Below are 72,089 nucleotides of genomic sequence, written 5' to 3'. Positions count from 1 at the left end.
CTCTCTGAGAAGGTTTCAAAACATGGATGCAAATTCTTTAACATTCCTCCCATCCAGACATGGGGTGTGTGTCTTCTACCCTTGAATCTGGGTGGGTTTGTGACCACTTCAACCAATGGAATATGGTGGAAATGATACTACATGGATTCCAAAGCTAGATCATAAAGGCCATGCTGCTTTTACCTTCTTTGCTGGAATATAATGTCTGGGATCTCTGAGACCACCATGCTGGAGAAGACATCTGCTCCAAGAGACCATCCCTTCTAAGCCTGGCCTTCTAGCTATCTCTGTCAAGGTGCAGGCATGTGAATGAAGAAGACATGAATAAAAATCATTCCAACCCCCAGATATTCAAGTCACTCCTGACCATTTGAGTCTTCCCAGCTGAGGTCCCAGGTGTCATGGAGCAGAGACGAACCATCTCCTCTGTTTCCTGTCTGAATTCTTTACCCCCAGAATCTGTGTGCAAGTTATGTAGTTGTTGGCTATGCTACTAAGTTTTGGAATAGATTATGACATAGCAGTAGATAAGCAGATACTCTCAGGGGGACACTGGGCTGGCCTTTGCAGATGAAGCTTATAAGGACTGTTGGTAAGTGGAGAGGCTTGAACTGCAATCTGTCTGTGTGTCTGTACTAAAGTGCATAGGGAGTCTTTGCATCTTCTTCCCTGAGAGAGTTCGGGTCAAGGGAGACCTAAAAGATTCATCTTTTCTGAGAGAGTTGCTCCTCTTCTGCTGACATCATCTCCTCTCTGCTGTACTCCTCCCTGTGTCTCTGCATCCACTCCCATGTGAAGTGCTGCATGGGAGCAGACAAATGCCATTGCTGCATATGGGATTCCTTAGGGCAGGGATCCTCCATGCTGGTTCTGTCAAAACTGTGTCCATCATGATGAAGCTTGGGATTTCCACCAGGGGGACTACACAGGAGACTCGAAAGGGTGAGAGGCTACACTCAGTGAGGTTTTGCTACATATGAGGTACTATAGTAAGCACATTTCATGCTTCAGCCCATTGACTCATCACAGCCACTCTGTGAAAGAGGTAGACAGGCACCAGTGTTTCCATTTGACAGATGGGAAAGGGGAGGTTGAGTGGAGTTGAATCACTTGCCAGGATTTGGACTCATATATGATTTATACACTTAACACCTCTGCTCTCCTGCTTCTCAGAAAGATCCCAGCCTTGGAGCCTGTCTCTAATGGTTAAGGCTGAGACTGCAAGCAGCTCATACCATCTGGACCTCAGTTTCTCCATCTGTTGCTTGGGGGTAAAATTTTCTCTCCTGCGAGCATCAAAGCATGTATGAAGGTCCTTATGGTGCAAAACTTTTGTAACCTCTTGGGCTCTGTGTACTTCCAGGAAGAACCCTGAGCTTCTTTTCCTTCGATGCCATTCTATTTTGAGACATAGTTTTTATGTTTAAAAAAGAAGTTGAATACAATTTTAGTTCAACACTAAGCATGCCCCTTTCTTTTGTCTTTGCCAAAAGCCAGAAGCAGTCAGTTGTGTGAATTTTAATCCCAGAGTATTCTCCACCTCCTCATTGCAATGACAGTGCCTCACATCTCAGAGGTCAGGCCGACCAGAGCAATGAGCCTGGGATGTATTGAACTGCAGCTTGGAGGTAATTATTTGTTCTTCTTTTCAGTAGATTCCTATTAGTCAGTTAAAAGTTTGCATTTGCAGAGGGCTCTGTGCTCTGCATGTACTCAGCTCCCCTCCTACACCCCAGGTCCAAACCTCAGTGTAGCCACTGAACTCACCAGGCCTTTCTATGCCCTCCCACTCTCCCTCCCTGCCAACCAGTCCCCAAGGGCTTTCCGCTCTTCATAGGATGCTCTTAATACTTGCTGCCCCCCACTTGATCCTGGCTGTGCCTCCCTTTGTTTGGTCCATCATCTGCTTTCACCTGCCCTATTCTCTCAGCATCCTAACTGGTCTGGCAGCTGGCCATCTCCTGTGCCCCCTCTAATTCATTGTCCACAGCACAGCCAGCAAGATCTTTTGAAAATGCAAATGCCCCACTCCTCTTCCAGAGGAAGTGTCAGGGATTCCTTGAAGTGGAAGAGGCAGTGTGGGAAGTGATCAGATCTCACTGCCCTGTGATCACTTCTCCATGCTCATGTCTCCCCACAGAATACAGGCTCCTCAAGGGCAGGGATTCCGTAATTTACTCTCACGTTCCCAGCAACCCACACAGTGCCTGCTTCAAAGGTTTAATGGTGAATGAATGGTGGAGCAGTTAAGTGTGGAAGGCTGTGAAGAGAAACCTGGGAGATCACAGGATGTGGATAAAAGTTGCCACCTGCTTCTAGGTCTGAACTCAAGGAAGGAAGCTGGAGATACAGCTGTCACAGCCCAAGAGGTCACAAATCGGGCAGGTGAGATGAGTGCAGAGTATAGTCTGATTGCAGAGACAGACAGGCAGAAGGCAGATAGGAAGCCACGAGCCAGGGTTTCACTGAGGACTGACTTGAAGATCTGGGTCTACAGGAGCCCTCTGAACCGGATCCCAATCACATCTCTACTCCTTATTGCTCTGTGATATGAGAAGCTTGTTTAATCTGTATGAGCCTCAGTTTCTCAATCTATTAAAAGAGAGCTGAACATTATGGAGGAAGGAGAACACTTCCTCCTTCCTTAACATCAAGAGCTTCCCTCCCTGTTGGCAGCCCTGTCCCCCAGTTCCGACCCTAAGCTCATCTTACCCACCATTCCCCAAACCCACTATGCTTGCTGAAGAGTCTTTGCCTCCTGACTCTTCCCTGGCATTGTGAACTGCCCACGCTTTCCCTTCTCCTAAAGAGTGATTTTACATCCTGGGCTTTGTGTGAGCCTTGACATATGTTAATGTTTGGAAAATCAGCCTGGAACAGAGCAGGGAGCCCTTCCAAACATGAGCCCGGAGGCAACAAATAAATTACTTTGCAGTGATGGTTCTGTCTGTTGCAAGTTAAAACTTAACAAAGAAAACAATTCCCTTCTGTTTTGGACACCCTAGAAGCTGTGGGCGTCCTCGCCTCTGGGTCAAGACTTCACTTGTTCTACGACCAAGGATGGAACCATCATCGAAGGTGCCTTGTACCGTGTGCCCGGAATTGTGCAGGACTCTTAACATGTATTATAGAGGAAAAAGGGCAGTGTAGCAAGGTTAACTAACTTGTCCAAACTCACCTACAAAGTAAATACTTGAAGTTAGATTTGAAAGCACACCTATTAGATTCCAAAGCCTGCGTGTTAACCATTCAACCTCATAGTCTCTTAGTACATAAAAAGTGGGGAACATCACTTATTTATTTTTTGAGAGGAAGGAGAGTATTTTGGAACATTTTCTCTGAGTGCACTATGGATTACTGATAGGGGGTAGTGAGAATAGGGACAAGGTGACCAGGTAGAAAACTGTGGTGATTGGTTGGGTAGAGACAGGGAGCCCAGGAAGTCTGAGGTTTGTCAGGCACCCAGATGTCCAGGGCTCCTCCTAGGTACACTAGCAGAAGGTCTATGGCAATACAATGACCTCAGGCTCTGTCCATGTCCACCTTAGGTTTCTATCCTGGTCATTCAGGATGGTCTCGGGGCCATGGTGTCTCTAGCTCTAGCACAATGTGGTAGATTGTTTACAAAAATGACCACAAAAATTCCTCCCAACCCTTTGTGATGTGACTTTGTGATTTTTTCCATTAAGCAGTGGAGTGCTCCTTGAGTGGAGTTTCTCCACTCCTTGAATCTGGATTTAGTTTGGTCAATGGGACATTAGAAAATGTGTTGTAAACAAAGACTTGAAAAGTGCTTATACAATGGGCCTCACCCTCTCTTGCTGTCCTTTGGAACCCTGAGACTATAAGTGAAGGATCCTGAGCTATCCTGATAGAGGATGAGACACCATGTGGAGCCAAGATGAGCAGATCCAGCAGAGGCTCTCTGAGACCAGCCCGACTGCCAATCACCTGCAAGGGGAGTTCCTAGACCCCTAGACCCTGCAGCACAGCTGAGATGTCACCTGACTCTGGAGATTAACCAAGCCAGCCCAGACCAAGAAACCTGCCTAGCTGACTCACAGAATGTGAGAAGTAATGAAGGTTTGATGTTTTAAGCCATTAAGACTTGGAGTGGTTTGTTTTTAAGTAAAATAACAGACTATCAGAGTTGATGGGCAGGAGGAGCTCTGGGTGACTCCTGTTTCTGAGCTCTCACTGCCTTTGGTACCTATAGTTCAGCACATATATGTTCTACCTGTCTTGAATTAGAGCCTGAAAAAAAAAAAAAAAGAACCCAGATATCCTGGATCAGAGTTGAAGCTGAAGATCACCTCATCCAGCTTCCTTTATTCCCCACCTGGCCTTCAGGCTTTTAGGGACAAAGGCCAGATCACGAAAAGTCTTATATTCCTGCCACAGACTACATCCTGAAGGTATTTAGGAGACTTGAAAGTTTCTGTTTTGTTTATTTGTTTTAAAAGAAAAATTGAAACTACTCTGTATTTTGATTGTGGTGATAGTTATACAACTGCATACATTTGTCAAAACTAAGATAACTGTACAATAAAAAGGGTAAATTTTACTGTATGTATCTTATGATTTAATAAAAATATTTAAAAGTAAATAAACAATTTTTAGTATGGGAAAGAATGAGAACTTGAGTAAAATCTGTGGACTCTCAAGTCCCATCATGAAAACCACTATGTTACTATGACTACATTTTGTCATAATAATTCCTTAAGAAAACTTCTTTATAACTATCATTACTAATGAATGTTTTAGTTAAAGAAATTATTTTGTGATGGAATTACAAAAAATAATCATAGAAACAAATACATATTTATTGTTAAAAACCATCTAGTCACATTTCACTTGTGGGAAGCTGCAGTAGATGTACTTTTCACTATTCCTCTTGCTAAGCACAACTAAAACTCTAGATATTATAGATAAAACAAACAAAAGATGCATTTGAAAAGTAGAAAGAAGAAGGCAGACTGAATAGGGACATTGGGAACTGAGGAACTACACGATGTTGCATTCCCTGGATTTTCTATTTACCTCATTTATTCCAGACTTGAAGCTGAAGAATCCAGCAACCCAGAAAAATCCACAGGTACAGAGAAAAACAAACAGACAAACAAAACAATAAAAGCCTTTTCTCTCCAGCCAAAGGACCAGGAAAAGGTGTAGCCTGGCAATACAGCAAACTTTTGTGTAATAACTACTCTACTCTAGCCAAACACCACAGAAAAAACAGTGGCTCCACCCCACCTATGCCATCAAAGACCAAGCAGGGTACCTAGACTTCCACCCTCCAGGCTATAGTGAGGGTGCAGCTAAACTATCATCAGGTAATGTCAAAGAAGTCCATGTGAGGAGATGGGACTCTCATCTCTGCTGGATGGTAATAAGGAACCTCCTTCCCAATGCGGTGGAGATCACATGGGGGACCTGGACTTCCACCCCTGATGGGAATAGTGAAGCTCCATTTTCCCTCCCTGCAGGGAGGTATCAGAGGAGGCCTAACAGAGATTCCAGGCTTTGACGAGTGCCCATCTGTAACAAGGCCACACACTCCTATGGTGTCAGTGGAGGTTAATGGGAAGTAGTAATGAGTCACTTCTTCTCCTCCCTGCCTGAGAGGTATCAGTGGAGATATACTAGGGAGGTGGAACTTCTACCCCACCCAGCAGTAATGAAAAGACCCCCTTTGGTTTTCAACAAAGGCCAAGTGGGAAATTTGATCATCTATCCCCACCTGAAAGTAGTGAGTTCATGGCCCCCCCTTCCCCTGCTAGAGCAGTATCAGAAAAAACAGCTAAAAAAGAAGGTTAAAAAAAGATCCATCGTGTCATAACATAATGCCCAACATATGTCCAGGTTTCAATGGAAAATTGCTCATCATACCAATAGCCAGCAGGATCTCAACCTGAATAAAAACAGGTAATAAATAGATGCCAATACTGAGATGACAGATATGTTACAATTATCTGATAAAGATTTTAAAATAGACATCACAAAATGCTTCACAAACAATTATAAAAACATTCAAAACAAATGAAAGGATAGAAAGTCTCAGCAAAGAAACAGAAGATATAAAGAAAAACCAAATGGAAAATTTAGAACTGAAAATAATAACTGAAGTAAAAGACTCAACAATGGGCTTAAAAGCAGAATGGAGGTGACATAAGGAAGAATCATTGAGCTTGAGTATAGAAAATGGAAATTACCCAATATAAACAAAAAGAAGATAGGCTGAGAACAAAAGATCAGAGCCTCAGAGCCCTTCAAGATTACAACAAAAGATAAAATGTTTGCATGGTTAAAGTCCTAGAAGGAGATGAGAAAAACAGTGAATCTGAAAAAATACTCAAAGAAATAATGGCTGAAAAATGTCCCAAATTTGACAAAAAGCATAAACATAGAAAGTCAAGAAGATGAGTGAACCTGAAACAGAATAAACTCAAAGAAATATCCACCAAGGCACATCATACTCAAACTTTTGAAAACTGAAGACAGAGATAAAATCTTGAAAGGAGCAAGGAGAAACAATATCTCAACATAGGGAAAAGACAATATGAATGACAAATAACTTCTTATCAGAAATCAGGGAGGCCAGAGGAAGCAGCACAATATTCTTTGAGGGCTGAAAGAAAAGAATTGTCAACATAGAATCCTATATCCAGGAAAAATTTCATTCAGGAATCAAGAAGAAAATCAAGACACTCTTAGACAAAGGGAAACTAAGGGAATTGGTCACCAGCAGCCCTACTCTAAAATAATGGATAAAGGGACTTCTATAAACAGAAAGGAAACAATAAAGCAGGGAATCCTGGAACATCTGGAAGAAAGAAAGAAGACAATAAGCAAAAGTATGGGTAAATGTAATAGAATTTCCTTCTCTGGAATTTTCTAAATTATTTTTAAAGGTTGAAGCAAAAATTATAACACTATCTAATGTGGTTATAAATGCATCTAGAGGAAGTATATATGAGTAAGACAACTATATTATAAGTGGGAGATGATAAAGGGATATAAAGTTAGGTAAGGTTTCTATACTTCCTTTAAACTGGTAAAAATGATGACACCAGTAGACTATGATATGTTACGTACATATACTATGATACCTAGAAAAAACACTAAAAAGGCTGTACAAAGAGATCCAATCAAAAACACTATAGATAAATCAAAATGCAATTCTAAAAAATGTTCAAGTAATCCACAAGAAGGCAGGAAAGGGAAAATAGAAAAATGTAAAGAGAGAAAAAACAGAAAATAAAAAAATAAAATGGCAGACTTAAGCCCTAAATATGAATGATTATATTAAATGTAAATGGTCTAAATACCCCAATTAAAAGATTGAGAATGGCATAGTGGATTAAAAATCATGTCTCAACTATATGTTGTTTATAAGAAACACACTTCAAATATAATAATATAGGCAGGGTGAAAGTAAAAGGATAAAAACATATATATCTTGCAAACATTAATCAAAGGAAAGCAGAAGTGGCTATATTAATATGGCTAAAGTGGATTCCAGAGGAAAGAAAATTATGAGACATAACCAAATAAAGTATGTTTCATTGAAGGGGTCTAAACAGAAGAATGATGTTGGATCTGGGATTTAGAAAGACCTCTCCATTTCACATTATCCTAAAGTTCCTTTGATACCAGAGTCTGGGAGAGTGCAGGAGGGAAATTTCTTGGAAGTGTAAATTATGGGTTCATCTCTTAAAACATCTTCAACTTCTGGGCTCCTAAAGCTTTACTATAATGTGTGATAACCTGTACTGTGCCTGTTACTTTATGTATCAATATCCTTTTCCCTTAGTCCCTCCTCTTCTCCCCCCAACACACACACACACACACACACACACACACACGTGCATGCAGGGAGGGACTAGATCCTGTGTAAAAAGAGAGGAAGATGGGAATGGAGGATTCTGGTACCTTCAATAGCTGTCTGTGTTCTTACCTTGTTTGTAAGTTCATTGGCCTGGACAGCAACAGACCTCAACTCAATACAAGTTTATAAATCTCTCTGTCTCCTCTGGAAAGGAAGAATCCTTGATCCCACTTCTCTAACCAGGGCAGTTAATTCCCTCCTTGAATACATCTCCTTCCTCTCCTCTGGGTAATCCTCTTGCCTACTTGAGGGTCTCTAAGACTCCAGGCCACCAAACTGGTTCCCTCAGACAGCTGTCCCTACATAATTACACAGCCTCAGAGCTGGACCCAGAGGCTCTGTGCTGTTAGACAGGAAGCCTTGTTCTTTCCATCAGTAACTTGCTGCATGACCTTAGATGAGTATCTTCTCTTTTCTGTGCCTCTTTCCACATTTATAAAATAAGCAAATAATTTTAAATAAGCCATGGAAAAGTTTCTTCAAATGAAATCCTATGAAACTTTGCAGGTAAAACAGAAAATTTAGAGCAGAAGTATCCCCTCCCCCACACCTTGCTACACAAAATTTGATGAGTGTCTTCTAGGGTGGCCTTGTCTGCAGCCCTGGCACTCCCCAGGGTTGCTTCCCAATGTCCTATCTTCATGGCATCTCCAGAAAGATTTAGGGTTCTTCCTGGGGATTGCCTCCTCTGCTGTCAACTGTTCTTCTCCATGTTGGTGGGATGTTTTGGCACTGTCTGTCTGATGGAGGCATTTGGTTCCCACATTTCAGAAGATTAGAGAAGGACATGAAGTGGCTGAGGAGGTCTGCCTATTGCAGATGGTGGGAGAGAGATGAAGGTCAGGGTGTCCAAATCCCAGAAGAAGGAAGAAAGAAGTCCTGCTGTACCAGAAATGGGCAGCAGAAAGGCATGTCTGCGGGAACCGTTGGCCTGTAGCCCTGAATGGCACAGCCTGGTGCAACGCTGGGCCACATTTGTAAACTTCACATCCAGATTCAGTCAATATTTTAAAAACAGTTTCCATTTCAGTGGTTCCCAACCTTAACTACACATTAGAATCACCCAGGTAGATTTTACAAAATACTCATAATACCCATGCCTGGGCTCACCCCACTGTGATGGAATCAGATTCTCTGGGGATGGGCCCAAATATTAGCAAGTTTTAAAAGTTCCCCAGGTGATTGTGTTGACTGTTTCATGTTCTGTTACATATTGTGTTATCCCTCTTCCCACACATTATCTGGCTAATGCTCCCAGTAATTCTATGAGGTTAGTAATTTTCTGCCCATTTTATGGATGAGGAGACTGAGGCTCAGAGAGATTAAGAGTGTTTCCCAGCCTGTAAAGAGCAGAACCAGACTTTAAAGCTACCTTGGTCTCCAACACCTTTGCTCTAAATCACTGCTCCCAAATGTGATGAGGATGTCAGGTCATTCTGTAAGAAGAAGCTGGTGAGGTAGATTGAAGTCTTGCAAAGGGGGTTGGATATTTTCCTGAAGGAGATAGGTAGCCACTGAAGGATTTTCAAGCCCAGGAGCAGCACCTTTGTATACTTGTGAATCTGCCAGCCAACATAGTGAAAAATAAGCCAAGTTACTCAAGGACTTTAATTCACCAGTTTCTAAATTTCTAAAGGGATTGAAAGATTGATAATTGTTCTGAGGTGGTCAGGGAATTCTGACTCTGGCTCTGCTGTTATCTGTCATCCTCCCCATGAGACATGAACCTGGCAAAGGCAGGAACAGTGTCTTGCTCCTCCGCTTGTCCCTTCTGCTTAGCACAGGATCTGCACTGAGCAGGAGACCAACTGGGGCTTGCGAATTGAAATGCGTGGGGTCCTTCTGCAGCTTCTTCCCAGCTGCAATTAGCAGATGGTAAAATGCCTCTCCAGGTGGTTCTTGACCTAACAGGTGCACATGTGGAAGGCCTCCCCCTTTGCAGAGCATTTGACTGTCTGATTTATTATTAGCAGGATACGGTGAGTCTGGACCAGATCCAGAAAACAGTTAGAGATGTGAGTAAAGAGGTAACAGCTCCTAGGAGGAAAGTTTAAAGTAAATACAGTCCCTTAGTCTGGGGCAGAGAAAGCAGGCTGTAATGTATGAGATGTCAAGCCTGTGAGGAGTCTTTGGGAAAAAGCGATACCTCCCTCCCTCCTTTCCTGTCATCCTCCCTTCCTCCCACATGTCTGTCTGTAGCAAACATTGATTGAAGTCCTACCATGTGCTAGGCACTGTGTTAGGGAATGGGAAGAATAAAGAGATTTATCATGTAGATTCTATGCCCTTAAGATACTTATGATATGGTAGGAACAGAAAATGAATAGCTGTAATAAAACATCAAGATTAAGTGGAATGAGAGGTCAGGGGGAGGAAGCAGAGATCACTTTTTGCTTGGATGCTTGAAGAAAACCTCATAAAGGAAGAGGTAAACTTGAACTTGAACCTGGGTTGAGAGAGGGTTTGAATCAAAGTAGCAGGAATCATTAAGAATGTAGACTTTATTCAGGAAGATCTGATCTGAATCCTGACACACAGATTACTAGCTGTGTGACTTTGGTAAAATCACTTCACCTCTCTGAACCTTAGCTTCCTCCTCTGTAAAAGTAATTAAAATATTCTCCTATAATTGTCCTTTCTCCTGCATGATAGGTCTGTCTTCATGTAATTGGAAATTTCCATCAGCACACACATGTGTTGTAATAACTCCCATTTTAAAAAAAAAAAAACCTCTCTCCTTTGAAACCACACACTGCATCAGCTACCACCTGTTTCACTGCCTCTTTTAGAACAAACTCCTTGCATGAGTTGTCTGTACTTGCTTTCTCTCAATCCTCTCCTCCCATTTTCTCTTGCACCCATGTCAATCAGGCTGTTGTCCCTATTACTCCACTGCAACTGCTTGTGTCAAGGTCACCAGTGACCTACATGAAACAGAACCCAAATCTTACTTGGCTTAGCAGCAGCACTTGACACAAATGACCCTTTTTGCCTCCTTCACATAGATCCCAGGGTACCACACTCTGTTGGTTTTCTTCTCAACTCCCAGGCTGTGCCTTCTGAGTCTCCCGCTGTTTCTCTTTCACTTCTCTGACCTTTATTTAAATTCTGGACCAGCCCATAACTTAGTACTAATTAATACCTTCTCACTGTCTACTTGCACTCTTTTGGTGATCTCATTCAGCAATGCCCTAACATTTTCCCAACTTGTATCTCTGTCCCAGACTCTCCCCTGGACACCCGACTCAGACACCCAACTGTCTGCTGGACACCTTCACTTGGATGTCCCAGCATGTCCAAAATCAAACTCTCAATTCTCTCTACCCACTCAAACTCCTTCCGAAGTTTCTCTCACTTCAATTATTGGCGATTCCATTTTTTGTGTTGCTGAAGATAAAAACTTTACAGTCATCTTTGACTCTTCTTTCCTTTATACCCCAAATGAAATCCACAGCCAGTTTCACGGGCTCTACATTCAAAATACATCCTAAATGTATTTTGAGAGGATGGAAAGACAGCGAGAAATGTGACCATTTCTCACCACCTCCACTCTTCTCATCCTGGTCACCATCATACTCTCCTGGATTACAAAATAGCTTCCTAAACACCATCCTGCTTCCACCGTTGACCCAACAGCAAGAATAACCCTCTCAAAGTGTCTCATATGATGTCATTCTTCTCCCTTGAACCCTCAAGTGACTTCTCAATGCTCTCAGAGTAAAAGCTAAAGTCTTGCCATGCCTGTAAGGACCTCTCCCCTCCTGTACCATTCTGACTTTATCCCTTAACACCCCCTGCCTTGCTCTCTTCTGGCCGTATTGCCTTCTTAGATGTTCCTCACATCTACCAAGTATGTCTCCACTTCACCGTTTTTGCATCTGCAACTCTTTTTCTCCAGGAGTCTGAAAGGTTTGATACACAGTCTGCTCAGGCTGCTGGAACAAAATACCATAGAATGGGTGAAGTAAACAAACATAAATTCATTTCTTTTAGTTCTGGAGGCTGGAAAGTCCAAGATCAAGGCCAGGAAGGGTTTAGTTTCTGTTAAAGGCTACCTTTCTGGCTTGTAGATGGGCACCTTCTTGCTGTATCCTCACATGGCCCTTCCCCGGTGGATGCATATGGAGAGACAGATCTCCCCCTTCCTCTTCTTATAAGGCCACCGCCCCTATCAAATTAGGGCCCCACCCTTATGAATTCATTTGATCTTGATTACATTTTAAAGGCTCTATCTCTAAATATAGTCATATTGGGGATTAGGGCTTCAACATATGAATGTGGGGGAGGATAACACAACTCATGCCAGAGCATGCACATATATATGTGTATGTGTATTTGTTGTTTATTAACAGCCTCCCTACTCACCTTCCCCTCTTAGAAGAGAGTTTGTTTCATTTACTGTTATATCACCTGTACTTAGACAAATGTCCTGACGTGTTAGGTACTCTATTTATTAGTGGTGGTTTTTGTTTTTGTTTTATGTATATAGGTGCCATACTTAGTGGTACTTACGTACCTACTCACATACTCAGTGACAGTAAGTGTTATTACTTAGTAACTGCCTGGTACATGGAAGTATTCAATGAATGTTAGAATGAATTATTACAAGGTCGTAATAAGGAAGGACGTTTTATGGGGAGGGAGTCTTGGTAAAACGGGACCGATTCATTGAAGTGGGGAAATACTGCTTACTTAACAAGAATAACAAAGCATTCTGTTGAGCCTGGGCAACCTTTGCTAAGTTGTGCTAGGAGGGTTTTATATGCCATGCTTGAGTGTTAGGACATTGGTGGCATTCAGAAGCAATTTAATATTTCAAGCAAGAGAGTGTCATAGTTCGAGCTGGGTTTAGTTCAATTAATTAAATCTGGTATGGAGGAATGATTGGGGAAGGGTAAGCCTTGGGGCAGAGAACCCCGAGGAGAATTTGTCAAGTGGGCCAGTTTGACCAATTAATTTTCAGCGTTATACAATCTGCTACCCTTTGCCTCTGTCTTTCATATTTTATTTCAATAATGTTTTTACTTCAATGCAACACTTTTTTTTTTTTCATGTCCGGCAACGGATCGCAACCCTCAGTGTCGCACCCGTACCGGACCGGGACCGGTAACGGGATCGCAACCCTTGTTGCTGCACCCGCACCTTGCCCAGCCAGTGAGCGGGAACCGGTCTGTATGTGGGATCTGAACCCTCGGCAGGAGCGCCGCCGCGCTCCCAAGCGGCGCACTGTAGCAGTGCACCACCAGGCCGGCCCATTCAATGCAACACTTTTTGATCCTTTTTCACATGAGCCATATAATTGCTAAACAGCTTATTGAGGATATAAATTAGAGGATCTCTTGAATTCTCTCTTCGTCTCTCTGTTTTCATATCATATTGCATGTATCATTCCCATGATATCTCAGAATGACCCCTCTTTTACAAACTACTGGATGTTCTGAAAAGCCCAGTGATTTTTCTTTACCATTCTCTTGGACAGAAGGTCCATTTGCCCATTATTGGAGAGTAATGAGTTCTGGCAAAATTTGAATGGTCCTTGTTCAGATATTTGGGTCCAAGAAAAATGGGAAAGACTGCATTGCTTGAAAATGATTTTGACTTGCACAGGACCTGGCTCTGTGATGGGATCAGTGACATCTCTGGATGGAGGCCATGGTGGTTGCTTTCCCAGGTTTGTGGAGGTGGTCTGGGGCACTTCTGTCCTCCTCTTTCCTTCTCACTGTAGATGGACAGGCCCTGTCCCTGCCCCCTGAACATGTTCACTTGTAGCTCCCTCTGCATCAGAGAAGCCTGAGGGCAAGCTGATTCCAGAGCACTGTGGACTGCCACTGCCTTGGCCCCATCCCTCAACTCCATCCCTTATTTCTCTGATTTTCAGATTCTATACACTTATGTCATGTCACCTTCCCTTTTCTGAAGTAGCCTCTGAAACCCAGCCAGATTTGTTCTTCCTCTGTCTCACTGTTTTCCCAAACTGTGGTCTGAGGACCACTTGAATCTCAATCACCTGAAGAGCTTGATATACCTGCAGGTTCCTGGACTCTACCTGCAACTCTGAGCATGAAAACCCAAATTTTATTTTTTAATCCTATCTGCAGGATTTCTTGCAAAAATAGCACTTAATTTTTGGCTTATCCATAGTACCGTTGCCTGTATTATTTAGATATTATTTATTCTATTGAAATACAAATGTATATTTATACATATTCTAATGGTGTATTTATTGGTTATTTCAAAGGGAAAATTTAAAGGGTGGGGAATTAAGTCTATTGAAACATTGAAACACTTGCCATCCTATTTCATCATTTCATGAAATAGGGTTTTTATATTCTTTATAAGTTATTATTGGGACAATAAAACCATATTGCAGAAAGCTGAAAAAATAAGAAGAAGAGTATAATTTCCCCAATTTGATGCAATGACTACTTTTGTGTCAGTACTGTCCCTTTGGGTCTCTGTACAGAATTATTTATAAACGTGAGCTGTGTCATTGTTAGTGTTCGCACTGTTTGGTGTGATGCATAGTCAGAGAGAGGAGGCCAAGAGCACAGACTGTGTTCTTTCCCCCACCTTCTTGGAGGACACAGCCAATTGGATTCATGGAAAGACCCATTGACTTGAGAACCATCCCAGGGCACCCAAAATCTTCCTACAGGATGAGGTGCAGAATAATCTAAGACCAGATCTCCAGTTTACCGAAGTCGCCAGCATCCCAGGAGCTGGTGTTTATGGAGTTTTTTGATTCATCCTGTGTTTACTGTCACCTCCTATGTGCCAGTGCTCCGTTGCTGCCCTGGGACTCCCAGGCTGGTGGGGGAGACAGTCACATAAACAGCAATTACCATGTATTGAAATAAGTGTCGCTCTGGAGGGCAGTGTGAAGTAGGACCCTGGAGAAGGAGGCACAGCCACTAACTGACCAAGGCACGAGCGAGTTGAGATGCATGACCATGTGGGGCTCTTGTGGCCTCTGTTCTCAACTCAGATTTGTTCCCAGTGGAGCCAAAAGACTTCAAAAAATAAAATACTGAATCTCTGATGTGTGCAAGACATGGTGTTAGGCAGCGTTATCACTCTTAGGGAATGGCATATTTTCCCTTTTTTACTTCATTGTATTTTCATTGGAATTCCAAGCTATTTAAAGTATATGAGTACAGAAAATGATAGAAGAAACACATGTACGTATGCACCAGACATATTTAAACAAAGACTTTTTTTTTTTTTTTTTTTTGCTATATTTGATTCATATTTTCTTTAAAGGAAACAAAACACTACACTGTTGAAGTTGTTTTGTAGCCCTTCTGGATGGCGTTTCTTTCCCTTCTTTTCTCCTTGCCACAAGGTAACTATTTTAAAGTTGGTATTTGTCCTCCTTGTATGTATTTTGCTTTCATTGCTTAGGTATATGCTACATGCTTTAGAGTATATATACATTGTATCATGTACTTCTGCATCTTACTTTTTTTCCACCTCTCAATATTAAATTCTTGCTATTTATCCACGTGGATCATGAAGAATCTAGCTCCTTCATTTCAGCTGTAGAATATATTCCACTGTTTGAAAATACTAGGATGTATTTATTCATTCTTCTTTGGCTGGACATTTGAGTTGCTACAGAAAGCATCCTTCTCTATATCTCGTTACATGTATGTAAGAATTTCTCTAGGTAATATTCCTAAAGGTAGATTATGTGGGTCTTTAGAGATGGGCATTTTCAGCTTCACTGCATATTTTCAAATTGCTCTTCGAAGTGTTTGTGCACATTTTCACTCCTACCAGCAATATAACAGCTCCCATTTTCCAATATCGGTATTATCACACATTTCAATTTTTGACAATTTTATGGACATGAAACAGCATCTTATCAAGTTTTCAATTTATATTTCTCTGATTAATAGAGAAAATTATTATGTTTTAATGTGTTCATATATGGAAGTTTTAATGTATTCCGAATACTAACCCTTTTTTGCTTATATGCATTAAAATATTTTCTCCCAATTTCTGGTTATTTTCAACACTTTTCATCAACTTCTGTCTTACAGATATTTGTAAATTTTTCCTTTGCTGTAGTTGTGTATTGTACAGTTTGTTTAAGAAATCCTCCCTGTTGCAGAACCCTACATATATTCTCCAATATTTCCTTTCAAAAGATTTAAGATTTTATTTCTACATTTAAATCCATAACTCAAGAAGATTGAAAAAAATTTTTTAACTATGAAAAGTTCATGAAATTAAAATGTATAGCTTAATTATTATAAAGCAAACAGGATGTAACTGTAACCTGTGTCGAGAAATAAGACCTCAGGGCCAGAGAAATCCTTCATATGCCCCCTTTCAATTATAACCTCTTCACCTTGACCAAATTAATCACTACCTTAATTATGATGGCAATTGTATTGTTGCTTTTCATTTAAATTTGAAAGCCTAATTCATAAGTCTAAGAATTTAAGCATCCTTAAAGTAAGCAATATATATAGAATTTATTATCTAAGTATTTAAGTGTTCTTATTGTTTGGTTTTGCTTGTGTTTTTAAACTATATGTGAATGGAATAATACAACATGTAACCCTTCATGTCTGACTTCTTTTTCCCAATATTCAGTCTATGAGATTAGTCCAGGTTAGGGGTAGCATCGTGTGTTCATTTTCATGATGATATGTTATGCCATTGGGTGAATATTACCCAGTGCACTTATCCATTCTACTGTTGTTGGACATTTGGATTGTTTCCAGTTTGGAGATACAGAGGTCAGTTTCATTTATTTCCATGTGGGTGTCCAGTTCTTCCACAACTGTTCATCAAAAGGACTCTCAAAAACCAGTACTCTGTGATAGGCACCTTTGTCACCCCCAAATCAAGTGTCTGTATACGTGTAGACACCTTTATGGTTTCTGTTTTGTTACATTGGTCTATGTGTCTATTCTTGCATCAATGCCACACTACCTAAATTAGTTAAGCTTGTAATCAGTCTCGAGGGCTGGCAGAGCAAATTCTCCCCTTTGTTCGCCTTCAAAGGTGTCTTCCACCTTCCTGAATCTTCATTTTTCTGGTATATAATTAACTCATCAAGACACACACACACACACACACACACACACACACATGCACCTTTTGTGCTTTTTAGTATAAACCATCTGGATTTAGTTTTGTGTGTGTTCTGAAGTTGAAATCTAATCTTATTCTACTCTAATTTTCTTCTTGTAAGGATGGCCAATTGTCCCAGCCTCAGTTATTGGCCCTTCACAGGTACATTGTTAGAGCTGCTCTGCTTTTCTTTTTACTAATACAGTTAATCCTCATTGTTCATGGACTCGGTTTTTATGAATATACCTATTTGTTAAAATTTATTTTTAACCCTCAAACAAATACTCAAGGCATGGTCATGGTTATTCGCAGGCATGTGCAAAGCATTGAAAAATTTGGGTCACCTGATGGACACGTTCCTGGCTAAAGTCAAAGAGATGTTGTGCCTGCTTGTTTCAGTCTCATACTGCAAACAAGTGTCCTTTTCAGGGCCTTTTTAATTCTATGTTTAATTCTGTGCTTTTTGCATTTTTGTGCTTTTCGTTGGTAATTTTGTAGTTTAAAATGACCCCCAAGCATAGCACTATAGTGCTGTCCAGTGTTCCTAAGCTCAAGAAGGCTGTGATGTGCATATGGAGGAAATAACTATGTTAGATAAGTCTTGTTCAGGCATGAGCTATAGTGCCGTTGGCCCTGAGTTTGATGTTAATGAATCAACAATATATATTAAATAAAGTGCCTTTAAACAGACACACACATAAAACAACATTATGTATTAGTTGGTTGATGGAAATGTTGTGACCAAAGGCTCATAGGAACCTAACTCTGCATTTCCCCTAGGAACAATGGTTCAGTATTTATTAACTCAGTGTTCACAGTGAATTTAAAAAACATAACTACCATGAATAAAGAGAATTGACTGCATTTGATTAGTGTGCCTTTTTCTATCCTTTACTTTCAAACTTTCTGTGTGACTCATAAACAGCATATAACTGGCCCTTTTTTCTCCAATCTAGTCTGAGAATGTTTGTCATTTTAAAAGTCAGTTAATCTGCATTTGAACACTGATATGAGGGTACTTCAGAAAGTTTGTGGAAAAATAGAATGGAAAGATAATAAGACTCTTTCCATGAACTTTTTGAAATTCCCTCCAATATATTGGTTTATTTCTACTATTTTATTTTGTATTTTACAGTTATCTTGCTTTTTTCTCTCTCTCTCTTTTGCTGCTTTCTATTGAATTGGTTGAATTCTATTTATGTATTTATTTAGTTTTACACTGTCAGTTTATAAATTATACATTTTATTTTTATCCTTTGGTGGACACATTACTCTTACATTTTTAACAAGTGTATTTAATCAACAAAGACTAAGGTTAAATTGTATTTCTTTCCTTTCCCCCTAAAATACAAAGTTCTTAAAATGTTTTTCCTTTATATTTTCAGTTATATTATACATAATGTAATATCTTTGTTCCCAGGATTAAGTGGATTCTGAGCTTTGAACTAGGTCTCAGTTGGCAGTTCTGAAGACTGTGCATGACAGTCAGGGTTATAATTAGGGTTTTGTCTCTTAGGGTTTTAGCCTGTTGCTCTGGCTGAAGGTATACAGCTGGTGCTAACTGCAAAGTCCTTTGCAGTATCCCATTGGTGAGATAAAGTGAAGGTTAACATCCCTGGTCACTCATCTGAATTCAGCTTAATGCCAAGGGATCATTGATCCTCTGAACACTTGTACATCAGCTGATGGCCTTGTCAAGTAGGGACTTTGAAGCTTGGACATTTCAAACAGTTTTTAAAATGTGAAACAGGAAAAAAAATTATGGCAGCTATACCTGGGAGTCATGCTGGCCCTCACCATCAGACTAATGCTACTATTTAGAAATGATTAGTCATTGCTAACAAATATAGGGCTTTTCTTTTCTTTTTTGTTTCCATGAAATATTAGTTAAATTGTCTCTGGGATCCCCGCCAGATCCTACCTAGAGCTTTATAGGTCAAAGGCCAGCTCTCTTCTTTTCAAGGGTGGCTCCTGTCAGCTGTTTTGTGCTCAGGCCTTGGGCTCACTGATTTTATATCTGCTGAATCACTTAAGTTCATGCACAGAAAAGCCATTTAAGGTAGACTCATTGCTGGCATCTTGTAGATTAGGAAACAGAAGCCCAGTTGGGGGGGTCTAAGGCCAGGAATTAGAAAGATACTGGCATCTGTTTTAACTCAGGTGATCAATTCCCAGTCCTGTGGTCTTTCCCTTCTAGAACAGGGGTCTTATTCTCTAGGTATCTTAGAATCACCTGGGGAGTGGATAAAAACTGCACCTTCCTGGACCCCATGCTCCGTCCATATATTAAGTGGCTCCTAGCTGGTGCCCAGGAATCTGCATGCTTACCAAGCTTCCCAGATGATGAGGAGCTAGTAGTCCAAGGCAACCAACAACTCAGAAAAACAATCCCAAAAGGTCGAACCAACAGAAAATCAAAGATTACCCCAGGCAGAAAGCGACCAGCTAAATAGCTATCCCCGAATCTCATCCCATTTTCTCTCTCTCTGCTTTCTCAATCTCAGGATTTCATCTCTGCCCTGGTTCTCCTGGGACCTCATCTCCATGATGCCTCAGTTCTGTCTCTGGACCCCACGTGGGCCTTTGTCCTAGGTTAGGAGCTATCTGTGCCAGACTCTTTCTGGAGAAGAACACTGAGCTTGGGCTTGAAGGACAAGCAGGTTCAGGAAGAGAGAAGAATGTTTAGACCCAGGCAAAGAGGGAGCAAGAGGATCGGTCACTGTGAGGTTGTCCTCACATTCCTCACTGTGTCCTTCATTCTAAGAAGCTAGAACTGAGAACACTTGCAAAAATGTGATAAGAGGAAGCAGAGAAGAGAGGCTTTGTCCTCCTCTCCCTCCTGGACCAGCAACAGGTGAAACTCACTTCCTTTATTTTGAACAGAGGCAGAAATTTCTCATTCTAATGCTTTAGAGAGAAAGAGAAGTAGCCAGGGGAAGAGGAATGCACAGAACACATAGACACATAGAAACAGATGGGTTTGCAGGGAGCAGATGTTTTACCCTAAGATTTGAAAACAACCAGGTGCTTCTAGAGCTACCTTGTCCCCTTCCTCCACTGGCCACCTTAGTTCTTTTTCTCTCATTCTTCATTTCCCCCTCTCCCCTTCATGGCCAACGGCCTGGAGGCCCTTCTGGATTCAGAATGGGGTCACCCAGAAGAGTCTTGGATCCTTGCAAGTCCAACATCCATACTGCTCTGGAAGATCTTGAGGCTCCAGCCATGCACAAGACTTGCTCCTGGACAATGGGAACTGGGGGCGATGGCACAGACCCCTGACTGACTGCCCCACTGGCTCCTGATTCACATTCACAATGGCCTAAGACCTAAGGGAAACCAAGTCTGTGTCTACCATGAGAAAGGTAGACATTCCATGAAAAAGGAGTGGGCAAATATAGTTAAAATGGGCAGATATTTGGGGAGGAAGTAATTTAGTCTGGAGTCCTGGAGGTGCTATAGGAAAAACTCCATGCCAGTCCTTGCTGTATGTGCCAGGAAATCCCAATGTGGGCTGATTTTCTGAGACAGACAGGAATTCCACCATGTCTCCTTTTCTTTAGAGCTCACTGTTTTTAGAGATTTAAAACTCATTAGGGAATGGCTTAAGAAGTTAATAACCTGTTACCATTCTGAAGAATTACATTTGATGTTGTTTATAGCTATTTGGCTTATGAAGATAAATACATTAAGATTGGGAGCCAATTCTTATTCATGCCACTTATTGAAGGCACATCCTCCAATAATAAATACATATCATTAATCTTAAACCCACATGGGGAGAATTTCATTTTTTAAAATTAATTGTACTTGTGGGATTGTATTTTTTTTAAACTCGAATCTAAAAAAAAGTGCAATAATACAATAAACTTTGTATCTCTGGTACAGAATTCGATTTGTGTGGGAAAAACAAATTAACTGTGAAATGTAACCAGGAAAAGTAATGTTGATTACAAGGAGCACATAATTAGGGCAGCTCAAATATGCACTGGATTCCACTTTTCTCCCACCACGCCTGAGCACTAGTGAGTAGGTATTCAATTTGGTTTTAATTATCACATTAGTGTCGATCATAATTTCCACAAATGGTTTTTAAGCCACAGGAATGGATATTAGAGTTGGAAGACTTTTTTTTTTTCCTTCTAAGCATTTGAGCATTTATTTCCCAAATACCAGGGTCATCTGTGCAGGAAGAAAAAGTCACACAAGGATGGTCATTTCTCAATGCAATAATTCCAGGTTCTTTCTGAAGCCAGGTCATTTGTTTTATTTCATTGGATACAGTTTATTTATCCACTGTTAATTAGGGATGCTTCCTTAAATGTGAGTGTGCAAGGAACTGAGAGACTTGTAAGTCTTTGTCTTTGCATTACTATTTGGCAGAGAAGATGTACAAGAAAACTGTTTTTTAAGTAATTAAACTGTTCCAAGATATATAACAACCATGTTTATTAAGTTTAGTGATAATATAAAGTGACAGGAGCACACAGAAGGGAGTGAGTGAGCCCTTCCAAGGATGAGGGCATGAAAGGGGAACTTTGTGTTGGATTTTGATGGATAAACAGGAGTTTACCAGGGAGAGAAAGGAGCAATGGCTTGAGGCAGGAAAGGGCACGAAGCATTCAGAGGACAGAATGACTGAAGATCAGGAGGCTGGAGGAATGAGTAGCAGGAGGATGGCGCTGGTGAGGCCAACTGCTTGCCCCCTTGTTCACATGCCCTGATCATCTATTCTTCTCTCTGAGGTCATCTCACCTCAACCAGAGAAGAAGCCCCAGCTGGAACTTTCAGCTTTCAGCTTTACCCTTCTCTAATCTGCCTTCCACATTGCAACCAAATGGATCTTTTTGAAACCCAAATCTATGTCACTCCCCTTGGCTGTTGGGATAAAGTCCAGACCCGTGTGACCCAAAAGGAGCTGCCTGAGCTGGCCTCGGCCAGCCTTTTAGACCTCAAGTCCTATCAGTCATCCTCTGTCTCATTCTCTCCTCTCAGCCTTTGCACATGTTGTTCCTACTGCCTGGCAAACTCAGTTTTCTCAAATAAGCATCTTCTCTTTCTTCACTCCACTTTCCTCCCGCTTATTCTCTGAGCCCTTTCTTTTCTTGTTTCATAGCCTGTATACAGTGGGTAATTATTTCTTTCATTTGATATCCATGTGTCATTTGTCTCTCTTCCTCATTAGAATGCAAACTCCAGGAAAGAAGGGATGATATTGGTCTTTCTCACAGCTGTATACCCAGTACCTGGCACTGTGACAGGTGCCTCCCAGGCTCCAAAAAATTACTTCTTGAGAAAATAGATGAAGGGGCCAGATTCCAGGGGGCCTTGTATGCCAGGCCATAAGCTTTCGACTTTATCCTGTGAACAATAGGAAGCTAAGAGAGATATTTAACCAGGCTGACAATGAGCATGGCATGAGTTTGCTTGACACAGAAAATTAAGTTTAAAATATTTTCAGTAATTTTACCCATACTGTGACTTTGCTGGCATCCCTCCATGGTGATGCAATGATGGGAGCAAAAAGCGATTTTCATTTCTCGAGTAAAACATAAAACCTATTCCTGCAGGGCCTTACACACTCAGAATGAAAACTGAACCAACTGGCCCTGTCCAGACAGGCGAGAGAGCTGGTTAGCGGGAGGGGTGGCGGGTCACTGACAGCAGAGGGGCCTCTGGTTTGCAATTTTAAGGGGACATAAAAAGCTGGCTGGCTCTCACAGAACACCAGGCTGAGCTGCAGAAAACTCCCTGTTGCAATATAAATATGGGATGAAAGTTGATTAACCAATTTTACATTGTTATCTGAGCCTTCAATCCATTTGCACTTGAATTAAAAAGACAGAAATTGAGTTTTGGTTGGACAGGCATTTTTCAACAGGCAATGTAGGTTAAAAAAAAAAAAAAAAGGTTTAAATTCCTTTTTCACCTGAAATCTTTATCTGGCAGAGGATTTTCTATGCTGTCATTCTGCTAGATTTTGTGTAATAACTGCCTAGGGTTTACCGTGAGGGCTCAGAATACACAGACTACAGTGAGAAAGGGCATCTCCTGCATTTTCTTCCAGGGCCAGGGCATTCTTGCTGTCAGGGACACTTTATTTCTCAATTAGATGATTACAGCGGTCTCCTCACTGGGGTCTACATAGCCTTTTGGGCCATCCCTGGCACATCTCTGCTCAACCCCCATCTCTTCTTACCATGCAGCCCCAGGAATGTTATTTCAGTGCAAATCTGAAGATATTTCTTCCCTGCCCCAAACCTCCCCATTTTTGATTTCTCATTCAGCACACAGTATAATGCTTTGGTGTGATCAAGGACTTCAACAATCTGTCCACGCATGCCTGCATTTCTGAACTTGGCCCCTTTCCTCTCTATCTTTATTCTACATTGATGTACCCACCCCACTCTATTTTCCAGGATCCCCTGTCTGCCTACTTGCCCCAGAAACCAGCAGGTGAGTTTGTGTCACCTTGCCTTGATTCTCCTGGGGAAACACCAGCCTTGCACCCCCTCTTTCCCACCACCATCACTTCTGGCTCAAATTCTGCACATTCAAAGCCCCACCAAGAGACATGGACAACCCATTTCCTAGGAAACAACATGGAGACTGCAGCATTCCCCAGCTTGCCTGGCGTAAGATTCACTGGGGCAGGTGCTCGATCAGGAAGGGTCATGTTTGTCAGATGAAAAAAAGAGGCGTTTCTCCCAGACAGAGTTGTGCTTGTCCAAGGACATATGGTCACAGCAATGCCCACCCAAGCTTGTGTCCTATGGCCTCGAGCATCCTTCCATGGAGGGTACAGAGTTATGACCTGTTGGGGCTGAGAGTCTACACTGGATTCCCATTCTGAGTCCTGTTTGGTCAGCTTACACTGAACCTCCATCTCCACGTACCACACCATTCCTATATCCATAGCCCCTTGATCACTCAAATCCCCCAGAAAAGCCTGTAAATAGCAGAGAAACCACTCTGGTCTTACGTATGCCCCCTCTATTCTGGGACTGTTGACCAGTGCACCTGGCAGTGTGCCTTATGCTCCAGCCCTTCTGTATCGGTTGCGGTTCTTGAGCACACCCTGAACTTGACATCTTTCTGTCTGCCTGATAGTGGCATTCCATTCCTCTCTAGTGGGGCCTCCGTGGGACTCGAAAATCAGAACTGGGTTTGAAGCCACACTGTACTGGCATATATGTGAGCTTCGGCATGTCATTTAGCCCTACTGAGCCTCAATTTACTCATTTGAAAAAATGAGAACAAAACTTCCTGCTTCCATGGGGTTGTCTCGAAGATTCTGGGTGATGCAGTATGAGGTATATTTCCATCCAGATAGCACAATGAAATGAGTGTGCCTCCCTGTCTTGTCGTAGACTTTGGTGAAGTTAGGAAAGTTGCCTCTGGTGCCTTGACTGAAGTGTCAGCCTGGCGCCCTAGGGTCGCTTTCCCCCAAGAGTCAGTGAGTCCAAGGCTCGGAGCTTGGATCCCCTCTTTGATATGAGTCCCACTCCTTCAGAAGCCACACAGGGGCTGCTGTGTGAGCTCTTACTTGGGGATGAATTCTACTGATTCTGGGCTCTCACTCCATCCAGTCTTACTATGTGTTGTGGTCCCAACTTGAGAATTTCTAACAGCACTGCCCAAGGAATTGTCACTTAGCAAACTCTGAGCTGAGACAATTTCACAGCCCTGGAGAAGGGGATTGGGAGTCTCTGGAGAGCACCTGAACAGTTTCTTTGCATCCTTCCAAGGAGAATGCCTCTGGGCCAAAAGCCCATGCTGACCGTAGTGGACAGGGACTCCACTGGCAATCAAGAGACCAGTCTCTAAGTCCACTGCTGCTACTGATTTTCAAAGCAACCCTTGGAGAATCTCTTGCTTTCCCCATGCCTCAGTTAAAAGTACTAGACAGAGAGACCTCTAAGGTCCCTCAAAATTCTTGCATTGTATGGTTCTTATTAGTGAGTGGCCCAGGGAAGATTCATCCATGTGTGCACACCTTGTGGTGCCGAAGTGAGATGCAGAGTACAGGGTTCCCAGTACCACAACCAACACGCACAATGGAGCACTCGGTATCTGTGGTGCCCCACGAATATTTGCCTATGGAAAAATAAAACATATTCAAGTGCACTCTTTTTTGAGACTACCCTGTGCTGGGTGATTTGCTTCTATTGAAGCATGAATTCCACTCTGCCTTAGTTTGCATATTTCCTGAAGCAGATTCTGAGAGACGAATTAGGGTGCAAGTCATTTATTTGGGGAATGATAACCAGGAGCATAGCAGAGGAGTGGAGACATGGGACAGAGAAGGGAGGAAAACCAATACAGGGGGCATTCGTGAGCGTGTTACTGCTGTGGCAATAGGGGCACAATCCCCACGAGCTCTCTGGGAAACTGAGGAACATATCTCAAAACTGTACTATAGGGTTGGGGGTGGGGGTTGTGTATATATTCACCACTTCCCACTCCTGCATTGGTGGAGAGTCTCCTCTGGGCCTTAACCCTCTGGCCTTTTGGTGCACCCCTGGCGTGGGCCAATCCTGCTGCCTCAGCCAGAGAACACCCTTAAGCAGAAAGAGACAGAAGGCTCTGGAATATAAGGGGCTACCACCTGCCAGTGGTATCCGGCAGGGGGCAGGATTAGTGATGTGCTGGCGTCAGCTCATACCAGCTCCCAAGGGCTGATCGTCAACTTTCCAAGAACTCTTAAAAGCTAATTGTTAAACATTGTTATTAAAAATTACATTTTATGAACTTATAATAAAATAAATTATATGAGAGACAAAAGTAACAAATATTGAAATCTCATCTAATTATCTTACTACACTTCTTTATTCTCTATGCTCTTGAGGTTATTTACATCTGTCATACTCGTAGGTGAAAATATAAGAGGATGATGCATATGTACATAAGCCATCCCAGGAATATACACACCATAGGAACTGGTAAATGCAATCAGGGCTTTTTTCCCCTCCAAACAACAGGGGCTTAAACATTTACCAGAACCATCGATTGAGGTGCTACTGATAGGACACTGACAGTGTCTGTGACACACTCCAGAACTGTAGCCCTCAGGATGCTGTTGCCTCTGCCACGGTCAGGTCACTTCAGACTTGGGGAGCTGCCCGTGGAAGCAGGAAGTCATCCTTATTAATGGCACCTGCACAGCCCCCTTTGTCCTGAACTGCACCAGAAAAATGGATGTTTCCCCGCAGCCTGCCTCTCTCCTGGTCTGGCTCAATTCCAATTCCATGCACGTGGTGAGCAGGAAAAAAAAAAGTTGTCACATCTGGACCTCCAGCTGCAAGGGAGTCTGAGAAAAATAGATGTTAGATTTCTGGCTTCTGCATGACAGAAAGGGGTTAGCATCATAGTCCTCCTGTATCCCTAAAGCCCAGCACATGGCCGGGTATGCAGTGGGAGCTCTGGAGGTGCATGTTAAATGAATTGAAGATTCAAGAAAAGGAAATTTTGTCCACCTTGGTTATTCTTCACCTTTGTCAGGAAGTATTTATTCAATGGGGATTAAGGCTAAGAAAGAAACGTGTGGCCTGATCGCTTTTCTTTTTCCTTCCTTCACTTTCCTTTCCCTTCCCCTTTATCCCTCCCCGTATCTCCCCATCCTCCCCTCCCCCCACCTCCTCAGCTTTCATTGCTTCTCTTGAGGATGCAGAGGGGCATCCTTCAGCCCAGTCCATGGCACAGCATCTCACGTTCATGTAACTATACACCTCCTTTCAAGCAGTCCCTCAGTGCTGCAGGATTATCGGGTCCATATGAGCATGTCATCAAAACTCGGATCCAGTAGCAATGGAAACGTGCTCCAGGAAATGGCTTTCCCCTTTAGGGAGGGCCAAGCTCTGTCCTTGGGAACCCACTGCATTCTCTTTGCTAGAAGAACATGCGTATTTTCTATTCAGAGTTCTCTAGGGCGCTGCAGGCTGGAAAAGTTCATGTGCCCTTTTCAAAATATGAAATACAGGCCTAATTTGCAACATTGTCGTATCTCATTTTCCCTGATAACACCTTAATAGGGGCTTTTTATAACAGTGTTTTGTGGAAAGAGATACTGGTGGTGTGCTGTTGGCTCTGGGTGGTTGTGCTGGAGGCCTGGCTGTGAGCCCTTGGAGAATCCTTTTCCCTCTCTATCCCAGGTTGCTATGGTAAAAATGAAGTTCGTTAAGTGCTTTCAGTTATATCCAGAAATCCATTGCTGAGTGCTAAGTACCAACCCTGCTAGGTCTGGGGGAGGTGGGGGGGGGGGCAGAGCCTAAGGATCTCCAGTTCAGCTGGGCTCCTGTGTTGGGGAAGGGACACATGTGCCCCTCTTCCCATGCCAAGCCCACCTCTACCCATTCCATCCTGACTGCTACAATTGAGTTTCTGTAGTGGTCAGGGTTACTGTGCCCAAGAGGCAGGGACTTAGCTCCACCCTCTGTACCTTCTGGGTGATCAGAGGCAGGATCTGCCTCCCAGAGTACTGCCAGGACTTCTTTTCATTTACACGCCAAGGAAGCAACAAATGGCAGGCAGGGATCCTCTACAGACACAGCTACACCTTTCTCTTTCTTAAAAGAGCCTGCAGTCATTCCTGTATTCTTGCACTGAGATTTCACTCGGTGTTAAACCTGAAGTCATTGCTTTTTAAACTGGTTGTACAAAAATCCATTAAAAAAACAAACACAAACCAGAAACCAGAATGGAGGTTATCCAGCAGTAGCTTAGATATTAATAACATGAAAAAGTATTCCCAGTCTACCAATTACACTTCCGTACAGAGCTATCTCAAAGCCCAGCGATGGCAGAGGTGATGTGCAGGGCAGAATGAGCCCCTTCCAGGGTCTCTTAGTCTAATGCCATCACAGAGGAACCCGAACCTTATTCCTGGCAGTGTAGACTGGCTTCACGCAGAGGCAAGGTGGCAGAAGATAGGGACTTCCTGGCCATATTAATCTGCAGAATGCCTCCAAGCCATACCAGTTACAGAGTTAGAATAGAAACACTAATTCTAGCCCTTGGAACAGATAGAAAATGTTCCTGACAGAGAATTTTGGGAATACTGTTGGTGGGACTCAGTATTAGGTCATTTTAATTGAAAGCAATGGGAAATAAATCAAATTTATTGAGTGTCTACTATGTGCATAAAATGGTCTTACATGCTGGGGCCATAGCAGTGATCAAAACTGATGAATATCCCTGACTTCACGGAGCTCAGAGTCTAGTGGGCTTTAAATAACCAAGTCATGGGAATGGCAGATGCTGAAGCTGGCTTTGGGGCCATTTAAAACTAGAGATTTGAATTCCAGCAAGATTTCTGTGATTCAGCTTCCTGATGTGTCTTGCAGTCATTTCCTCCAAGCAATTTTTTCCTATCTCTACCTTCATCAAGAGAGGAACAAAATAACCACCATCCACATTCCTGTTCCCATCTTAGGGTCCCAGACTGATGAAAAAGGTGCTAAAAGGGAAACTTTAGTGGGTCAGTAGACAGGTGCCACATAATTGACAGGCTCATGTCTTGTACAAGACAAACTGGGTAAGAAAGCTCCTGCTCAGGTGGATGCAATCCCGAGGAAGTTGCAGGGGGACCAGCTCTTAGGGCCACATGCAGACTTCATAGTGGGATGCTTCCATGGGCTGTCATTTGAACCTGAAGAATAAAGCACAGCTCAAGAGGGATGAACTAGCAAGACCAACCTCAACAGAAACCAAGAAGCAAAGGTTTTCCTCATGCACCACCAGACAGATGGCTTTCTTCTTCCCGGCTTGGCTGCCCATCCCTGAAGGTAGTACCTGCATGTAGGAAAACTTCCACTTGCAGCATCCACAGCATGTCTCCACGGGTTTTGGCAAGATCCAAAGAAACAACTCTTCTTTAGTGCCCCAACTTTCTTTTCATAATGTATTGGGCCTTTGGGAACTGCCACCACTCTCATCATCGTCGTCATCATCATCATCATCATCATCATCATCATCATCAGTATCATGGTCTTACCTTCATAATCCTGTCCCATTTCTTACTACTTCAAACACTCTTCCTCTCTCCCTTATGCCTGGAACATCTTCTGCTCATTTCTAATTCCAGATCTTTGCTTCAGCTCTGGTTCCCTGAACCTCCTGCCCCCAGAGTACCCTGTGCACTCCTTTTCCTTAAAATATTACAGATCTTCAAGGTCATCTCAAGCTCCCTCTCCCAGAAAACCCTCACCTACCTACTCATGTGCTCTAGCACCTGAATACCTGGCACAGTATTAACCCTTAAACATACATTCCAGCAACTCTGTGAGGTTGATATCATTTCCTTCATTTTACAGAAGGGACACTGAGGCTCAAAAGGCCAGATATTGTCCCAGGGGGAAGGCACTGGAGCTCTTGCAGCTGTGTCAACTCTACTCTGCCTTGGTGTTCTCATTTTCCCAGGAGCTCACTTGACTTTCAGAGTAGTGGTCCTCAAACTTCAGGGTGCACGAGCATCACCAGGGGGGTCTTTGATGAGCCATGGCAGAGCTGCAGAAGCAGTCTGGGGTAAACATCTGCACATGGTTTTCCAAAGGTCCTGGGTGATTATGGCTAGTCTGGTAGCACTGCATACATTAAAAGATGTACACAGTGGCATAACTGAAAATGTGTCACCTGGGTTCCTGGGAATCTGACCCCCTCCCAAGACCTATTGAATAGGAATCTCCAGGGGTGGGTAGGCCTAGCAATCTCTAGCTAACTCCTTGGCCCAGGGTTTTTTTTCTTTTATCATCTGGAAAGTTTGGGAAAGCTGACTGAGAGTCATGCCCACCCAATTAGCACTTAATTGTATCCTGCTTTATCTTCTTCTCCAATTAGTTCTTCTGCATCAATTAAGCTCCTTGGAGGCCCAGCAGCAGCACGTAATTCAGAATGGCCCTGAGAGCTGGTCTGGTGCTGGGCAGGAGGCCAGGTTATGGAGAACTGGCTGCATCTACATTCAGAAGAGAGGCATCTCTGGAATGGGAATTCTGGAAGCTTCTTGAAAGCTAATACATGGGCTTCTGCACCTTCCTGGCATTGTGCTTGCTCTTGTTCCTCATCTTTGCAAGACTGGGTCCTTCCTGCTGCTAGAGGACTAGCTCAAGGCTCACTCATTCCATGAACTGTGTTCATTGCCCCAAGCGAGATACGAACCCGTGGGTCTTTTGATCCTTCTCATATGAATTTACCTGGGATTAGCCTTGTCCGTGGAAAGGGGGCTTCAGGAAAGTTCCTGGCCTGACACTGTGCTAGGCCCACTTTACATCTGCTCTTTCCTTCCTGCATCCTCTTCTGGGGAGGGCATCTTATCCTTGAACTTCGCCAGCATGGAAAGCAGTGGCTTCCACATAGCACAAGTTCAATTGATATTCTGGATTCCTACATAGATCTCAGAGATATTAGGAATGGCAATATTGTTGCAATGAATGTGAATGAATGTGTGTTATGCCAGTCCCTCAAAGAACTGTTTTACTCTTTTTCAGTTAACCCAGCAACTACTTCAGTGCCTTACACATGATTGCCTTCTATACGAAATGTTTTTCTTAATAATAAAATTATTAACTTCTTAGGGTGAGAACTGTAAAGGAGAAAATGTGTGCTCTGTTAAAAAAAAATCAGTATCTTTATCTTGAAGCTACCCCAGACTTGACCAGACTCCTTCATGACTCAAAGTCTCTGAGCATCAATTTCTTTATCATTAAAAATTAAAATAACAATAATAACCCTATATATCTTTAAAAGTCCCTGAAAAATATTTGTCACAGTTTACACATATAGCAAGCTCTCGATAAATTGTAGCTGCATGGTCTAATACAGACAACTGAAATGTAAACAGAAGGTAGAGCATATATTTTATCCCTATCAGACAAAAGTCAAAAAAAAACAAAATAAAGAAAATTATAAAAACCTAGTGTTGGTGACATTGTGATGGTACAGGCACACATATTTTGGAGGACTATTTAGCTATGCATACCAAGGGTCATAAGTATTTTCACATACTTATACCACCGAATATCAGTTTTAAGAGTTACTTGCAGAGAGGGACAATTTAAATATAGGCATCTGTGTAATTTACAAACATGAAGACAAGAAGTAACCTAAATGCACATAAACAGGAGTAGGGTTACATAAATTATAGAATCAATTAAAGCATCAACATAATTTTTCACAGCAATTAAAAAGACTAAAGATAAAGCCTAGGCAGAAACATTCAGTGATTAAAAAATAAAAAGTATAATGGTAAAACACAGTTTTATCCACCTTTGATTAAAATAATGCAGCATGCGGCGGCGCTCCCGCCGAGGGTTCGGATCCCACATACAGACCGGCCGCTCACTGGCTGAGCGAGGTGCGGGCGCGGCGCCGAGGGTTGCGATCCGTTGCTGATCACGAAAAAAGACAAAAAAAATAAATAACTAAAAAAAGTAATAATAATGCAGCATGAAATATTTACTTACAGTCATATAGAGGAGAAAGGAACAAAAAGACATGAACATGTTTGCTTTGTTATATTGGTGACACTAAATTTATTTTATATACATACGTATCTCTTTGTATTTTAAATCCTCCTAACAGTTCTGCAAGGCAGCTTTTATTGCCTCTGTTTTTCAGGTGAGAAAACAAGTGCAAATATTTGACTAAATCAAACATCTAAGTAAAGATGTAGTAAGCCTTGGAATGAACCTTGCCTCTCTGACCACCAAATCTTTACTTTTTAAAATTACTCACAAATTATTTCCCTACTTGTATATATTTGGTGTTGGTTTTTCTTGAGAACTCATTTTCTATTAGGACTTATTTCTTTTTACAACAATGTAGACAGAAAATACATTACAGGATTTATTATCTGTACTATATACAATTTTATAATTAAAGTGCGGTTGATTGTTATGTTATTGGCCCCATTCAACCAACTACTGGTATTTGCTGCTTTGTGGAGTTCCCTTTCACATAGACATTAAACTTGGCTATGTGATGTGTTTTGGCCAATGGGCCACTAGCAAGCATGATACAAGCAGAACTTAGTAAGCACTTGCGAGTTAGGGTTTGTCCTCTGGGTACCTAGCCACCGTGCTATGAGGGAGCCCAAGCTAGCCACACAGAAAGGCCACATAGAAGAGAACTGAGGCATCCCAGAAAAGAACCCCAGGTAAAGTTCCAGCTCACAACCAGCACCACTTGCCAACTATATGGAGAGATTATTTTGGATGATTCATCTCCTGTGACGCCTCCAGATGACTTCAGCTCTGTAGGTGACCCTTGCTGACACCACGAGAAGAAGAGATCTAGTGAGCCCTATCAGGCCATAGATGCGTGAGAAATAATAAAGCTCTGTTGTTTCAAGCCATTACATTTGGATGGTTTGTTATTGAGCAAAAGATGACCAATATACCAGAAATGAAAAATTTAAAGTACCAGGGCAAACCTAGCACATAGTAGGTGCTTAATGAAAATGCACATGAGGAAGAAGGGGTACATTCTCTAGTTTGGCATTTGGATGCTTTTATGATTGTCCACTGCAGCCTTTCATTTTAACAAGACAACATCTCTGTTGAACTGGATTGATCTGCAAACCAGGCCAGCAATCCTGGCTCAGGGAGGCCTTCCCAGAGGCCAGTCTGTATAATTCCACAGCAAAGGGGGCATTGTCCTTTCTGCAATGCCAGATCCTTTGTAAGCTGAAGACTTACAGTCACTGCTTGGTAATTGCCCTGCCCCCTGCTAGTGCTTCCATTCTTGGCTCTCATAATAAAGTTCAGTCTCATGCTCATTTTTTATCTTGCTAAATGGAGCCTGCCATGCTATAGCCATTTGTATTAGGTTCTTAGGCAACCATGACTGTTCCCAGACACAGCATCCCCACTGCCTCAGTTCAAGCTCCATCATCTCTCCCTTGGATAATTACAGCAGCCCCTAACAAGTCTCCTAGCATCTTGGCTTACACTCCTCTCTTCCATTCTCTGCAGCAGGCAGTATGCCATTTCTAAAGTACAAATTGAATCATTTCACTCTGCTTTTTAAAACCCTCCAATAGACTCCCCACTGCCTCAAAGCAGAATGTCTCAAACAGGATTAATGAGCTTTCCATACGGTGTGGGCTAGCAATGAGCTTCATAGCTTAATATATTTGGGAAACCCTGGGTTAAACAAAGTTAGCCAAGTATTTTTGTGCATTTGTTGCAGGACTTCTCAGAGCCTTTAACATGCTGATGCAAATTATGAATCTCCAAAAGGGTGATGTAAAGTTAACATTTACTGAACTTACTTTCTTGGCAGACTGTCTTTGGTTCCATTGAATTGGTGTTTAGCACGGAAGTATTTCCAAGTTTTTTAGTTCAGCACACAAGCTTCTTCACGATCTGATCCCTGCTTATCCTGCGGCTCAAATTCCTACATTTCTTCTAAGTTCTTGCTTCCTACAACTTGGTGCCTGTGCATCTGTATTCCTTGTATCCAAAATCCACCACTCTGTACTTTTATAGCCTAGTTAATTATTTTTCATCCGTCATATCTCATATCTCATGTCAGTCTTGCCTCCTCTGGGAAATCTTCTATCCCCACCTCACTCTACCCCACTTTAAGCTGAATTATACATTGACCACATGACAACATCCCATGGGTTTTCCTATTACATTAACTTTCACACAGCTTTAGAGTTGACTGTTAGTCTTTCCTTCTAGATTGCATGCTCCTTTGAGTAGGACTGGCTGCTTAGCACTCGGTGGGCACTCAATAAGTGTTTATTGAATAAATGAGTACTGAGAAATAGAAAAGAATTTGTGAAAATGATTGTTGACTAAGAACGTCCTGAGTACAGTCACACTGACAGTAGACAAGTTTTCAGGTGTTGATCTATTCATGATCCAAGCATGTCTATCATACTGACCTTACCCCACAGATGTTCTCTGTGATGGCATCTCCTAGGACCATGTAAGTTCATATGAATGAAACTGGACCTACCTGATTTATCCTCTGAAAATTTGGACTTAGCAGTTGTTAGAAGGTGATTCAAACCACAGACATGAACACGTGAACTCCAGAGCTCTGGCGGCCATTCTGTGTGTGAGCAGATGGGAGAAATAGCAGCTGTTGTGCAGAGAGAGAAAAAAGTAATGGTTAGTGCCAGTGCATTATTTAGAAAGAAGCAAAGATGGGGAGATGCAGCAGACCACATTCCTAACTTCTCTTACATGAGTATTTCTCGTTTCAGCATAGCTGAGGCCTGGCTCTCTTGCCTGTCTTTGAGTTATGAGTGCATCATTCCAATGAATTTCCTTTTTTCCCACTTGCTTGTTTGAAGGCAGCTTTTACTATGTGTCACCAATAGGGTCTTTAGTAAGCAATATCCAGTTCTTTATTCTTGAAGAACTTGAAATGCAGATGGCCCTCTCTACGTGCCTCTCCTTGTCACAGCCACGTTGTGAATATTAATGGCAATACTTAAGCAGGTCAATTGTGCATTGAGAGTATGAAATATGTGTGTCACTTAAAAACAAATGATATAAACACAGCACTTGGGCTGAATTAGTCTCCCCCCACGTATTGCACCTGCGGCACAGGGAAGCTAAGGCAATGCATTTGTGCCAGATTTTATAGATCCCAAGGTTAGGAACGAAATGTGCAGATTCAGGAAGGTGCTTCTTCACTAATGATTTGTTATCATTAACTTGATGCATGGGTGGATTTATACAGAGAAAAATGTGAGTCAAAGGTTCCTTGAGCTACATTTCTGCTTTGCTGAGTTGTTATTCCTTTAAGCAAATTTGAGGCAAAGTAATTGCTATAACATTCTACATATTTGCAAATGAATTTGTGAATTTATTTGGGAAATGAATGGGTTTTAAGTTGGCTTGTTGGACTAACTCTATCTTGTTTCCAGGGGATGGGTTTCTAAGTGCTAGCAGGTATGCTGATGCAGTTTACAGTTGACAAGGACATGCACAGGTGGGCCTGGACTTACATTCTAGCTCTGTCACTTAGTAATGGTGTGACCATAGCTCCATTAATTTTCTGAGTTTCAGTTTCTTCACAAATGGCCATGATGATAATACTTAGTTCATAGGGTTGTTTGGGGATTAAATTTGATAATGTGTATTTAAAAAGCTGTCATCCAATAATTGGTAGTTATTATTTCATACTCTTTTTATTGTTGCTATTAGAGGAAAAAGAGAAATTTGCCATTCACCACGTATTTGCAAGTTTAAATGTATGGCTATGAATGTGGGGTTTGGGCTAAACACAGCTGAGGGAGGATGGTGGGGCAGCTGTCCACCTCCACATCTGTTACAGACAGCATCCAGTAGCGGCAACAGTGGGTTCGATACACGGCCCTCAAAGCAGAGCTGTCCTCGACTTCAGCTTCATGATAGCAAAGTGCACGTTTGTAATGTGCAAAACCCAGGGAATGAAACTGGCCACAATGTGGGTAGCTGACAATCATTAATTGGCTGGTTTACCTGATGTTTGAAACATTTATGTTTTTCGAGTGTTCTATTAGATTCTTATCCCCTTCCTGAAAATATAGGACAAGCAGCAATTTTTGAAGTTGGTGTGCAGGATGCAAACTACATGGAATTTGGAGTAAAACCTGAATTCTAGTCATTTGACTATTTTGCATCTACTTTCCTTTGGGTTCATCTTTTTACCACCTGGATCCTGTTTCTGTGTTCGTAAGATGGAGATAAAAACATCATCATGTGACATAAATGTACGTCCACATACTCAGACATAGATCTTGCCCTCATAGAGTTTATATTTTATTGGAGGAGAAGGTGAGATAGTAAACAACTCAAAAATGTAAAATACAGAGGTGATTAGTGATAACTGACTGCTGAGGAGTAAAATAAATCAAAGAAGGATTTAAAATGTGAGGGCTGGGGTCATCAGTGTAACATAGAGAGGCCAGGGAAGGACTTGCTGAGAAGAAGGCATTTGAATAAAGACCTGAAGGAATTGAGAGACAACTCCTGGTGACATTGGGGTGGGGGTGGGAACATCCCAGGCAGAGCGTAGGGCAAGGGCAAGGAACTTGAGGTGGGAGTGGGCCTGGAGGGTTTGAGGAGCCACAAGGAGGACAAGGGGATGGGGAGGGGCCAGCGAGGAGGAGAGAGGCAGGAGACAAGGACAGGAGAGTGGTGGGCAGATGTGAAAGGCCTTCCGGGCCATCCATGGTGAGGACTTTGGCTTTCACCTTGAGTGTGATGGGGAGTTGGCAGAGAATTAAGAGCACAGCATCAACGTGACCCCACGTAGACTTAGTGTCATCTAGACCTGCGCTGTACCATATGCGATCTATGCATCCCTGAGAATGTGGCCAGTGAGACTGTGGGGCTGTATTTTTCACTTTATGTCATTTAAATTAACTAAAATTTAAAAATCATCCCTTGATTCGGTTATTGGAAAACTTTTAAGTGTGTTTGGAACAACTTGGGTATGTGAATCTACTTTCTTAACTATAAAATTTTCAGGTCTGAATAAAGATGAGATATTTCCAATAAAAATTCACCATCCAAATTGAGATGTGCTGTAATTCTAAAAGATACTTCAGATTTCAGAAATTTAGGATGAAAATATTAAGCTTAAAAAATCACAAGTATATTTTTATATTCATTATATGTTCAAATAGTAATGTTTTGAATATATTGGGTTCAATAAAATAGAGTAACATTAATTTCACCTGTTTCTTTTTACCTTTTTAAACCTAACTACTAGAAAATTTAAAATTACAGATATGGCTCACATTCTACTTCTATGAGAGAGAGCTGATATAGAAAAAGGCTTGCACTGCACTTGACATGTGTTAATGAACGAATTCATTCATTCATTACAAATGTATTGGGTGTTTTCTATGAATGGGGCACAGTGTTCATAGACGGAAATACAGGCACTCTCTGACCTCATGAGACTTTAATTCTAGTAGGAGAGACACACAAAATGAGGAAACAAAAAATAAAATAATGCAAGATCATGGTAAGTGCTCTGGGGTCTGAGAAAAGGCACGTTGAAAGGGGATGGTCAGGCTGGTAGTGAAGAAGGCTGTCTGAGGTGGTGGGGAGTTATTCCTACTGGGAAGATTATTATCAAAACTGACACACTGAAGTGCTTCGGAAACCCTCATATGCTATCAAAGTGAGTTATTACTAATATCCATGCTCTTATGGGCAAGGCATTTTGCTAGAATATGATCCCCTGGAGAATAGAGATTGAGTCTAAGTTGAGGGTTCCCTCTGGGTCCTGTCCTGTCAATGCAAGTCCAAGGTGTTGGTGAGGATCTGAGGTTCGTAGGCCTCTTGGGAGATGGAAGTACTAACCAGGTCCTAGTTTCCATTGAGTTTAGTTGAAAAGGAAAAAGTCAACTATGCAAACAGAAGACAAGTTGTTCTCAGGGCTGACCAAATGATCCACGGGAGAGTGCGGCAGGTGTCTGAGATGGGGGAGCGCCAGGTGAGTGGGGTCGATGCCTTAGAGGAAAAGCTGTAGCACCTAGATCTGAAGGATGTGGGAGTTTCGGGTGGGTGGGCAGGAGCAGGGGGGTGCTCAGGGCAGGAAGCACGGGACAGGTTAAAGTTCAGAGGGGGGACCTGGTGGCCGGGACTAACGATGCTCCCAGGAAGGTGAGGGAACCATTGCTGTTCTACTCTGTCCTTTGCATCCTCGGCAGTGGGTCTGGTCTTCTGAATTCTGAGAAGTCGTTAAATAGATGGGCTTAGAAAGAAATGAGATCTAAATATAGATCAGGTATTTCCAGTAAAAATTTACCATCTGAATTGAGATATTCTATAATCGTAAAAGCATTCCAGATTTTGAAAACTTAGTATGAAAAAAATAAGGGGGGAAAATCTCAATTATATTTTTCATATTCATTATATGTTGAGATAATAATATTTTAGATATACTCATATTGGATTAAATAGGCTATATTAACATTAATTTTACATGTTACTTTTTACTTTTTTAAAAATGTAACTATTAAAAAATTAAAAATTACAAACATGGGTCACATTCTGTTTCTGTTGCCAGCCTGGCAGCAGCCCAGCCCAGCACAGTCCATCCCGTGTCTCTTCTCTGTGAAAGTCTTCATATGGGTCCAATGGGCAAGGCTTCCAGAAACCCCTGTAATTTGTTACAAGTGGACATGAGATGTTGGAGCCACGTTGGATGCAGAGCCTCAGAGTATGAAGGGAGAAAATGGTTGCATGTTTGGGTGTGCCTTATTTCTCTCCACCGAGAGCCCCCTATTCAGTGTAAAAGATCAGACTGGTGAAGTACAAACTCTTGTCCTAATTGTGTAAATCACACGTCTGGGAAGTGAGATCTCTGGCCTCAAGTCACACAGGGTAGCCAGGATTCAAACCTAAATCATGGACAAATTACTCATTCTTTATGCATCGTTGAACTCTTGTTAAGAATGCTGAAAGAGACCTAAGTCAGTCTAGTCTACAACACCCCCTCACTACTTCTTAGATGGGAAATTGAGACCCAGAGAGAGGCAAAGACTTGTGGAGGGTCATGTGGGCAACTGTCTTTATTATCAGCAGTTTCCTTCTAAATGGGATTCTATGGAGGGAAAGATAGTCTTAAGTCCTCTGGGGCCAGGGGAGAATGGGCCATTCTTCTCCCGGCCCATTAGTGTGGAACTATAGAACCAAGATTTATTGGGCAATGACCTTGAACCAGGAAAAGGGCTATCCACGTGACTGTGGCCTGGCTGGGAGTGAGCTTCTCATTCCCAAACTTATCACCTGCCCCATCCCTCTTCCTCTTGATCGACAGTAACTTCCTGGAGGCCAGAGCTGCACATCTGGCTTTCCTCCTGCCAGGGAGGCCGGCAGCAGCAGATTTCTGCAGCCAGGCATGAGCACAGGCAAGGCAGGGACAGTGCTGTCTCTGGGTGACATACGGAGGCACCAGCTGCTGCTGATCTTGCCCAGCATTCAGGGCTGAGAGGAGATAAGGCCCACCCTGGTGACAGGACCTCCCACATGCTGTTTATAGGCACATCTCCCTGCTGTCTGGGCCCTGTCCCCATGCCTGGCCTCTGTCCTTGGGAGCTGGGCCTTGTCACACACGCTCTTCATTTTGATGCATTCCAGGCCAGAGTGTTCAGGCACAAATATGAGATGGAGCAGAGGCTCAGCCCTGTCGAGAGGCTCAGCCTGAGAATTCAGAGAGCCCCAGGGAGGGACTTGCCCAGGTTTCTCCACACCTGCAAAGGACACCGAAGAGCCTAATCCTAGAGGGGTTATGGGAGGCTGCATCCCCAGGCTTGGGGGGGGGGGTGCTGGGTGCCCCAGCTCTGTGGCTCCAGCCCAGGGAAGATCCTCAGTGTGACTAAACTTTGGGAAAAGAATGGACTGCCCCTGCTCTCCCTGATGACCACTGTGATCAGCTCTCTGTGGACTGACAACATTTCACATCTCTAAAAATTATTCTTTATTGAAAAACCCTGAGATGTTAGCAACAGTTCATGTCTTTGGGTGCTGAGTCCATGGATGATTTTTTTCTGTCTCTAATTTCCCTTTCTTTACACTGAATATTTTCTTCATGGAGCCTATATTGCTTTATAATGATGTGTTAACAAAGTCTTTTACTGCCCAGAAGGTAAGATATGACTTTCAAGGAGTGGGTTATCTGCTGGAGCTAAGAGGACCATTTCTGAATATGCCTCCGACCCACCCCCCCAAATACTTCATCCTCCTTTTCGCTCTATCTGCATTTCTTCTTCCCCAGGAAAAATGCTGTTTTCATGAAGCCAGGGGGTTAATATAATTGAGTTTTTTTAATCATCAAAAATAAAGCAAGAAATAAGAAGGCATTAAAAGGGAGGAGGAGAATTCTTTGATCCCAGGTCTCTGGCCACCACCAGCAATTTAGAGATTTTTGCCCTAATTTTGCTCCACAGCCATGTCATTGTCATCTCACACCACGTTTCATCACTGCCACTCCTACATTCACCTCACAGGCCTCCTGGACATTTCCATGACTGTCGTCTGTCCTCTCCTCTAACAAGTTGTGTTAGTCAGACGTCTCATTTACATGGTGCTTGAGTTGGGAATTCAAATCCCTGAGCTCATCCTTTTCTTTCCCCACTTTGTCCAGTGACATTAGGAGCAACCAGCCAATCTCATTATATTCAATATTTTGCCGAAAATGTTCGAAAATATCATATACACAGTCACCCAGCTCCTTGGCTTTTGTAAGCGTTGATTAGGAGTATCCAGTGATGATATTTTGCATATCTCTATTGTCAGTTCATGCCATGGACTATTAATGCTCTCTTTACTACAGGTAATAGAGTCATTAGTGTCTTTCAATCTAATTAGATTAAACAGCCAATTCCAGAAACCTAAGAACCAATTCAGAAAACTCATTTTTAAAATTCTGTTCATCTAGAACCACTCTTGGTACCCAAATCTGTACTAGTCGGGTATATTAGTCCTTTTCTCTTGTTTATAACAGAATTCCTGAAACTGGGTAATGTAGAAATAAATGAAATTTACTTCTTACAGAAGTCCAAGGTCCAGGGAACACATCTGGTGAGGGCCTTCTTCTTAGTGGTGACTCTCTAGAGTGATGCAGGATATCACATGGTGAGGAAAGGCAGGAGTGAGCCAGCTAACCTTCTCACTCTCCTTGTAAAGCCATCAGAACAACACCCATGATAACTCATTACTCCACGAATGGATTAATCCATTCAGGAAGTCATGGTCCTCATGATCCAGTCTCCTCTCCAAGGCCTGACTTTTCAAATACCATGATTGGATTTCCCACCCTCTTAAGACTATTACAATGGGGGTCAAATCTCCAAACATGAACTTTTGGGGACACATTTAATCTATAGCATCAGGGTTCTCCAGAGAAACAGAACCAGTAGGATATATATATATATATATATATATACACACACACACACACACACACACACCATGTTATATATATACACACACACATATATATATATATACCTTATATATATATTCAGGGTGTTGAATTTTTCAGGGTTCTTAATTGTAAGCAGTAGTGACTGGTCCCTGATGATTTAAATAGAAAAGATTTTTTTTTAAAAAAAGATATTAGGCCAGTCACAGACTTGGAGAGTAAGAGCAAAACTGACATAAACTAAATTAAAAGACATTCTATTGTGTACTGAATGCATGTAACCAACAAAAGACTGGTATCCAGTATAGATTTTAAATTCCTAACAATCATTAAGAGAAAGATGAACAACCAAATAGTCTGTATTAGGTTTGCTGTGCTATAGTAACAAAGAGCCCCCCAAATTAAACAAGTGTATTTATTGCCATACAAAGTCCACTGTAAAGTCTGCTTTTCAGGGAACTGAGTCTTTCTCAGCAACTGGGCAATAGAAGTTGCTTTCATGTGGCAACTAGGGATGGGTAAGCTGGAGGGTTTCACACCACCAATGGAGTGCTTCACTTCAACCTACAACTCATTAGCCAAGACTAGTCCTAGAACCTCTGGCTAACTGGGCAAGAGAGTTGGAGCAGCATAAATCTCACCTGTGCCCATAAGAAGAGAACTGGGAATGGGTACGCACAGGAAATCTCTACCACAGTGGGCCAAGGACTACACAGGCAGTTCATAAAAGGGGATTCTAGAATGGTCAGTAAACACATGAAAATATGCTCAACAAATATTTCACATCCATCAAATTGGCGAAATAAAAACAATTATTGATATTAAGAGCAAACATTGGCAAGGATGAGGACTTGCAATGGGAAATATGTTTCACTGTTAGTGTAAATTGGTACGATCACATTTAAGAGCAATTTGGCAAAGTTTAGGGGAGCTTATAGTTCAACCTTGTGATTCCACTTGTAAGTTTATGCACCATTTGAACAAGGGAATATATACAAGAGTGGACATCATCACATTGTTTATAGTAGCAAAAAAATGGTGACCACTTAAATATCCACCAAAAGGAAGATGGATAAGTAAATAATGGTCTACAGACATGGCAGAATACTGGTACATATCATCATAGATAAATCTTGACAATTACCACTTAACAATAACAGAAAAGCAGGTTGCAGAGGACATATGCAATATAATATAATTTATATGATAATTAAAATGCAGGAAGTAGTGCTATAGATTGTTTTTATGTTTATTTCCTATTCTCCTTATTGCCTTCAGGTGTATAGTACTGTTATTAACTCCCATTCCTTGAATTTTCAATTTCAATGATTATATTTTTTATTCCTAGAATTTCTATTTAGTTCATTTAAACATCTGGTTGGTCATTTTTTATGGTTTTTTGTTATTTTCCAAGTTGTTTTTGACTTCCTATTTTCTATTCTTTTAATGATTTTACTCATGTGTATGTATGTATGTGTATGTATACAGTAGTCTCCCCTATCTGCAGGGCACGCGTTCCAAGACTCCCAGTCCATGTCTGAAACTGCATATAGTACTGAACCTGATTGCTGTCAATCGGGACATGTCTCTGTTCATGTCTTCCTCCCACAAATTTAACAACTTTTCCATCTTAACTAAGCACTTATCGTGAACTGTGGCCATAACTTTGCAGTTTGAGGTGCCATAGAAACACCAGCATGGATTTCTTTTCTCTTTTTCTAATTTCATGGAGAGAAGATTCCTTCTTACTATAGATCTTAGCAACCTCAGCATACAACTGTTTTCTTTCCTTATTAAGTTGAGAACTTTCACCTTTCCACTTGAAGGACGCACTTTGCAGCTTCCCTTTGGCATACCTGAATTGCTAGCATCACTGTTGTTGTGTTTGGGGGTATTACTAAGTCAAATAAGGGTGACTCGAACACAAGCACTGAGATACCATGACAGTGGATCTGATAACCAAGACAGCTACTAAATGGCTAATGTGTGGGGGGGGGGGGCCTACCACGTAGACATGCTGGACAAAGTATAAATTCATGTCTTGGACAGGACAGAGTGGGAGGGTGCAAGATTTCATCATGCTTCTCAGAATAGTATGCAATATAGAACTTATGAATTTATTATCTCTGGAATTTTCCATTTAATGCTTTTGGACCTTGGTTGACCTCAGGTAACTAAAACTGTGGAAAGTGAAACCATGGATAACAGGGTTAACTAGTACAACAACAATAACTACTACTACTACTACTACTACTACTACTACTACTACTACACACCACACACACACACACACACACACACACACACACACACACACACACACACACGTCCTATGTTTGATAATCTTAATATCCAGGCTCCCTGAGAACACCCCACACACACACACACACACACACACACACACACACACACACACACACACGTCCTATGTTTGATAATCTTAATATCCAGGCTCCCTGAGATGGAGAAGGGGGGTCTATTTCTGCCATATTTTTCAGTTTCTGTTGATTCTCTTTCTTGGTATCTTATTTCCTCACATTTCTTTTAGTTTTTATTGTTTTCCCTTGTTTGGCTGATCTTAATTTTAGGATTAAGGAACCTCAGTGTAAATACATGTTTTCAAAAAGACTTTGAATGTTCCAAACTAGGAGCATTCTAACTTTTCAGCTTTGAGTTCTATGCACCGCATATGTAGTGTACATTCAAACCTTACTTTTGCATTAGCACAGGGCACTAGTTACAACTTCTTTGGGGAGACATCTCTGGGTGAGCAAGATTGTTTGTGTGTTTTTTACCCCTGCAGCCTCAACGGAAACAGATGCTTTATTACCTACCTTTGCCAGAGGTGGATTTTTATTTTCTTAGCCCAGTCTTTTATTCGAGGTGTAGCTCTGCAAGGTTCTCAACTTTAAGTGGAGGTCTCAGTTTTCTTTCTTCCCAAGGCCCTGTCTGCCTGTCTGTATCCTTTCCTCCCACTCCTGCTTCTCCATTCTCCCTTCTCTGCTCCTTCTCTTTTCTCCTTTTCCTCCTTCTTTGTGGCAAATGCCCTCCAGGCAGCCCATATTTCAGTCTTCCCACACCAGTCACGCAACCATTTTGCTTTTAACCCCTGTAGGTTTCTCTTACTTTTTTGTAAGGTCATCTATTTATTGAAAACCTTCCTTACTCTAAGTGTTTTGTAATGGGAGGGTTTTTCAGAATATCGACCTTCTAAATTGTCTGGAGCAGAAGTTACCCATGTATTATTTGTGTGTGAGTGTGTACACATAAAATTTATTCAGTTTTATATACTAAAACATGTCCGTGCATAGTAAATATTATATTTAGGATAGAAGTTACTTCTGGAAGGCAGAAAAGGAAATGGGATTAGCAGGAATACATAGAGGCTTCAAATTTATCTGTAATATTTTATTTCTTACTACAAATCTTAAGCAAATATAGAAAAATGCTAAGATTTTTATCAAGCCGGACAGCTGTGAACCAGGTGTGTATTATATTATCTCAATACTTTATGATATATTGAAAATATTTTATAAGTAGAAAAAAAAGGGGAGGGAGGGAAGGGGGAAAGAAAGAAAGAAGAACTGAGAAAGGGGCAGAAACAGGGGAGGCTGGGCAAGGCCTAAAGTGACGGCCAAAATCAGGCCACAAAAACAGTTTGTGAGGACCCCCTTGCACCACCAGACCCTGGACCCTATGTCCCTCCTCTGTCACCAATGCCCCCAGAAGCTAAATATTGGCCTCAATACTATTGCTGCCCACTGCCAGAATAGAGTCTTTATAGTCCCTAAGTCTCCGAATCTTTGTGTCATCACTTCCCCATTCTGTCCAGGTGCACCCACTGGCAGAGCCCAGGTGCAAGAGAGGCTGGCGAAGGAGGTATCTTGCATTTTTTACCTTCTATGTTAAGAGGCTGTCCCTGCTTCATAAAAGTGGAAGGATTCTTAAGTACGGGAAGGGGGCAAAGCCAAAAAGTAAGAGTTAAATACCAACCATGCCTATGAAGTTTAAATCCTTTCTACAAGATGCTGACTATCGGCCAGCCCCTGGACAGGGTCCTTTACATATAATGTCTCCTACATTCTGCCTCCTCCACCAATCTCCTTGTTCCCAGAGGGGTGAATGTTCTCAGCCCAACTGCAAGATGGCAAAAAATTAGACTTGCTCCCATCGCAAGGTAAGCCAGAGGCAACACAAAGATTGGAATTCAAACTTCCTTGACTCCAAGTTCTTATTTCTGACATTTCTAGACAAATGCAAAAAGAGGCAGTTGCCATATATACGTCCACCTCTTCCCTGTTGTTTCACTCTTACCAACAGGTATATCTCCTTCAATGCATGCTTCATCTTTGCCATGAGAGAAAGGTCAAAGAAAAGGTGACGCTTTTCTTTGTTTTATTATGTCAAAATCACTTGATAGAGTGTTTGGTTTTAATAAAGCCAATGCAGTAACAGACAACCCCGGGTATTGCATTGAATAGAGATCTATGTAGAATGTCTATTTCCCCAAAGCCAGCTATAAAGGGGGGGGGGGGGGGGGGGGGTTAGGCACTGTGACAGGAAGGGGAAGTATCTTATTTGAGACTGAGAGCTCTTCAAATCATTCTAGGTGAACATCTGTCTCAACAGGCCACAAATAAGGTAGGTTAAAGATCTGCTGTTCATGAGTACAAATATGAAAAAGGGTGGGGCCAGGGCACGAGTGCACCTAGACAGAGCATGTTTAGGTGCCAAAGACATGGGTTGTATGCTAAGCATTGAGCCTTCTTCAAACCTTCTGGCTGACTGTGTCTGTAGGGCCCAGAAATTGGCCCTATTTTCTCAAAATTAAAATTCAATAAGAGGCATCTTTCATTTCAATCTCCTGCCTTTGTGTTAGCAGACACAATACTCTGGTGACAAACGCAGGTGAATTGAATTTTGTTTTTCGCATAATAGTTGCATCCAGCACCAAACTAATGTATTAGTTATCAGAGATGAAAATAAGCATAATGCCTGATCCCGAACTGGAAATTGCATAACTGCAGCAAAATGCTTTTTGATTGAATCGCACATTTGTTTTCCTCTTTTCTTTCTTTCTCCTTCTTGCTGTTTAAATCTCCATTTACCTGTTATGATCATGGCTTATTAGAGGGCTGCTTTGGAGAACACTAAAAAGAGAGCGTTCTCATTTACTGCATCACTTCTCTCACCCTCAGGCTCTTAAAACACTCACCCTGAAGCCTTTAGCACTTGGATCCTCCAAGTGCTAAAAAACCGAAACTCTGGGACACATATTCATCCAATTTATTGTTTGGTGCACAGATTCACAGCCTATGTGTCTAATCAGGAGAAACCGGGCTTTTGTCTGGTGAGTGGGGCACAGTAACGAAAATAGATACCATTTGAGCACTTACTATGTGTTTGGTGCTTTATGTATTTTATCTGTAATCCTCATGTCATCTAAGAAAGGGAGATATTATTCCAATTTAACTTATTATGAACAAGTTCTCAGAGGGTGGTAGAGTGGCTGGAAGGGTGAGTGAAAGAGAAAAAGCACTAAACCCTTGAATTGGACCCAGGAACAAGGTGATGGCATTGGCATTTAGAACTGGGAAGCCTGGGAGACAGATGGGTTTAGTGTGGGGTGAAGACCACAGGGTTGGTTTAGAAATCATTGAATTTGAGAGGCCTTTTTGAAGGCCAGGTGGAAAAGTCACTTAGAGTTAATGATTTTAAGGGTGGAGTGGTTCAGAGAGAGACGAACCTTCGGGCTAGCCTTGGAGTCAGTATCCTTAAGCAACCCACTCAGTATCAGCATGCTGACAAGTGGCTGAGCTGAGATTCACCCTTCTCTACACTCCCTTCCCCTGGCCTGCAGGACTGCAGAGCCCTGCTCTGTCCCTGTTGAACCCAGGGGTGACTTTCTATCACCCATGCTGTAGACTTTAGGAGGGGAAATAACTGGATTTTATAATTAGGTAAGAGACTAAATTCATCAAAGCAACACATGGATGTGTCAGTCTCATTTTGTCCCCAGCTAAATGTAATAGAAGATTTGAAGTGGAAATTCCCTTAGGAGAGAAGGTCTCTTTTCCTTGCCTTAAATTAGAGCTATCATAAGAATCTCCATTGCTTCACATCACCCAGAGCTCTGATTCTTCTCAGAGTTCCCACAAACATAATTGCTCTTCTGCCCACAGAATAAGACTCTGAAATTTGGTGCTCAGATCGTGGTTTAATCTCCTTTCCTTTGATTTCTGTCCAAACTAGCTCAATTCAGAAAATATTTATTGAAAAGGTGCACGTGTCCAGTCTGATGGAGAGAAACAGGAGTGCATGTATTATTTCCTAAAACCAAGATCAGGATGTATCATCTGTCCAAGAACCTAATTTTGGGATGTAATGACGTGACAAGTCAAATAGGGCTACACGAAATACTTGTAGCTAGATATTAAATATACTACCTTTAAAGAAACTGACAACACGCGCCTGTAACTATCTGGCAGTAAACGTGGACTTTGGTCATATTTGTGGTTTCTGGTTACAATGGGTGTATTTTATGGCCCATGACAGTCAAGGGACTTACACTTAGGGGACAGCAACATGCCAACTGTGAGACATTGTAGGAGAATAGAATAAAATGAAGTCAAAGCCTGAGCACAGCATTCAAAGAAGCCCATTTATTAAAAATTTGTTATGCAAAAGGCTCTGTTAATGAAGCAGGGATGATAAGGTTGGCTTATTGTCCTCTAGCTATTCACAGACTAATAGCTGACTGATAACCGGATCACCAGCAATTTTAACATAATTCAGTACTTTTAGAGCAGAGTGCCAAGGCGGGGTGGGTGGGGTGGGCAAGAGGTGGATGAGCACCACTGACTGCAGAAATTAGGACAGACTTTCTGGCAGGGATGTCATTTGAGCTGGGCCTAAGGTGGCAGAATCTGGATGTGGGAAGCTAGGTTAAGAGAGCCTTGCAGTCAGAAGGAACAGCAATAAAAATGGCTTGAAGATGAGAAGCCGGGGCCAGGTCACAGGAAGAGAGAGGAAGATACTTTGACCCTATAGGACAGAGTTTCATGAACAGGGTTCAGGACCCCTAAGACTGAAAAGGAAGTATGGAAAAAAGACAGTGGGACTTATGAATGTTCAGTGATGACGGAGGCTAGAATTTATTCTTTCGGCAATGAAGAGCTATAGAGATTCCTCAAGCAGAGAGATAAATAATGTGACAGCTGTGTGTGGCATAGACTGCAGCGTGAGGCATTTTAGGCCACTCTTCGGTCCAGGGAACATTTGTCTGCAAACAGGTAACAGGGTATCACAAGCACATGAGTATCGTAAACACTTGTAAAAAATTCAAGGACTTGAACTTGGTAAAAACACCTGGCCCTTCCAATGCTTTCTCTGGAAATCTTACCCTGTCTCCAAACCAAATAACTTGTGAGATTGCCAAAAGAATCCAATCATGTCATTCTTGGGTCTGACATCCTTCAGTGGCTATTATTTACTTTTAGAACAAAAGCCAAGCTTTACTGTGGAATTTAAGGTCATTACCAATCTGGCCTTACCTCCCCCAACTCAGGGTTCCCACAAAACCCCCTAAGCTGCTCCCCAACAGCTTGTGCCCTCTCCACCCTGCCTCTGCTTACTCTGGGGGAGGCATTTTGCTTCCAGTTCTCTGTGTGTCACTCAGAGCTACTCGTTCTTCCATGCAACTGGCCCTCTTTTCATCAGCCCAGCAGCCTCCTTTCTGGCCCCCACAACTCATCCTTGAACTGCCAGGGATCCACACAGTGAAAAAGTGGTGCTCTCACATCCACCCCAGATGTGCTCGCTTCCCTAGCAGTTGCACATACAGGAGTCACACCTTCGCCCAGGCCATCGCAAGGGTATCCCAGACCTCTGGCTTTCGTCCAGAACCCTATGCAACCAGGCAGGGGCTGGGGGCTGGACTCTGGGGCTTTTCAGCTGACTCTATAGGAAGAGGAAATTTAAAAGAAATTTACTGTCAAGGATTCAGATGATAGACAATTCTTGGCCAGTTCTAGTTGAGAAAGTGACCTTTACTCTCTCTTTCCCAGATCTTCCAGGGCAAGGGTTTCATAAGCTTACATGATCTGATGCTTGGCTCACATGGCTGTGCAGGTAGAGGGAGCCAAGAGAGACCAAGGACATCCAACAAAATACTAATCAGGCTCCAGCCTTTATTTCAGATCCTTCACTAAAGAGGTTTGGCAAATGCAGACTGAACAGCCCAGGCTGTCTCCTCAAAAATACAGACTCAGGTCAGTACTCCATTTATTTTCATTTTCAAACCATTTGTATCATACACCTCCTCTGGGCCAGATGTTCCTCAGGTGCTATACGTTTGTTATCTCCCTGAATCCACACAGCGCACCAGTGAGTCCTGAATGTACCATGTATATAGCGACTCCTGCCTGAGGACTTGAAATCTGATTCCATTTCTGCCCTATAGAGAAGAGGAATGGGCACTTACTGAGTGCTGGCCATGTGCAGAACGTGGTAGAGGTTCAAATAAGAGACAGGCAAAAGTGAAAAGTCAAATGCCCACTATGCCTTTGAAGACTGAGCTTTTTTTACAATATCCTTACTATCGGCCAGGCCAGACCCTGGTTTGGACCTTTTAGATTCAATACTTCTTTCTTCTGCCCCTGATGACTCCCCCTGCCCACCACCTTGCATCCTCACAGCCACTCTGAAAGGCTGATGCCACCATGCCCATTTTTAGAGCAAGAGAGATGGAAAGTTAAAGAAATTCTCCCCAAGTCACATGGTTAATAAATACCAGAGCTGGCATTCAAGCCCTGGTTTGCCCTGTCAGATTCCAGGTCCATTCGCAATAATAACAAGGAGGCCCTTTGGAGTTTGGGGTACATGGGTTTCCTTCTTCATCCTGTCCCCTACTAATTATGTGACCTTGAATGAGTTCCTTAACCCCTCTGAGCCTCAATCCTCAAATTTCAAATTCAGTGGATCCCAGCGCCCTGTGCACACTTGGTTGGGAGGCTGAAATGGGGCTAATGCTCAGACCAGTGCTTAGCACACAGTAGGACCTCAAGGAAGCTGATGTTGTTACTGTTTTCATTTTAACAGGAGTGTTTAACACCCCCCTCTGAGCCTTGTGCAGGAGCAACTTCTTCCTCCTGTCCTAAGATGACGGCCGGGATACTGATCTGTTTTTCCATCCAGGCTGAGTGTGGATGCCAGCAGGACTGGCACTCATTACCCACCATGATGGCTGTACAGCCAGCAACTGGCAAATCCCAGGCCTCCCAGCTGGCTCAGCACAGGCTGGTAATCACAGAGGCAGGGTCTGGAATCTCCTGGGCTTGTGCTTCCTGAAAAACCCCCAGCCCCAGAGAGGCCTGTCGGGGTTTCTGCCTAACTTCCCACTGGCCGCTGAGCAGGTAGAAAGTTTCCGCAGACTGGAAGGTGGCCTCTGTTGTACCTCTCTGGACATTCTCGGTCTCTGATTGCTCATGTTGCTGCTCGGTGTGAAATGGTCCTGCTTCACTGACATTTATCACTGGAGAAGATGAATATCTTCCTTCTCTTGCTAAGTGTTAACTGAGAAAATTCATATTAGGTTTTGATCAAAAAGACAGGATCCAAACATGTTTTCTCATCAGACTCCTTTTGTCTGATGCTGGTAAATTGTAACATCCTGGAACCTTCCCTAGGAAGGGGACAGAAAGTGACATGATACACACTGATGTCAATGACACAGACCCTTGAAGGTCCAGAGTAAGAAAGAGCAGACTAAATCCCAGGCTTAATTGACATGTGACTTTGGCAAGTCACTACAGGGCATCATTTATAAGGAACATACATATGTAAAGCTTACCAATTTGGCCATTTTGAAGTGGCATTTTTAAATTCAGTAGTATTAAGTACATTTACATTGTTGTGCAACCGTCACCACCATCTCCAGAACATTTTCATCTTCTCAGATGGGAACTCTGTACCCCTTAGACATGAACTCTCTGCATTTCCTGATACCACAATTCTACTTTCTGTCGCTATGAATTTGACTCTTCTAGGTACCTCACATAAGTAAAATCATACATTTGTCCCTGTGTGGCTTGCCTATTTCACTTAGAATAATGTCTTCAGGGTTCATTCATGTTGTAGCAGGTATAGAATTTCGTTTCTTTTTAAGGCTGAATTGTATTTCATTGTATGTATATTCCACATTTTGTTTATCCATTCATCTGTCAATGGGCATTTGGGTTGTTTCCACTTTTTGGTTATTGTGAATAATGCTGCTATGCACATGGGTGCATAAATATCTATTTAAATTTCTGCTTTCAGTTCTTTTGGGTATACACACGGAAGTGGAATTGCTGGATCATATGGCCGTTCTATGTTGAACGTTTTGAGGAATCATCACACTGTTTTCCACAGTGGCTGCACCATTTTACATCCCACCAGTGGTGCACATGGGTTCCAATTTTTCCACATCCTCACTAACATTTGTTATTTTTTTGTTTTGTTTTTTGATAGTAACCATGGTAATGGGTGCAAAGTGGTATCTCATTGTGATTTTGATTTGCATTTCCCTGATGATTAGTGATGCTCAGCGTCTTTTCACATACTTGTTGGCCACATGTGTTTATGTCCTTTGCAGAAATGTCTATTCAACTTGCCTCACTCAACTTCACAAAGGAGAATGTGTGTACTCCCTATAGCTGTCACAAGCTTCTAGATATTAGTGTCCCCTTGGTCCCATGTAACATAACAAGAATAATTAGGTATCACTTAGGATATGAGTAAAATAATGAAATAATGCTTGTGAAATTGTCTAACAAAATGTTGTATACTAGATAGGTGCTTAATAAATGTTTGCTTAAAAAATATTGTTTTAAGTTAATACTTATCAAGTTTTTTGTGGCCACAGACCCAGGCAAAAAAATGAGTCACTTTCCAGTTGCTGTAGTTCCGGAGAGACTGTTGAGATCCTAGAGGGTCAGAGAACTACAAGGAGGATATTACAACTGGCAGAGGGCCCATGAGAGCAGCTACTGTTGGATGCTCTTGCAGCACAGATGTCATTCAAATAATTGGAACAAAATCACTTGACTTTCTCTAACTGGAGGGAACCTCAGAGGTCATCCACTCCCACCCTCTCCTTACCCAGGTGTATTAGTTTTCTATTGCTGCTATAACAATTTACCACAGACTTAGTGGCTTAAAACAACAGAAATTGATTATCCTATAGTTCTATAGGTTACAAGTCTGACATAGTTCTTACTGGGCTAAAATCAAAGGGGTCAGCAGGGCTATGTTCCTTCTGGAGGCTCTAAAGGAGAATTTGTTTCCTTACCTTTTCCAGCTTCTACAGGCCACCCACATTCCTTGGCTCATGGCCCCTTCTTCTGTCTTCAAAGCCAGCAACTTTGGGCTACTGCCATCCATCTGGTTCTCTTTTCTGCTCCCTTGTGATTACAGTAAGCCCACCCAGACAATCAAGGAGAATCTCCTTATCTCAAGATACTTAACTTAATTACATCTCTGACGTCCCTTTTGACATGTAAGGTGACATATTCACAGTTTTGGAGGATTACAAAGTGGGCATCACTGGGAGATGACTATTCCACCTGCAATAACAGCTGAGGGTATTGAGGCTCTGAGAGGTCAGGGACTGGACCAAGACCAAGAAGCAGCAAGTGGAGGCATCAGGACGTGATGCTTGGCTCAGATCTGGAGTACAAGGTGCTGGAGGCAGGGACGAAGGAATCAGAGATGAAGACAATGCTGAGCAGTCCATCATACATTCTCCTGCCTCTGCTTCTAGGATAGAAGTTTCTACGGTTTGATCCACAGTCAGAGACAATGGAGGGAGCAGTAGAAGATAAAATAATGAAGTCAAGGGAAAAATGCTCCCACATTATTTCCACCTGTTCTGCAGATGGGTAGAAGCTCAGCTTTTCTTGTTTTACATTTGTAGATATAATCTATTATCTAATCACTCACACAAAGACCCAGGAATCTATTAGAGGTCATCCACCGGCCTCAGAGGCAGGGGAGAAGTTCCACAACTATGGGGTGTAGGATCCATTGGCTTTGCAGGCTCCACCTACCCCCAAGCCCAGCTGATCTGCTGATAGCTTGTAAGCAGGTGGGCAGACAGACAGTGGCTACTGTGGTTAGAGTTCTGGCTTTTCTGCTAGAGACCACACCTTCTGTACATCATGTATTCTGCTCTTCTTACTTGCAGAGAAACTGTGAGCATTTATCCCTGAGTCCCTCCCTGTCATAGGGCTGAAATGCCCACTGAAATGTGGGCAGATGTGGCTGAAATTGCAGCTCTTCCTTTTACAACTGTGGGAACTTGGGCAATATTCTTACCCTCCCTGAGCTGCCTTGGCTTCCTCTTGTATAAAATGGCATTGATGATAACTACCTCATGCAGTCAACATGGGAATGAACACATTAAGAATTGAGTTAGGTAAGGAAACACAGACCTAGGTACACAACAGGCTGCAGTGAATATTCATTCACCAGGAGCATCCAGGCAGCTAAGAACAGACTGGTCTGAGGACGCAGACTGGAGACTCATTCTGCCACCTGAGCACAGGTGTGCATACCTTGCCAGGGTGACCCCTGTACACAATGAGTCTGTCTTCCTTTGTAATGCAATCCCCACCCATCCTAAAATGCTCTGTGGATCCCCAGTGGCAGCAATTCAGAGGGCCTGTTAGAGAAAAAAGCTGCATGTATATTGGGGGTTAGGGGTAGGTGTGGTGACATGAACTTGGGAGCACTTCATGCTCTTTTCTCCTCTGTAGATTCTTAGTGTGGGTCAACATCCCAACCTGTCTAAAGTACTATTGCCACAAGAAAGTTTGGTTCAGCCTTTTTCAAAGACTTTTGACCTCAAAGACTCGTAACTGGATCATCTGGCAGGATGCTGGTGTTCTGAGTATCTACTGGACACAGTTTTGGGATACTGGGCTGAGTGTGCTGCTGGTCACCTCAGTGGTAACAGGTGCCATTTTATGCAAAAGGATAGATAGCCTTTTTATGCAAAGGCTGAAGGAACCCATCTTCTTAGAAAATCTTGAACAACCCCAAACTATATAGAAATCATTCCCCATATCCTTAGAGTTTCCCTTTCCACTAGTGGATGAAAATAGCATGCCTTGCATGAGAAGAGAATACCTATGTGTCAGACCTATTGGCTAGCTCTGGTTTTTTCTGTGTGCTGGGTATTTTCCAGCCAAGTGTTTGTAAAGCTCCCATTTGTCTGGGCTGTGCTCATTGCTAAGGCCTGGCCTTAGGCCTCAAGTAGCTGCCTGGCTGCTTTGGGTCAGATGTGTCCCCCAAAAGTTCATGTGCTGGAAATTTAATCTCCATTGTAACAATGTTAAGAAGGTGGGAAATCCTATTACGGTCATTGAAAGGTGAGGCCTTTAAGGGGTGATTGGTTCCAAGTACCTTGCCCTACAGAATAGATTGATCCATTCATGGAGTAATGAGTTAATGGTTTAATGGGTCGTATTGAGTGTGGCTCTGATGGCTTTATAAGGAGAGCTAGTGAGCTGGTTAGCTCTCTTGCTCAGCCCATTCTCGCCATGCCACTGGACCCTGTAAAGAATTCCCATGTAGAAGGAGGTCCTCACCAGATGGGTTCCCTGGACTTTGAACTTCCCAGCCTCTGAAACTGTAAGAAATAAATTTTATTTCTTCACAAATTACCCAGTTTCAGGTATTCTTTTATAAGCAACAGAAAGGAGCTAACATACTGGCTCCCCTAGCCTCTGCATCTTGGCCCTCTTTGCCCCGTAAGAGAAGCCCACAGTTGCTCCAGGTTTAGGAGTGCCCCCTCCCCTGGACTGGTTACAGAGAAGGCACAAATGTCTGTGCTCTTCAATTCCTAGCTGGCCTTGGAGATAAAATCTCCTTCTGCCCCTTGCCCCCTCTGCTAGGATGCTGCTCCGTGTGGGGAGATAAATGTACCCCAGGTCACACAGACCAACTTAGGGTGTCCCCATTTACTGCTGAAGTCTCAGGGCTAGTGCAGTTGGCTAGTCTGGGCATGTTGCTGACCCTGAACACCTTTGCCACCCTCCTGCCAGTCTTTCTTCCCAGTTTCAAATATTGCAATAATACTATATTCACCCTCCAAGAAGAAGATCAAACACTTCCTTCTTCCTGAAGTCTTCCCTCCCCCTCTACTTTCTTCTGCTGACCCTCCCTACTGTCCTCATGTTTTACTCCCTTTGCTCATAATTTCTGTGTGTGATTTTCCCCTTCTACCAGGATGCAAGCTTCTTCACAGAAGAAATCATATTTCAAGTAAGTGTTTATCCAGGACCAAGGACAATCCAGGCACTTTACATAAGTATTTCACCCTCCAACCATTCTGGGGAAGGATGGGGGGTATTATTATCCTCACTTTATTAAAGAAGACATTGGGACAGGGAGCATTAAGGGAGTTGCCCAAGACAGTGATATTTAGGAGATGTCAGGGCCTGAATTTTAACCTTGATCTAGCTGCAAGCTTCGTATCATCGCTTCAAGCTTCATTTAATCAGTTTCTCTCTCGCTCTATTTGTAAACAGAAGTTTTCTAAAAATTCTGTCACCATGTTTCCAAATCCTATTCCTTTGCAATAAGAAAAACCCCAACTTCATCTCTCATTTAAATATCATTATCAGTTTTATTGAAATTGTAGATATAGGAGTTAAATAATGACAACCTGAATGGACTGAGAGATATTCTGGCAAACTTCCTAGACTGTGAGGTTATCCTTTTAATGTCAGGTTTTCATTTTGCTAATTAATACCTGTGCAACCAACCTGCTCAGCTGTGATTTCTGACTGCAGGAAATTTCTAATCAGAAGGCTTCACAACTCTGGAGATGTGGCATGTCTTTGACTCTTGTAAGGAGGATACCGGCAACACTAGGCAGACCCTCTAGGTAAATCAGGGTGTGCAAAGCACACTGGAAACTTGGCTGAGACATAAGGGACCACACAGAGCCCCAGTCCTCAGGCCACACTGATCCTTGTGAGACTTTAACAGATCCTGAGCTCCTCCTCAGACCTGGTGATTCAGAATCTCTGGAGTGGGCTGGGACATCTGCATCTGCACAAAGCTCTGCAGGCTTTGAAGGCAGACAAAGTTGGAGATCACTAGACTTGAGTGGGAAAGATCCAGGGTGTGGCCACCTCATCCTTTGGAAGTGTGGAAGGATGCTTAGTGTGGGGTCTGAGAGAACCAGGGAAAAGTGAGTCGGGGGATATTCCTGGGGTGACAGGGCTCCCAGAAGGAGGTCAACTTCTTAGCTCCTAATGCATGTTTGAAATTCTGAAATTTTAGAAATATGACAGGTTTTATTCTCCATCCAATGTGGAAAAGAGATTTCAAAATAATGAGAGCGATCTTTGCAAATAAGTTTAAGTATCTACTATGTGCCAGCCCCCTATCATATTATAAACCTGGCAGGTGCCAACCACTCAGCAGTCACAGAGATGGGGAAAGGAAGGGTCACAATTCCTTTCCAGGTTCAGAGCAACACCTGTGAGACCCTTGTTCTTCCGGCTGCTCTGGGACTTTTGGTTGAGTTATCTCATTAATCAATGGCTGCCTGATCTCCTAGCCCTCCTGTGGGCTGGAGCTTCCGAGGCCTTAGCAAGTTCACTCAATACGTTGATAATTTCTGATTCTTTTTCTAAAGAAGTTGTGGACAGATCATAGACATTCAGACCTTGGATTCTGAAGCCCTGGTTTTCAATCCCAGTTCTGTCTCTTATAGGCATGCTGGAGTCATTAGGGAAAAATTAAAATACTGCTGCCCCAGGTAAAAGTGAGGGGGTCTTCCCTGGGGGTCACACTCAGGTTCTAAACAGAAAGCCTTAGAAGGAGAAAAATAGAGACCTTCTACAATGGCTACAGATGCTGATGTGTGGAGAAAGAATGTCATTGTCCAAGAAGGACACTGGAAAATCTCCCAGATATCATTTCCTGGGTAGGTAACCTCAGATTTTGAGAGAATGATTAATCTGGCTGCTCAAAGATTCCAGAGCTCTTGGCTAATTTTTGACCAGGGTCTTCAATATCATTGCGCTGTGGCTAAGGAGGCCCAGGTCATGCTGGGTGAGCTCGGCTTCACGTCCCACAAGTGGGCAATGAGCATTCTGGGCCTAGAGTCAGGAGTCCCATTCTAGTCTTGTGCTGTGACGGTGGCTTCTCCTTGCCTCTGCATCATGCCACACTTGTCCCTTTGTGACTACCATCCATCCAAGTGGTATCTATTTATGGTGCTCATGGCTGGATCCTGAGTCCTCAGAACAGGCCTCTGCACATGGAGGCTCTCAGCAAATATTTGCTGGGCCGATGATCAGTCCTAAAGGTGAGTTCTCCCAAGCTATGCTCCCAGTGGGATAAAAGGGCCCATCATCCTTGGAGAAGATTAAAGCCCCTCTGGTTACTAGGAATGGGGACTAACAAGTAGCTGAAAGATAAAGGGACAGAACACTGAATGTAATACAAAAACTATTTAAGGAATGTGTCAGGCTGTGTTCTCACAGCAGCAGATTTTGAATGCAAGTGGTTGATCTTGGTGGTGATCAGGGAAGCACCAGTCAAAAATGGAGAAATGAGACAAGAAAGGGAGGAAGAACACACAGTGTGCACGAATGAGCAGGCACAGGCTCTGGGGCCTCAGTGTCAGTGGGGCCTCTGAAACTGTCCCACCCAAGGGTGATGAGCTGGGGTGTTGATCCCACTCATCACTGGTTGAGAGGTGCTCCCAGGGACATTAACTTCTTAGTGCTCTAGCCTGCTCTGAGCAGAGCCACCCTCCTGCAGTGTGAGAAAGATCCTGGCCCAGCCCTGGTGTCTGAAAAAACGCCTTTGGGCACTGGCAGAAAAAGACTGCTAATGGTATTCTCCTCCTCTTCCTTTTAATAAGTTAGGAAACAGGCTCAAAGTAGTTAAGGGACTTACTGATAAGTAGCAAAGCTGGGATGGATTTTTGCTGATAAGCAGCTGAGGAGAGATTCAAGTTCAATTTTGTCGGACTGCAGAGTACCGCACTTTTTGAGGGACTTGCTGTGTTTCTACCATTTTGCCTGAGCATAGCGTGGGGCAAGAGGGTCCAGGCTGTAGGAGCTGCCTTTGCAGCAGTATCCCCTCTGCATTTTTCTGGGATGTTACTGCTCTGGTACATCCCATTATAATATTCTTCCTTCTTCTGTTCAGAGCAGTTAGCTTTGCCTCATTATTATTTCATTGGGTTGAGCTTTAGTGAGACACAGACTTTAATTTGTTTATTTAACATTCGTGGTCTGCACTTGCTGATAGAGTATAACTGATTAATTAATTAATTGCCAACTGCCATGGCTCATGCAGGATCATGACAATATTTCAGATACTAACGGCAACTCAGAAAGCGATGGGTGATGATGGAGATGTGTCACCAAGCCCAGGCCTGAGCACAAGGCGAGGGTGGAGGCAGCTGACCTCCCCAGTGCTGTCCAGCCAAGGCAGGAGGTAGACCAGAAGCCTCAGCCCCAGCCATCCAAAATCCAGGGTGAATCTATTGCCTAGTCTGGGTACCTGCTGAGCTAGGTAGAAGGTATTAGTGGGGAGCCAGCGTGTCCTGGCCTCTCCTGCCTGAGTTTATCCCCTTTGTGCGACCCATGATGATTGATTAAATCAGGGTCCATTGATGACCAACTCAAGCTTTAGCTCCCTCTCTCTCCTCCCTGGAGGTTGAGGGTGGGAGTGGGAAGAGAGCTGAAAGTTCCAACCCTCTAATCACATGGCTGGTTCCTCTGACAACCAGCCCCGATCCTGAGGCTATCCTTGTCATTCTGCCAAATTGGTCCAGAAGTTCTAGGGAAAGGGTTTCAAACTTGGAGTATGTTTGAAATGTTTTTTTTTTAGGGCGCTTGCTTAGGGCAGGTAGGAGCTCCACAGACCCCTGTCTACTCATCTTAGCAAATGGTAAAAACCAAGCACTCCACAGCTAGAAAACAGGTGCTTTCCTCTTCTTGTTTGAGATCAAGGCTCTGCCTTTCCTCCAGGAATGGGATCTGAAAGGGTAATGGCTTTCCTGTCATCATCTGTCCATGAGTTGACACTAGACCCATCGATTCAGATTTTACTCACCCTGCTGTCCTCCATTGGCCCCTTCTTGTACCACCATGACAGTGACAGATTTTCATTCATTCCTAAATTCAACAAGTGTTTACTAGAATGCCTATTGTGTGGCAGAGTATTTTCTATGCACTGGAGACACAGCTGTTGCCCTGCCTTCATGAGGGTTACCCGTGTTTCAGTCTCTCCTGGTTTTCCTCCTGCTGCTTACACTGCTTTGTTATGTCTCCCTCTGCAGCATTCCCACATTGCCTGACGGACCTGGTGGATCTTTTCTCTCACCTTTCTTCAAAACCACCTATTATGTGCCAGGTATGCCTTTTCCTTTGATTTTCACCATAAGTCTGCAATGAAGGAATTACTATTTGAATTTATGGGAAACGAAGTCTCTAAGAGGTAACATGACCTCTGCAAAACCAAGAGGTGTCAGCTACTTGAACCCCAGAAATTGTACTCAACATTCAGGGCCCAGTCTTCCCAACTTGCCAACTCACCTCTGGCCATCCCTTCTCTGTCCTGCTGCCTGCAAAATGGCTGTGAACTATTGTGTGCTGTTGGGGCAGTTCTCAGGCTTACAAGTAGAAGATCTTGTTGTGAAATTGTATTTAGTGATTCTGTAATCACCTTCACCCTAGGAAGGAGGATAATGTTGAAGTGAGATAGATTTTTCCAAGGCATGTATTCTTCTTGAACCCGGCCTCGGCTACTCAGTATGTCCTGTTTGATCAGGATATACCAGGCCAGTTTCAGTTTAAAGCCCAGCTCTGCAGAGACTCTGGCTTCTCCCAGAGGCCAAACATAGGGCATGTCTGAAATGGTCTAAGCTCTAGTGGGCTTCTCTGGGACCAGTAAGAGCTTCAAGGAGCCCCATCTACTCATCCTAGAAAATGGTATAAACCAAGTGCCCCATAGCTAGAAACCAGGTTTGTTTATGGACACAGTGCCTGGCCCAAGATCATTCTATAATAGATATTTATTGAAGAATCAATCAAAGTGAATTAATAAACTGTATTCAAATTTTGGTTTTGTCTCATTCTACTTGGAAGGGCCTTGGGCAAGTTGCTTTACTTCCTTGAGTCTGAGATTTGCCAGCCATAAAACGGAATTTATAATGCACACAATTGTTGTGAATATTAAATAAAATGTGGAAGGGTCCAGCTTAGTTCCTGGTATACAGTAGGTGCGAAGTGCAGCTTCTGAAAGTCAGGAAGTCATGCAAGAATGGACAAAGTCCTTTAGATCAGGTTTGTGTTGGCCAGTCCACAGGTATCTAACCCTCTTGAGCTCTGCTGGAAATGAAGAGGTGCTCAGGAAACAGGTGCCTTGTCTGTTCTCAGTCTTTTCATCCACAATGTAGAGACACAGACCTTTATCTAGAGAGCTCCATGGGCAGCATCAAAGCCTCACCTGACCCTCAGGACCCTGGAAAGGATGAGTAAAGTTTATTTCCAGTGTGCTGGGCAGGAGGATAGTGGAAGTGAGGAGGGATTAATTGTAATTATCTGTTTATCTCTGAGATTTGACCTATGAGTGTTTCTGTTCAAACAATAGTGTTTAGCAATGCTCAGCTGGGCATAAAACCTCCATCTGCTCTTTGGGCTTTCAGTGGGCAGAACCTAGGGGGTGAAGCATCACCTTTCAGCCTCACAGACGTGCTTTGCTTTGTTGCTACCTTGAGTAGTTCACCTTGCAGAAACATCAATGATGACTCAAGGACCAACTAATTTGTCTTCTGCTTTTTAATTGACGAGAAGGGAGGCATTTCTTGCAAAGCATTCCTGGATAGGAACCCAGGTAAGGACATAGTAGGTCCTAAAAATATGTTGTATCTTTAAATTATTGAAGTATTGGAGGAAAGGTAGCTGATTTGCTTTGGGGCTGCTACACTAAGGTAGAATATTAAAAAGAAAACATTTGTGGAATAGGGTTAACTCAAAGAGTCTTTCTGAGTTGGACTATAGTGAGGAAGATATGGAAGGAGCAGAAATGATGGGGGGGAGGGGAAGAAAAGGACAATTAAAATGTAATTGTCTTTCTGGAGCCCAAGGTCAGATGAGAGAGACCCATCATGGACATAATGGAGATACCAGCTGACATGGAATGGCTGAGGCTGACCCGGACAATAGGAAGGACTAGAAGTCAAAATGCACTACTCAGGTGTGGTGGCAGGAGGTTGCTTCCTGGTGGCATGCGTTGTGTTGGAGAGAAAAGATATAAGCATATGTGAGGAGATGAAGAGGTTGTTCTGGAATGAAAGGCACTGGCCCAAAGAAGGGTCTAATCATGGAGACAGGTTGGTGAACAGTCAGACTTGCTCAGAGGACACTAAGTAGAAGGTCTCAGATACAAGTTTCTGCAATGTCACTTAGTAGCTGGGTCACCTGGGGCTAGTTGGCCTCCCTCTCAGGACATCAGTGTCCTACTTTAAAACCAGAATCTAATGTCTGATCAAAGACATGAAATGAGAAAGTAATATGAAGAGATTGACCCTGGCTCAACAAATGCTATTCTCCTCTCTTTCTTCTTCTGAACCTCCTGAAAATCAATTCCACATGGCCAAAGGCCATTGGGTACAAGGTGAGAAAAGCCCTGGAGCCTTCCAATAGTCACTAGGTGTGACTGGCCAGTGTCACTCTTGTCTTTCTCTCAAAGACCTGACAGAGTCTGTATCGGAAGGATGATGGCACGAGACACTGTGACTACAGCTGCACCCACTCTGCCACGCCAGGAAAACTAGCCAAATGGGTCTTGTCTTTCTGTAATATTTAAACTGAGATCTGACATTTTGCACAGACTGAGGGACATACTGCAGCTGCTCCAATTGCAAAAAATGTTTCTATATATGATGAGGAATCTTTTGCAGAAATGATTGTGGAAGGCAGAAAAATAGCCCCCAAAGATGGTCATGTTATAATCCCTGGAACCTGTGAAAATGTTACCTCATATGGCAAAGGAGCATTAAAATTGTGGATGGAATGAGGTCTGCTAATCAGCTGTTCTTAAGAAAAGGAGATTTTTCTGGATTACCTGGATGGACTCAGTGTAATCACAGGGTCATTAAAAGAGGATGAGAGAAGAGAGAGATGGCAATATAGCAGATGAGAAGGACTTGGCCCAACGTTGCTGGCTTTGAAGATGAAGGAGGGGACCATGTGCCAAGGAATGTGGAAGCCTCTAGAAGGTGGGAAAAGGCAAGTAAACAGATTTTCCCTTAGAGCCTCCAGAAAGGAATGCAACCATGCTCATAACTTGATTTTAGCCCAGTGAGACCAGCATTGAACTTCTGACCTATGGCACTGCAAGATGATAAATTTGTGTTGTTTGAAGCTACCAACTTTGTGGTAATTTGCTATGTAGCAATAGAAAACCTACACACCTACCCTCAACCCCTAATTCTCCTCAAATTTCCATAGGAATTCATGTATTCACTCATTCATTCAGTCAGTCATTCACTCATTTCTACATATATTTATTCATGTATCTTGGACCTTAAGTTCCTAATTTGTAAATAGAAGTTAATAATAGAAAAAATGTTGTAGGGTCCTTTTGAGAATTAAATTCAATACAAGTAAAGAGCTTAGCACTTTAACAGGCATAGTGCAAGCACTCATGCGTGTTAATTGTCTCTATTTTTATTTTCTTGTTGTTCAGTCAGCAAATATCTCTCTGGCACTAGGCCTGTGCCAGCTTTGTCTGAGCTCAAGCATGGTTCCTGGATGGAAGAAGGGGTGAGGCAAAAATTGAAGGGTGTTTTCCCCAAAGCCCCACTCAAAAATTTCTGCTTAAGTCTTATTGGCCACTTCCATCTTCAAGGCAAGCCACTGGATAAAATCAGGGTTCTGTTATAAGGGATAAAGGGTGATAGGATTTTAGTAGGCTATTACCCATAATTGGTCAAGGCTAGGAAGTTAGAGAGACAAGGAAAGGATAATTTAGGAAGTGCCATTATGTATCAGGTCTTTTATATATGTTATTCACAGCCACCCTACAAGATCAATAGTCTTATGCCCATTTCAATTTGATAAAACAGAGACCCAAGATAACAGAACTGATCACAGAAAGAAGCAAAATTCACCCACTGATGCTGGATTACAAATCCATGCTCCATCTGGCCACCTCTGCCTCATCTTGAATGTAGGGGGTCAGGGGCTGTAGACAAACCCAGTGTATTTAAAATCCTGCTTCTGTTCTTCAACTCTCCAGCTTGACTACAAGATATCTTTAGCTCAGCAGGACACAGACTGGTTTTCTCTAGACTTCCTACCTCTTCCCTTTCAGTGCTGTGGGAATAGTGTTGCCTTCAGCCCCCACATCATCCTAGTACCTGAACAAGTGCACCCAACAGTAAGCATCTCGCACAGAGCAAATGCAAAATAACCATCTCCACTGGAGCATGTCTTCCAAAACAAAAGCCTTCTCCATTTTTGGGTCTTGAGAAATAACATCTTGCTAATCTTTACTCTGCAGCTTCTTGGGGCTTCCATGTGCTGCCCCCAGAACGGCCGAGCACAAACCCATTTCTTCTCACCAGAGTGTTTCTTGCACCAGTGATGCCCACTGAAATTTTCTGTTCACACTTCAAGACAATTTTTGCTTCCTGAGTGCTCCCTGGACCATGATCCCATCTTGCAGAGCAAATTGTCATGGATAAACCCTTCAGGTGGCTGGGACACAGGCAGAGAGACCTAACTGTAGAGTGCTTCTGTCTGAGCCAAGATCTATCATCAGTTGACCTAATTGAAATTGAGGTTCATTAATAATGAGGCAAACAATGGGCCAGCAAGTAAAATGGGGCCTTTAGCTGTCATTTGGAATAATTAGCCAAATAAAAACCGGCTCAGTGATTAGGTTCCTTGTCTGAGGCAAAAACCTCTTAGAAAACAGTTGTGCTTTTAGATGCCTAAGGGTGACAGATGATAGAGAGAAGCCACTGTGTATCTCGGGGACCACATGAGGAGACACAAGCAAGATCATCATAAGGACTTTTCCTAAGTCACTGCAGGGAGAGGATTTGGGGCTGAACTGGAGCAACTTTAACCAAAGCACTGGAGATAACACCGGTGACTTTACAACTATAAGAAACTCTCATCCAAACAGCAGTTTCCCTAAACATCGGTTTGGGAAATTTTATTCTCAAGTGTGACTGGTATCCTGAATTGGCCTCTCTAATCAGCCTGTGTTTACAACCACAGGATGGCGGTGATGATTGGATGAGATGGTTGTGGGTAGTATGCAGAAATGCAAATCACCTTCCCATTCCCTAACCTTCGGTCACTTGCTTTGTTAACATCTCTAGGAGAATGGTTAGGCATTCTGCAGTTTTTCGTGGCTCTTTCTCTTTATGTTTACTTTTCATGTAGCTAAAGTAGAATTCAAAAGAAGAGAATGGGCAAAATAAAGTTGGCTTGATTAAGTACTTACTATGAGCCACCGTTGTGCTAAGGGCTTTACAATCATTGTCTGATTACTTCCTTAAAGCAATCCATTATATCAAATTTACAGGTTAAAACCTAAAGCTTGTAGAGATTAACTTGCCTAAGTACAGCCAGGCTGTCAGTCTAGAGCCAGGATACAACTCAGATCTGTTTAGCTCTGAAGGAAGTCCATGTCATTTTCACTATAATGAGAAACTTCCAATAATCCCCATTTTTACACTTGTATGTCTTACCTATACAATAAATATTGAATAAATATTAAATTATATTTGATTAAAATTTTGTTCAAAAAATCTGTTGCCATGTTCCAACACTGAAAACTCAAATTCCATGCATGCAATATCTGGTGCCTTCCAGGGCCATGTGGAAATAGAACATTCAATTAACCTTAACATGAAGGTCCTGAGCACTCCAGATAAAAGTGTTTTCTCTATAAAAAATGTAGTGAATACAATATGAAGAAGAACTCACAACCTGTGTTTTGAGGAAGACTTTGGAGGTAGTGTGACTCCACCCAGTGATGGATGACAACTGACTTCTGCTCTTCTTTCTCCTCTCTTCTCTCCTTTCTCTCCGGTTTCCCTTGTCTGTCTGGTGTAGTGTGTGTGGAGTGGAGAAGGAACATTATTTCTGCTTTATTTTTGCCCTTTATGTATCTGTTCCCTTGATGGGGGGAGGGGAGGGGGAGGGGAGGAGGATCCGCAAGTCATGTTGACAATAGAATGAATGTGCTCTGATCCACTGGTAGTTTTCACTCCTGCCCTGGGCTTCATGCCTGGCAAAGAGAAGAGGGTCATGGGTCAAAAAGACCTTCTCTTGGTTGTGTTTATTGCAGTTACTGCAGATCCCTCCTTTCTCAGGAAGGGACAGTGAAGGGACCAAAGGCACATGTACCATGTCATTTTCTCAGTGCAAATCCATCAGGGCAAGAGTTATTTCACCCATTTATAAATAAAGACATTGAGTCTCTGAAAACTTATATGACTCCTCAGTAGCTATATAGCCAGTCAGTGGTGGAGCTAAGCTTTACGTTCGGGCATTTCATACTCTGGCAGAAGTTAGGGTCTTGCACGAGGCTGCAGAGGGCTACAGTCCTCATAGGGAGCCCTGGTGTGAACCACCCTTGAAGAAACTCTGTTCTGGTGGGCAGGGCATCCAATGGGATGTCCTGGCTCTACCTGTGACCCTCAACCTCTGCATCTCCAAGAGAAGGAAGCTACCACTTGTGTCACTTGGCGCAGAACTTTATGCATTAAAAAAATAGAATTCTTTTCCTCAAACTTTATAAACAAGGCAAAGAGGATTGAGTGATTGAATGTTAACAAAATAAACCCCTCAGAAATAAATGAACATTTCATATTGAGCTTCATTTCAGTTTCATGAGCTCCAAAACAGCACTTCAAGTGATTAATGTTTTCTTCATTAACTGTAACTATGCCTAAGCAAAGCCTCTCACTTTTCTCTAACATGGTTTTTCCTAAGAGATTGAGGGTAGTTTATTTCTAAAAGTAACCCTTTGAAACCTGCTGTAGGCATCTCAAGGTAGTAGAGCGAGTATGGCTTTGCTCTCAGGCAGACCTGGGCTCGAATCCTGGTCCTGTAACTTTCTTTTTTTTTTTTTATGACTGGTAAGGGGATCGCAAACCTTGGCTTGGTGTTGCCTGCACCACGCTCAACCAGTGAGCGCACCGGCCATCCTTATATAGGATCCGAACCCGCGATGGGAGTGCCACTGCGCTCCCAAGCGCTGCACTCTCCCGAGTGCGCCACGCTGATCCCATAACTTTCTAACTGTGTGGACTTGAAAGAACAAGCCTAGTTCCACATCATAATTTGGAGATATGACTATGAACCTCACAGAACCTTGGTAGTCTGTCACATTGGTGGACCCCACCAAACCATGTCTCTTGGCATTTATGTGATTCGAATGTGGACAGTGTTTATGCTTGTTTTAACCAATGCAATGTGGTGGAACTTCCAAGAGTACTAAAGTGTAAGTCTTTCTAAAGCAGTGATTCACAATGGGGGCTGATTTTTCCCTCTCAGGTGGCATTTGACAATGTTGAGAGATGTTTTTCATCCCAGCTGGGGGAGTGCTACCAAATCTAGTGAGTGGAGGCTGGGTATTTTGTTAAATATTCTACAGTGCACAGGATGGGTATCTTCTGCCACCTTCCCTCCCCCAAATAACTATCCAGCCCAAAATATCAGTAGCGATGAGGTTGAAAAACCCCATGTTTACGCTGTGTCTCAGCCCATTTTCTGTGACTTGTAATAGAATATCTGAAAATGCGTAATTTATAAAGAAACAGAATTTATTTTTATAGTTGTGGAGGCTGGGAAGTCCAAGGCTGAGGGAGTGTGTCTGGGGCCTTTTTCCCAGTGGTGACTCTCTGCAGAGTCTCGAGATAGCACAGGGCATTACGTGGCAGGAGGGCAAGAACATGCTAATGTGCTCTCTTCCTTTCCTTGTAAAACCACCAGTTTACTCCCAGGTTAACCCCTTAATTAATTAACCCAGTAATCCATGAATGGATTAATTCATTCATGAGGGTATAGCTTTCATGCTTCAATTACTTCTTAAAGTCCCAACTTTTTTTTTTTTTCCTTTTTGTCTTTTTTCGTGTCCGGCAACGGATCGCAACCCTCAGTGTCGCGCCCGTACCGGACTGGGACTGGCAACGGGATCGCAACCCTTGGCGCTGCGCCCGCACCTCGCTCAGCCAGTGAGCAGGAACCGGTCTGTATGTGGGATCCAAACCCTCGGCGGGAGCGCTGCCGCGCTCCCAAGTGGCGCACTGTAGCAGTGCGCCACCGGGCCGGCCCAAAGTCCCAACTTTTAAATATCATAGTCAGATTTCCCATTCCCTTAATACTATTACAATAGGGATTAAGTTTCCACTTGAGATTTGGAGGGGATGTTCAAACCATAGCAGGCTGGGACCTGGTCCTAAGTCTCCATGTAAGTAACTAAAAACCAGTTATCATTCTAAAGAGATCATGCAAATAGGCTACCTAGAGGTGACAAAGCCACATTGAGAAGAGGTCCTGAGACTCTTTGGAGAGAAAAAGAAAAAGAAAAACCCAGCCATCACATAGTCTTAATGAAGTCCAGTTTACAGCTGCTCACCAGCTGAATGCAGCCCATAAGTAATCACCAGCAAGACTGGCAGAAGAACTGCCCATGTGAGTCCAGCCCAGTTTTCAAAATCATAAGCAAAATTTAACAGAATTTATTACTATTATTATTATTGTTATTTTAAGCCACTAAGTTTTGAAATGGTTTGATATACATCATATAACTAAAACAAGAGCATGCATTAGAGAAACTAGCATCTCAACAAATGTCAGATTCCCTCTGCAGAAGGTGCTGTGGTGTATCACCCAGATTACCTCTTTAGGACTGAGGCTTTCACCCCACCAGCTGCTGGTATTGGTGGCTGGCAGTTCACAGCTGAGTGCCTCACTAAGATTTGCCTTTAGCTGAAGAGAGTTGCCTCACCCAAGCTCACAATTCCTTCCTTGACGCAGCTGCATCAAATGACTTGTCCATGTGATTGGAAAGAAAGGCCTTGCCTCAAAACAGGACATAATGAAAGGTTATCCTAGCTCTAGAAATCCCTAGGGCCATTATTTGAAACAGCAACTGTTAAAAACCTCTCTCTGCCAGCTCCAGCATCCTTCACCCCTCCAGGTCTTGATCTTGAAAATACTGATCCAAAAAACTCCTGTATGTAAATTTTGGTGTAGGGAAAATATAGGAAAGTGGTCAGGGCCCCTCAGATATTCAGAATTTTGTTGAGTATTTGATGTAAATATCCACATATGCCCAGGTATTCCTTGGTTGTTATCTAATGTAATTGCGTATGGGCACCCAGGTGACCTGGGTTATGGACTTAAGTTTAAAGGACTAAGGGCTCTGATATACCATTTGCCGCAGCCCCTCAGAATGCTCTGAGAGGCCACTAGGGAGGCTGTTCCTAGCTCTGAATAAAGCCTATTAATTTTTTACCCATGGTTCACAGAATTTTTCCCTATTACCTAACTCATGCACCTGTGTGTGAGGGGTTTGTGACCCAGTCTGTACAATGGGCTTGAAGGGTTTGTGAACCCTAAGCCCTAGCTTGACACTTGGTCTCAGAATCTGTTTTCTAGGGAACCTGACTTAGAATAGCCTTTGCAGTGGATTGAATTGTTTCTCCCCCAGAGTTGTAAGTGTTGGAGGTGCAGTCACCTCCATGATAGTGTTAAGAAGGCGGGAAGTCTTATTATGGTAATTGAAAGGTGGAGCCTTGAAGAGGTGATTAGATTGTGAGGATGCTGCCATAGTGAATGGTTTAATGGTTGTCATGGGCATGGTTCTGAGGGCTTTAAAAGAAGAGCTCATGAGAAGTTTTCTCTCTCTGCTCTACCATTTTGAAATGTGATACCCTGAGTTGCTGTAGTCACCACCAGGACAAAGCCCTCACCAGATGTGTTCCCTGGACTTTGGACTTCCCAGGTCCAGAACTGTAAGCAATAAATGTTGTTTTCTTATTATTTACCCAGTTCCAGGTATTTTGTTATAAGCAACAGAAATGGATTCATATACCTTTCTTCCTTCCTGTCTTCTGTTTATAAGTTTTTGCCTTAAGACCTCCAGGACACAAGGTAGTTTGGCCAAGGGCACCACCCTTGGATGCTGAAGCAAGCCATAGTCCCTGTTCTATTACTGGCCATTGATCTCTGTTAAGTACCAGTTGCCTTGACAATGAAGAAGGAAACAGTAAGCCTTGCTCTAAACCCAAAGAGAGATTCAAAAGTTTAACTGTATCTCTGGGAAACTTAGAAATAGAAAAGAAACACAAGGAAACATATTAATCTTCACCAGAAATGCAAGAAATGCAAATTAAATCCACCTTGAGATAGCATTTTACACTGACTAAATTAGCAGAACAAAATAAAAATAAATTCAAATACACGTTGCTGGTGACATTATGGCTAATATTGGGTTCTCTTAATCTGCCAATTTAAATATAGTTTTCTAACACTAAGAGAAAGCAATATGGCAACACACAGTGGAAGCTATAAATATGTTTTTGCCCTCTGGCCCTTTAATGATGGAATAGAATAATCTATCTGAGTAAATTTATTTAAGAGAAGGGTTGGGATTTAAATTCTGATCTCTTAAATTTCACCAGGCTGGAAAACATATATTCAGTGTACATAAATATGTTTGGATGATAAGCTGAAGCATAGAGTTGGAAGATTCAGAGCTATGTATTGTATTCGAAAAATGATGGAAATTGAACATATCATAACAATGTTTCTCAAAGCTTGGTCTTCTGACTACCAACATCCAAATAGCCTGGGGCATTATTAAAAGGTGCAATCCTGAGCATGACCCCAAATCTCAAGAAGCAGAGTTTGCGTGAGTTAGGTCTGGGGACCTGCATTTTAAGTAAATTCTCTGTGTGTTCTTGTGTTTCCCAAGTATGATCTCCCACATTGAAACTTTATGCTGTTTTGAGGGGGAAAAAATTAGGAGGGATATTATCTTTTCAAATTTGATGTAGTTATTTTGTTATTATGTTTTCACAATTTTTAGAAAAAAAAATGTAACTTTCCATGAGCACTCCAGAGAAAAGTCATTTTAATTATTGGTGTCTTAATAGTCTCCCATTAAGGTGCATAGTTTCATCCATGCGGGCAGGTTAAGTATCAAGAGAGAAATGTCTTGCACTAAGAAAAGGACATTCTTATCATTATTAATCTTCCTGGTAATAGATATTTATGATATTTTTAATAATCTTCCATTACTAGCCATTCCAAAGTGTCCTTGGTTCTGCATCTAGCACTCTTCTGGCTCCTGGCTTGTGGAAGTTGGGATACCTATATATGCTTTGAGCTCTGTCATTGGGTTTAGGGAAAGCTGTTCTAAAGGCTGAAGCAGAGGCATTAAATCCCAAAGCTTAAAAATATTGTTTCCTTCATATGGAGAGAGCAGCACACACATGAGAAAAATGCCCACTTGAGAGTGAAACTAGGAAGACAAGTGAAAACATTAGATTTTGACCAGCCCATGTCACCCCCTCTTTGCCCTATGGAGCCATTAGAACAACTAAAACAGCTGTAATAAAAGTGATGCATATCTCTGTCTCAAGAATTTATTCCAATCACTATTTAGCTATGTGCTAAGCTAGTAGACTTTCTAGTCTTTAAGGGAAAAAAAAATCTTTAAAAATTTAAAGAAAATTTCTGCCGTAGCAGAATTTTAGCAGAAACGTCTTTAACTCTAAATTCTGTATCAGAGGGATATTGAACAGGGAGAATTTTCAAAAGTGAGCCCTCAGTGACTATTTTTGTTCACCTGATATCCTGCCTAATTATTAATTAGTAGGCGTGAGAGGATTAGAATACAGGTATGTGTGCACATTTGCACACATGCACACAGACATGCACACACCTCACCACCACACTGTCGAAGAGCCCCTAAAAGGCAAATAATTAAACAGGGAAGAAATATTATAGGGCTGTAGAAGGCAAATATTGATGCCTGTGAAGCCAAATGGCAGAGGCAGAAACTTCTCTTTTAGTCTGTGTCATGTCTGAAGAAGATGAAACAAAAATGTGTCCTTGATTTCATGTCAGCTGGGACCAGGTCATGGGGAAACTAAATAGCTATAGAGGCTTTAATTTCAAATGAAGTTGTGCAAACCTTGGAGTCCAGAGAAATCTCAAGGTTTTGCTTTTCCTAACAAAAGAAATAGTGGTTATAAAAAGACATTCCAATTAAGACCGGTTCCTAAGATTGGGATTTCAACAAGTGAAATAAGGATAAGAATGGATGGGAAAAAGTCCTCAACTTAAACTCAGGGTTTATTCTCTTTAAATCTTGCCGTATTTATATTAGCATTTAAGTAGCACATCGAGTATGGCTAGTTGAGATAATTATGACTATATGATAACCCAAAATTACAGCTTTACTTTTAAATTAAACCCTATATTGATAAAAAATCACCATTAAAAAAAAACTGTTAAAACGTGTGTATTGCAATTTAAACTGTCGATTTCATAAGTGAGACCCTGTTATTCATTTGAAAAACTAGAGATGGGAACATCAAAGTTGAGTGATGACAATACTGTTACAGTGGTGCTGAACTCTTCAGGTCATTTACATATATGCACATGCATGTATGCATGTATATCTTTTTTTCTTTATTCCAAGGGAAATCAAGATTATTTATAGTTATAGATTCCTGTGATACAGTATTTTGCAAACATACAATCTAACCAAATATTAATATCTGTTAAAAAACTAGGGAGATATACATATTTATTAAGTTTGTTTCTGCATTTATCTATATGTTTGAAATATTTTCCTACTAACAGCAGACACACAAACAGAAAAATTATCTGGACCAGGAAATATATAACTATACAGTAGGAGTGTGTATATGTGTTTGTGTATCTATCTCACAGATAGTAGGCAGAGGGAGTATTCTTTTATAGGGACTAGGAAACATTTCTGTAAAAGGCCAGATAGTGAATATTTCCAGCTTGGTAGGCCACAGGGTGGTCTCTGTTGCATTTACTCAACCCAACCATTACAGCATGAAAGCCGCCATAGGCAATGTATTAATGACTGGGTGTGGCTGTGTTCCAATAAAATTTTATTTACAAAAACAGGTGGCAGGCCAGATTTGACCCTTGGT

The sequence above is a fragment of the Galeopterus variegatus genome, unplaced genomic scaffold, assembly GCF_000696425.1.
Source record: "Galeopterus variegatus unplaced genomic scaffold, G_variegatus-3.0.2 Scaffold1308, whole genome shotgun sequence".
In the NCBI taxonomy this organism is placed as follows: domain Eukaryota; kingdom Metazoa; phylum Chordata; class Mammalia; order Dermoptera; family Cynocephalidae; genus Galeopterus; species Galeopterus variegatus.
The sequence above is the reverse complement of the archived record's forward strand: the minus strand, read 5'-3'. Positions refer to the sequence as shown.